Source organism: Papaver somniferum, chromosome 2, assembly GCF_003573695.1.
Source record: "Papaver somniferum cultivar HN1 chromosome 2, ASM357369v1, whole genome shotgun sequence".
NCBI lineage: Eukaryota > Viridiplantae > Streptophyta > Magnoliopsida > Ranunculales > Papaveraceae > Papaver > Papaver somniferum.
The window spans coordinates 147,179,756-147,251,844 of record NC_039359.1 but is presented as its reverse complement, the minus strand read 5'-3'; the positions used below and the strand labels follow the sequence as shown (position 1 = coordinate 147,251,844).

The 72,089-nt window shown below is 37.6% G+C and overlaps 3 protein-coding genes and 1 long non-coding RNA gene across 4 annotated transcripts; 2 read left to right on the top strand and 2 right to left on the bottom strand.

The window, feature by feature from the left end:
- Nucleotides 1–6,076: 6,076 nt before the first annotated feature.
- On the bottom strand, nucleotides 6,077–7,602 carry LOC113354090. Its single transcript, XR_003361671.1, has 3 exons — nucleotides 7,264–7,602; nucleotides 7,099–7,138; nucleotides 6,077–6,644 (listed from the first exon to the last, which is right to left on the bottom strand). It is a non-coding gene; the product is annotated as an uncharacterized LOC113354090 (long non-coding RNA).
- Nucleotides 7,603–35,654: 28,052 nt separating this feature from the next.
- On the top strand, nucleotides 35,655–37,535 carry LOC113354089 (bifunctional protein STORR-like; the record flags this gene model as incomplete). Its single annotated transcript, XM_026597528.1, has 3 exons — nucleotides 35,655–36,404; nucleotides 36,508–36,860; nucleotides 36,951–37,535. Coding segments are annotated over exons 1-3 (1,683 nt in total), but the record flags the coding sequence as incomplete, so codon positions are not given.
- A 9,985-nt stretch (nucleotides 37,536–47,520) lies between these two features.
- On the bottom strand, nucleotides 47,521–48,480 carry LOC113352169 (F-box protein At5g07610-like). The gene has a single exon (XM_026596022.1). It carries the CDS (start codon nucleotides 48,478–48,480, stop codon nucleotides 47,521–47,523), a length of 960 nt encoding a protein of 319 aa, XP_026451807.1.
- An 849-nt stretch (nucleotides 48,481–49,329) lies between these two features.
- On the top strand, nucleotides 49,330–51,135 carry LOC113354088 ((RS)-norcoclaurine 6-O-methyltransferase-like). The gene is made up of 2 exons (XM_026597527.1): nucleotides 49,330–50,231; nucleotides 50,698–51,135. Exons 1-2 carry the CDS (start codon nucleotides 49,476–49,478, stop codon nucleotides 50,989–50,991), a joined length of 1,050 nt encoding a protein of 349 aa, XP_026453312.1. The 5' UTR covers nucleotides 49,330–49,475; the 3' UTR covers nucleotides 50,992–51,135.
- Nucleotides 51,136–72,089: the final 20,954 nt, after the last annotated feature.

The window sequence follows — 72,089 nt, the reverse complement described above, 5'->3', positions numbered from 1 at the left end:
GCTGAGAGGGTGTCATCGTACACATTATACTCGAGCCCTATTTGCCGTATGACAAGCTGTGAATCACTTGTCAGCCTTACATCAGTTACCCCCATCTCTATTATTATATGGAGGGCGTGTACGACAGCTTCGTATTCAACAGTGTTGTTGGTATGCTCCTTGAATTCCAATCTAAGTGCCTGTATAATCCTTTCTCCAGTTGGGGTGATAATGACAATACATATTCCTGCGCCTTCCTTATTTTTAGATCCGTCGACGAAGACTTCCCATTGTCTTTGACTCGCAGGTTGGTGGATATCCATTGGATCCTTGTTTTCTTCCTCGGCTTCTGGTATTCCCTTAATCTCTTCGTCATTGTCAAGGGGGAGGTCTGCTAAGAAATCTGCCAGAACTTGGGACTTCTGAGAATGTTGAATTTCATGAATGATGTTGAATTGGTCCAGATGGGTGTTCCATTTGGCTATTCGGCCCACTTTTCCCGTGCTTTTGAGGACTGCTTCCAATGGTGCTTTGCATGGTACCCTGACGAGGTGAGTTAGGAAGTAGGTCCTCAGTTTTTGGGTAGCCCATACCAGTGCGAGGATGAGTTGTTCAATCTTAGTATAATTTCTTTCCGCAGAGTTGAGGGTCTTGCTGATGTAATAGATAGGCTGTTCTATCTTTGTATTGGTTTTGACTAATACCGCGCTGACTGCGTCCTCTGTTGCTGCTATGTACAGTGCCAAAACCTCGTCAGGGTCTGGCTTCTGCAGGATCGGGATTGAGGCTAGATGTTCTTTGATTTTTTGGAATGCTTCCTCGCATTCAGCGGTCCATTCGAACCTGCTCCCTTTTTTGAGAATATTGAAGAAATGTTTGCATTTGTCCGAAGACCGTGCAATAAATCTGCCCAACGCTGCTATAGACCCATTGAGATTCTGTACTTCCTTTAGATTCTTTGGGGACGGCATCTCTACTATGGCTTGAATCTTTGCTGGGTCTACCTCGATGCCCCTTTTTGTTACCAGATACCCGAGGAACTTCCCCGAGGTGACACCGAAAGTACATTTCTCCGGATTCACTTTCATGTGATGCTGTCTCATTGCTTCGAAGATATTCCTCAGGTCCTTGTGGTGATCTTTACGCAGCTTGCTTTTGACGAGCATGTCGTCAACGTAGACTTCTAGGGTTCCTACAATCCATGGCTTGAAGATAGCATCGACCATCCTTTGGTATGTTGCCCCTGCGTTTCGAAGGCCGAAAGGCATTCTGGTATAACAATAAAGGCCATGTGGGGTGTAGAACGCTGTGTGTGGCTGATCTTCTTCAGCCAGGGCTACTTGGTTGTAGCCAGAATGTCCGTCCATGAATGATAGTTCTTCGTATCCTTCTACTGCCTCTACCAGCTGGTCTATGCTCGGTAGGGGATAGTTGTCCTTTGGGCATGCCTTGTTGAGATTAGTAAAGTAGATACATATTCTAACCTCTCCATTTTTCTTAGGAACAATGACCATGTTGGAGATCCAGGTAGGATACTTGACTTCCTTGATAAATCCTGCGTCTAGTAGCTTCCGAAGTTCTGTTTCTACTGCCTCATGATACTCTGGAGCCACTTTTCGTATTTTCTGCCTGAACGGGGGCGTGCCCGGTTTGATGCGTAGTTCATGTTGGATTACTTTTGGGTCAATCCCCGGCATATCTCCTAGATTCCAGGCGAACACATCCGCATATTCCTTAAGTAATTTGGTTAAGGAATGTTCTCTTCCTTCGTCCATTATGGTCCCGATTTTGATCATCTTCGGGTTTTCTTCCGTTCCTATGTTGATTTCCTTTACGGGTTCTACTGGTGTGAACACAGGCTTCGGGTTTCCGAGGACTGGGACGTTCTTTAATTGCTATTTAGCGTGTTTCTGTTCTTCGCTGGTTGTTGAGGTACTTGTTTCTGTGCTTAGGACATTACCATCTTTCGTCAAGCCCTTTCCTGTAGTTTCCTTAAGGAACAGGTCTATGGCCTTCTCTTTCGCGGTTTCTTGATTTTTTGTTCTTCGGATTTTTCGCTGCTCTTCTTGCTCGTTGTTGATATGATCCTGAGTAGCCTGGCACTCTCGCGTACTGATTCGATCTCCTTTGATTTCCATTACTCCCTCAGGTGTTGGAAATCTGAGATATTTGTGGTATGTTGCCGCAACTCCTTTGAGCTTATGTATCCATTTTCGTCCAATAATAGCGTTGTAGGGGGAAGGGGTGTCCAGCACACTAAATCGGGTTTCCAGTTTCATGGGACGTGCGTCAACCTGCAACACGATGTCTCCCAAGGGCTTCGTGGCTGCTCCATTGAATCCGTAGATGGTGTGATAAGAGGTCATTAACTGTTCATCATGGAGCTTCATCCGTTTGAATGCATCGTAGAATACGACGTTTACAGAGCTTCCCCCGTCTATGAGGATCTTTTTGAGGTTACATCCAGCTACTGGTAGTGTTAGGACCAAGGGATCGTTATGGTCTTCCATATCTTCTTCGATATCCTCGGCATCGAAGATGATAGGAGATTCCATCCATTCTTCGTGTTCGTCCACCACTATCCCATCGACCTTATATAATTCGCAGCGGTCTTCGAATTGCTTCCGTAACCTCTTTCCAATCTGCGCTGTAAGTGAGGGTCCTGTGGCTTCAGAATACGAGATAGTGTTGATTGTTCGGTTTCCTTCCGGAAGTTGGACTGGTTTGGTTCGCTTGGATCTGTCCTCGGTAACATCCTTTTGTACGTAATGTTTGAGCTCTCCCGCATCAATTAATTTTTGGATCATTATTTTAAGGTTCTTGCACTTTTCGGTCTGGTGTCCGTTGAAACAGTGATATTCACAGTAATATTTAGACTTCTCGGATCTCGGGGGATTCTTTCCCTTAGACCATGACCACTCTAAGTTTACCCTCCCTTTGATCTCTCGTAGGATACGATCATAGCTAGTGTTGAGTTTCGTGTAAACTTGATCTTCGAATTTCCGGTCACCTGTTCTTCGTTCATCCCTTCGTTCCTTCCTATCTTCGTGAGGTCTCTCCCCTGAGCAACTCCTTTTGGCCCCATTGGTTTGTTCTGCTGAATTGGTGCGGTGAGACCTCTGCGGATATGCCCTCGGGTTTTCCCGTTGAATTTCTTCAAGTCGAGCGTGCTTTTCGATAATTATTCGAAGATCTCCCTATGTCTTAGGCACGCTCCCATGAATTTCAACAAATAGGGGACTCATTCGGTCTAAGCCCCATTTGTAGCAATTGATGCTTACCACTGGGTCCACGCTCCCTATGGCTTGGCAGATCTTGTGCCATCTGTTAGTGTACTCCCTTGTGGTTTCCTTGTAGCCAATCGCTAGTGAAAAGAGCTTATCCATTCCGGTGTTAACAGTCTTGTTGTACATGTATGTTCTTAAGAATTTCTCTGCGAGTTGGTCGTATGAGTGGATGGAGTTTGGTGGCAGATTATCGAACCATGATAACGCCGATCCCTTCAGGCTTGACGGGAAGTATCTGCAGAGTACGGCGTCGTTCTGACTCCATCTAGCTAAGACACGGTTGTAGTACCGAATATGTGCAGCACGGTCGCTGGATCCATCACAGCATTCGAACGTTGCGACAGGGCATTTCAGTGGAATAGGGGTGTTGGCCAAGCGATGAGTTAAGGGCGTGGAATTAACTTCTCTCATGACCTCTTCTAACCTCCCCCGCCTTGTTTATTTTTTAATTGCCTGATCTCGGCCATCATCTCATCTCGTAGTTCCTCCATTGCGCGTTGGTGCCCTAAATTCTTCGGATCGTTACCGTCTGACTCCCCATCGTCATAATCCGGGTCGGATACGCTACTTTCCCTTGTCGCGTCTTCATTAGCCGCTATGACGACTCTACGGTCTCGGTTTGGCTCTGGTGCTTTGGAGCTTGCTTCATCAAGTTGTTGGCTGGTCTTCGTGCTTAGAGCAATCCGCTCCTTTAAATCTTGATTTTCTCTGGCCAACAGGGCTACGACATCTGCGTAAACCTGCTGGCTCTTCCTCAGTTCCTGAAGCTCATCCATCAGGCGGTGTGATTGGTTGGACCCCTGATTGTGAGTCCCAGCGCGTGCTACTACATCCATGGTGCCGCCCTCCTCCATGGTCTGCACTAAAGGTGGCAGGGGTTCAGCTTCGGTTGCTGGCATTTCCAAATTGGGGTGAGTGCCCCTCTGCGGTGCCAGAGCCGCCGGTATGGTTTGATTTTGATCATTTGTGGGTGGCATTCCAAAAGTTAGAAGGTGCGCGGGTTGGAATGTTCTGGATTCATCCACCCTTTCTCTTGGTTGATTAAGTTGACTCATGGCGCAAGTATTGCTAGCCTCCGCAGCCTTCGGGACTACTGCAGCCGCACCGTACTTTGTCGCTGCCGTTATGAGAGCCGCCGCTGCAACTGAATTAGCGTTCATAGGTGAAGTGATTTCCGCAGTATCTTGCCTTCGATTGGTCATTTTAGCTTTATCTCCTTTCTGCTTGCTTCGGGTGATGACCGGGGTTTGTCCTGGGTGTTTCTTTTGACAAAGATTTGGATTTTCCTGCTTCCTGCATCTTTTCCATCACGTGCCCTTTTGTTGATAATGAAATCTCGCCGAAAACTCGCCTTATCTACTCACAATACGTTCTTTCTGCATAAGGCATTTCAAACAACAAAAACGGGAATATCCGCGTGAAGCGGGTTAGTCGGCGAAATACATTCTTCCAGGAGAGAATTATTACACGCAAGTTATAATATACGGGTTAAAGTTTTATTAAAGGAGATCCTTAGTATAAAAACTACGAAAAAACTCCCCAAAGAGACGGGTTCGCACGAGATCTAAAGAAAATCGTAAATCCGCGGATTAGAACAATAACTCTTATCGAAGATAAAAGGTGGGTTTTTGAATGTAATACAGTTAACAAACGATCTATACGGTCCGAGCTGATAAATCATAGCAATCATATGCCAATTTAAAATGAAATCAAAGGACAAGATAAATCTTTTACCGGGACGAAGTCCCTGTTTCTAGCGCCAAATTGTGAACACACAAACCACGAAGGGGTCCAAATGTTCACAACCAATCATTATCTAATGAGATTGTGATGATGATATCCTGGTGTTGATTCATTGGCTCAAAAACCTTCGGGTTTATCATGGCCTCATCTAACAACTCCATGCGAGGCGTTTGCGCATGGGATATAAGTACAAGTAAGGAAAACAAAACGTATAAGTAAACATCCATGGAGCTAAACAAATGTAAAGTGCTGAAATGTAAATAAGACCAAGGTTTACGTGGTTCAGCACTAAAGCCTACGTCCACGGGGTTTGTTGTTTACTATGTTCTTCACGATTACACGAATAGTCGAATGACTTTTGGGTTTACATGTTTCTCTCTTCTAAATGATTTACTTACACTTGCAATCTCTCTCTCTCTCTCCTTCCCTTCCTGACTTTTCCGATCCCCTTTCCTCTTGGTGGAGATGGGGTATTTATAAGGTTAGAATGTGGGACCCATCTCTGAAGACCGTTGGAACCTTATCTTCTTGTGTCCTTGCGTCCATCACGCGGAGGTCTGCGTTTGCCCCTTGATCCCGCAGAGGCATCCTCGCTCGTTCCACAGGTTGGTCGACACGTACACTGCTCAGAGTGTTTAATGCGGGTAGTTGAGGGGTCTGCTCGTGTCAGACAAGTGTCTTCTGCCCCTGTCAGTCCGTGTCAGCTAACTTTCTCTCCACTGTTGATCTTAGCTTCTCTTTTGGGGATGAGATAAAGTAACTCCTCGGGGTTTATTTGGTGTTTCGTGACGCATCATGTTTTGATGTTTTGGCCTGCATGCTTTCCACGTATCTTTTTATATATACGTGTCTGATAGTGAGATATATGTGTACACAATCACACTTGATTTTAGTGTAGGCATCAAATCCAAGTCCAAGTCCAAGTCCATGAATACCCTATCAGTAAGAAAGTGCCTCCTTCGGGAAATGAAAATCTTTAAGAAAGGATCCCGGTTCGGATCCTATACAAAAAGGTTCGATCCCAACTCGAAAATTCTATGAGTGAGATGCAAGTTATCTTTTTTATGCCTCTATATTATTCCCTCGGTCTCTAAAATATAGGTAGGTTTGTGTGTAAACGGAGGTAGTAGTATTTTATCTTAATAGTGAGTTTATGTCTACTTAGGTCTGGTTCGTTAGCATTTTAGCAACCATATTATGACATCGATTAAGGGGATACTTGACTCAACTTTACACAATCGGGATTTCTTTTTTTTTAACTTTCTTTGTTATAGTTCAATTCACATTTCCTAATAGGTTTCCGGTGCCCAACAGAAAAAGAGGATAGGGAGATAGTCCCTTTACACTTTTTATTGTGCTCCCACTAAAGATTTGGTAACAGAATGAACTTACTAACTTCCTCTACTATTTATATATCACCAGTACGCTGCTCTACTTCACAAAACGGGACTTACCAGGAAGTGACTCAAGTCACATCATTTCTGACCGGAGCCAGCTTCAACCGATTCGATTTCCTCTGCTTCAATAGCAGCCTCTGGACCAATGCTCATGTTACTCTGTTGACTCCATCAGGGACCATTTTCTTAAGAGAGCCATAGCTATCATCTTCCCACCAAGCTCCGCAGGATTTTCATGCTGCATCAGAAAAGAGATAATGACATGAGATAAATGCATAACAAGACCGGGTCCGCTAATACCTGGAGATTAAAGTTGCATTATAATCAATTAAAATGAAGATTAAAAACCACTAAAAACCATTTCACTAGGTACTTGTTCATTACAATCAAGATACCAAGTTCCAGCTCTGTTTTCTATCAAATGAAGCAATGCTACTGTGATACTAGAAACTCTACCAATCATTAACAATATTGATCCGCACATAATAGCTAGCCATCAACAAACTGATATTAAAAAAAAGGGTTTAAAAGAATGGTAACCAATCATGTTCCACTAAGCATAAATTTGAGATCAATTTGAGATAACACGATGATTACGAAAACAAAAGAGAAGATTGAAACCTAAACAACACAAGTAAGCTAATTACAGATTTGGTACTTATGAGAGTAATTGAAAAGAGATAGGTTTTTACCCTTGTAAGAGTCAGGACACCATCAATTGCCAATAAACACCTGCAAACATCAAAACTCTTTTAAGTATTAGTGAGATATAAACAACATCTAGGGATTAAATGTTTAGTAAAGAAATTAATAATAATAAAGAACAAATGGAAAATTGAAGGTTCGAAGATCATTACCTTCAACTTCTATAGAGAAAAAACAAAATGGAAGTTGGGTTTTAGAAGGTAGAACGAAAATCAGGTTCATTATACGGCTAAGTCTGAACAGCTATGGTTTGAGAAGGTAAAGAAACATGTAAAATTGTGCGTGTATTTCGGTGATTCAGGGTAAGGGTTTCGTAGTACTCAGTCGTATAAACTCCGAAGAGGAAGAAAACTCAACAATTCTCTCTTCAACTTTTATATGACTGAATGATACGATTGAAAAACAAATCAATGAAATAAAGAAACTAATTTTGGTGGAAATCTGCCAAAAGCTTCGATCATAACGGAGGAGAAGAGAAGAAGATGAAAGAAGGAGGCACAGTTAGGTTAAGAGGAAGAAGAGTGAGATATAAAATTGGGTCCGAAGTAAAATTAGGTGTGGTGAAAGACTTAGATCTCAAATTCATGGCAACTATGCCGGGGGGCTAACCATTTTCGAACTTACATGACCATGACACTATATGTGGCTAGCAGTTTTTGGGCACGCAATAAACGATGAATGGTGGGTGTATATAAACCGAATTTATATGTCCGACATATTTCGTAATTTAGTGGTTTATCATTAAATCACACACCTAGTAAATTATCACCTCTCAAAATGATAGTTTTTTTATGTTAATTGAAGAGCCCACCATTTTCATATTATATGACGGAATTTGTTTATAAAATGATAATCATACAATTAATCTGTCATTTAAAAGCATGATTAATAGCCCTTTCTGGACTAGTGAGTCGTTATTGTTTCAATAACGATTCTACAATAACCACACTTTAGTGTCGTCATTAAAACAATAACGACTCTATCATGTTTTTGAAGAGTCGTTATTTTAAAAATAAAAAAATAAAAAAAAATAAAGTATTGAAAAAATAGAAATAAATAAATATTAATAGTTGACACGTGTCATAATCCTAAGGGTTGGGATAATTTAATCTTTTCATTATGTCTAGATATCCCTTATCCACCTCCTATGGGTGGGAATAGGAATCTAGGGCCCCTAATTATTTCACGAAGTCCCCCAATTAAACGAGGAAAATTAGCATTAGCTAGCAGCAGATAGCAGATAGTCACCAAACTTGTGTCGGAATATATATATTCATTAACGTGTCTAATAAAAAAGTTAGATAGCAAAAAAAAAAAAGAATTACTATCTTTTTTCGGGTCATCTAAATTTTTTTATATTTTATACTAATATGGAATATTTTTCTTTTTCACTGCATAATACAAAATGTTGTACTATTTGAAAGAGACTTCCATCGTGATACATGCCGGCACAAATAGGGTTGTCAATGGATAGCCAATATCCATTTCCGAGAATCCGAAATCCTATAGGATATTTTTCGTTATAATGGATATCGGATGTCGGAAATGGAAAAACAACGGTACTTTTAGGCTTATCGTAACGGAACCGGCTGAACCAGTTTCCGTTAGTATAAGTTCCGATATCGATAGCATATAAGCCAATGTACCGTTATACCTTTAGCCAAATACATATCTTAAACAGACCGGTGGTGTTTCATCAGAAAAAGGATCTAGGCATCGTTTCAAATTTCTTTGAGCAACTGCTTATCAAGATGAGATGTAGACTCCATGAATGGATACTGATGGATGGAGTTTGATGCTAATGGAAGTGGTTAACAAAAGCACCTCTTATCTCTTAGCTGTTTGAATTCAAGCCTCTCTTCTAAAATCATCGGCATCAAGTACAAGTGCTTTTGGATTAGAGTAACGAGTGTTCTTGAAGGATGAAATTATAGCAGTCGATGACAAATTTTTACCCAAATTTGGTGCTGATTAATGGTGGCCGTATGAGTAAACTCCTGCCGTAAAGTGAAGCTAAATTAATCTCCGTAAACTGATGATTGTCGTGTTACAAAAGCATTCCAGTAGTTATCTTATTTGATCCACTTTCCACCAAATTTCATTATGATTTGAATTCCAACCTCTTAGCCTTGTTTGGGGATTAATCGGCAGAGCGAGTAGCAGAGTTAGGATTTGTTTGCCGGTTGACTTTTGCCTTAGGAAAATTAACCAAACTTATCAGATATATATAAGATATCCGATAACTCCAACATAACGGAATCAGAATTGAATTTCAGATTTCCGTCGGAATATATTGGATATCCGATAACTCTTATCGTAACGGAAGCGGCTAATCCACTATCCGTTTCGATAAGTGCCGTTGACAGCCCTACGCACAAATATATGTCCTAGCAGTCAGCATACGTAAAGAATTTGGCACACCTGCCTTCATGTGTTGTCTTTGTTCCCAGAAAAACAAAGAATGTGTACCATGGGCTAATAATTGAAAGGAAAGAAACTAGCATATATAGTGTTGTCTTTGATGACGATAGTTGTGAATAACGAATGTTATAACATTATACAAGAATGTTTCAATGATTTAAATGTAGAGTTGAGATTATGTAACCAACTATGGATATAAGCATATATAGTGTGTTCGCACATTAGTGTATAAATCCATGTGCCGGAAACCAAGTGTGTGCATATGTGTGCATACAGTATTGGTGAAGGAGACAGGTTGAGTACGCGTACCAGCGGAATTTTTCGAACCGAAAATTTCTGCTGAGTTTGTAAGTTTGCAAACTGTTAAACCAGTCACCTTAGGTACGCATACCCGTACGCGTACTAACGGAAGTTTTCAAACCGAAAATTTCTGTCGAGTTTCCAAACAAATATTCGGTAGCTATGGTACACGTACCTGTACGCGTACCCAAGCTGGTTATATTTCTCAAATCGGAAGTTCATGAACTTAAAACAATAAATTATAAGGAATGCAATTTTTGCAAACCGTGGCTATATTGTTCATGAATTGATTCAAGTGAATCAAACCGATTTTGTTTCAATTGTGTCCATTCATAAAGACCTAAGCAATTGAACAACTCTTAAACTAGTTCTTGTGAGTCATTTGAACTAGTTATGAGAAAGATGAATACGGTTAATATGAAAGTGCTCATATGGCTAACCAGTGGTTAGCTATTTTTGAACCAACTAAGTGTACACGTTTAGGTATGGTTACACAAACCTAACTGAACATGCATTTCATTTGTGTATAACAAGCTAAGTTCGACCCAACGGTTGAAAGATATTAGCTTGAATCTAATCAGGTTTTCATCTAACAGTTAATATTGAATGCTTTGTTACCAAGGTAACTTGGATTGCAAACCCTAATTTGAAAACTATATAAAGGAGACATCTAGAAACTGGAAAAACTAATCCCCACACCTCCTGTGTGATACTATTTGGTTTTGCTAGAATCGGTTCTCCTTTAACCTTAGGTTTCTTCTCGAGACCCTGTAGGTCAACGACTGAAAGACTTCATTGGGATTGCGAAGCCAGACGAAACTACACTACTTTTCTTGTAGTTGAGCGTTCTGATCTTGCCATTTTCTATCGTACGAGTTCAATTGAATAATTGACTTGAGATTATATCTCCGATAGGGCAAGATAAAATGAAATCACAAACATCTTCGTCTCATCGTTTGTGATTCCACAACATCTAGTTTCGCTATCATATGATTTAGATTATTGTGAGGTGATTGATAATTCTAGGATGTTCTTCGGGAATATAAGTTCGGGTTATCAATTAGTTCCTATTTACCTTGATCTTATCATAAGACGGAACAAAAATCATAGGTTTATCTGTGGGAGACAGATTTATCTATTATCGTAGACTTTTCTGTGTGATACAGATTTGTTTATTAAAGTCTTCGACTTTGGGTCGTAGCAACTCTTGGTTGTGGGTGAGATCAGCTAAGGGAATCAAGTGCGTTGTATCCTGCTGGGATCAGAGACGCAAGGAGCGCAACTGTACCTTGAATCAGTGTGAGATTGTTTAGGGTTCAACTACAGTCCAGAACGAAGTTATTTTGTAGTAGGCTAGTGTTTGTAGCGGCTTAATACAACATGGTGTACTGGACTAGGTCCTGGGGTTTTTCTGCATTTACGGTTTCCTCGTTAACAAAATTTCTGGTGTCTGTGTTAATATTTTGTTATATAATTGAAATATCACAGGTTGTGCGTTAAGATCAATCAATTAGAATATCCAACCTTTTGTTGTTGATTTAAATTGATTGACACTTGGATATTGGTCTTTGGTACCATCCAAGTTATCTCTCTAGTATTTGATAAAGACTCGAAGATTTCCATTTGCTTGAGTATAGATCAAATCGAGAGATCGAGATATTAATTCTTTGATATACTTTTATCTGGATTGAGTCTGACTGTCTAGTTGATTCTCTAGAAAGTATATTGGAGTTAGTCCATATAGATTGCTAATCGAAATATTGGATGAGGTTGTTAGACCCCCGCTTTTTCATAATATGCTGTCATTCTGCAAAGAGACAAAGCCATGTAAAAGTGATGAGTGTTAAACCTCTCCACTGGCACATTTATTGAGCAACTCAATATATTCACATGAAATTTATCCAGAATGGTGCATGTAGCAACAATCCCATATATTCTGTAAATTTTGGCACCTCCTGTATTATTCAGTTAATATAAGTTTATTTGAGTGCTTTTTGTGCTATGTTCCCCGGCTGAACCTTTAATATTGATATGGCATGACAATTTATGTTCACTCGCAGCAGAGTAGCAAGTATCAAGTTTAAGGTCGTTGCATAAAAGTATTCAGTCGGAGAGCATACTGCTCTCTGGAAATAAACTTATAGAACTCTGTGTCAACACACAGAATTCAATCAATTTTGTGATAATTCACAAGATTCAAATATTAAACTGATTTGCAAAACTTAGGGTTTTACGCCCTACGCGGTATATTATACCCCGTTGGTCGAAACAAGCTTAGGTAAACTAGGCAATTAATCCGCCGTGGATTAGTAGGTGCAAAATCCTAACCAAAATCAGAAAACAAGGAATAAAAGGAGCCACGGAATAAGAGAAGCAACAAAGGGAGGTGCGGCCATAGGCCAGACGACGCCATTTGCAAGTGGCTATACCCCATGTTTCCAGATCGGCCCTTGTTTCCTGTCGACCAATCAGGTTGCCTTAAACCCGCCACACGCACATGAGTTGTGGCTGGGCCCATACTTGCCGACCCTATTTCACATCGACCAATCAGGTCGCTTTAAATCCGTCACGCGCGGTGGAAGTATGGACACGCCCATGATTGGCCGACCCCTCTTTCTATTGACCAATCAGGTCGCTTTAAACCTGTCATAGTATTGAAAAAGGCAAATGGAGCCACATGGTCACAAAGCCAATTGGCTTTCGAAAAACCACGTCACCATGCTAATGGCATGCCAAACGTGCATGCCAAATGTGCCATTCCACTCCGGCGTGCTAGTGGAATGCCAAACATGCCACGCCGGTCCAATACGCTTATTGGCATGCCAAACATGCCAACCGTGCCACTTTGCCGCATCAGCATGCCGAACGTCTCAACGTGCCATAAATAGCGCGCCTTCGTACTAACTCACCTTCTATTCGTGTCCAACGCCATAACAGACTTCAATTAGGGTTTCCTAATCAGAAACACGGGTTTGCTATAGTGGCATTAGTCGAAACCCAAATTTCCAGTTGTGGCCCAAATTCCACCACTTTGGCCCCACGACATGCCACGAGCCATGTGGGACCCGACAAACCCTAAAAACGGAGCCATACTATAATCACCCGTGGCCATCCTTGCGCCTGTGGCTATTCCCATATTATGGCTTGCCATAATTCCTTTAATATGGACATGGCACTGATTGCATAAAGACGCCACCGTGCCGCGGCCATGCCACACGCGCTAATTAGGGTTTCGATATGCCAAACCCTAATTTGGCTAAAGTTTCCATGCCAACCAAGTCAAGTAATTCTCATAAGGCCTTAAGTTTGATATAGGAACAGGGCCAATGTTGCCGGAGCCATATTTTGGTCTAACACCAATATGCCAAAATAGTTGCCGCGGCTACGTCAGGCGCCACTATGCCACGGCTACGCCAGGCGCCACTATGCCACTGGCATGCGTTAATTATGTCATCATACCATCGGCATACGCCAATAACGCCACTTTGCTATTATCAGATGCCAAATGGAATGTGGCCATAATCAACGACCACACTTTCTCACAGGCCACAATCTCATCCGTCCAAATTTGCCATAGAATTGACAGACCCGTGGAAAGTTTTAGGCGACCAGCCAAGACAATCCTAATAGCATCACATGCTATTTTTCTGCGGCAAGTCTCTTGACTTTGACTTGCCACACATGGCTATCTTCTACTTAGTTGGAATACAATTAATCAGAATAGCCAAGTCTTGCATACAAGACTCGTTCAACAGGGTATTGGTTTGGCGATTTACAGCGTGTGTCATGCAACACGCTCATTATAAGAAAGTGTCAAAAAGCGGGCAGTTAGTGGCGGCAAGAAGTAGTGGGTGTAAACTAACCATTTTTCTTCATAGTGGGAACGCGGTTTCTGGCATTTACACATGACCCCACTTCTCCATCACTCAATTACTCCCACTTTCTACGAGATCAGTGTGCGTTCAATTATGACTTGTATAAATAGGTTTTACCTATTTCAACAAAACAACAAGTTTTGGTGAGAACAATAACACTGTATCCAGAAAAAATACAAAAGAACTGATAGCTTTCATTCTACAAGCCAGTTCAAAATTCTGATACAAGTCATAAAATAGCCACACCTTCAGAATTAACCTTTCTGGTCTCAACACCTTCTTTGCTTCCCTCGCTAAGACCAACCCTTCTCCTTCATTTTGTGACTGAAGCAAGACTAGAACAACCATTTCTTTGTTTAGGCCAGGATTGTGCAGATTGATCTCTCGAATCTAAAGTACTCCCGTGCAGTGCATTTGTTTTAGGTTTAGATTTGTTCTCATCCACACACCCAAATTTACCAAAACAGCAGAAACAGTTTTTACCCACAAACAACTGGCGACCACAGTGGGAGGTTAAATCTCTCGGTTGCAATTTAAATTCTCAATTTCATTGTTATCCCAATTGGTCTTAGGACCAATTCAATCATTAACTAAAACCCATATCAATCAAAGATTCCAACTTCTATATGTATTCGGGTCATTCAAACCTTTCAAGAGCAGTGAATAGCCAGAATCCATCCACTATGGAGGGTATGATAAAAATGCTAGAGGATATGGCGGCAAACCAAGTTGATATTATCAGGCGGAATAATGAAATGCTTTGTATCCTGAAGAGTATGATAAGTCGATTGTGGAAAGAATCAGTGAGTACCTGTCAGAAAGATCTCACCAATTTTCAGAATAATACGAAGGACGTTCAATCTTTGGCCTAGGAATGTACTTCTACCAATGAAGATACAGATAGATCACGTAGCCATGTTATACAAGAGCAGAAGAGGAACATCCAATTGGATTCTGCCAATGACAGAGAGCCAAGACAGTTTCACAAGACTAAGGAAGGTGACTTGCCAGGTATGCCGCAGTTTCTACAGGACAAGGGTAAAGAGCCGGCCTACGAAGCTTTGTTGAAAAACATTTATCTCCAAACCCTCACGGAGGTTCAAAGAGTTGTCCAACAGTCCGCGGCCACGACTTCTTTACTTAAGAGAGAGGCACATGAAGAGGGGGAAATATGCCAAGACGCCTATGGAAACGAACAATATCCAGCTCAGCCACCTCGTGTTGCTGCCACTGACGCAGATCCCTCAAGAGAAATTACCCTTCAACAATATGGTAAAAGTAAACGGTTCGTTCTTGAATCAATAATTGCTCAAGCGTCAACTCCTTCTTCGAAAAGAGCTTCATACCAAAGTCTGCCAGAACTCGCACCACAACAACCACTGATGCAAGAGAAGCCAGACCAAGAATATCCATGCTTCCCGTTGCCTATCAGAAGAGTCCTGGAGTTACTGAAAATTTGGGTACGAGAGAGGGTGGTCCAACTACCCTCGGTATGACATCCACCAACTAATCAAGAGATGCTAGATTCAAGATATTGCCATTCTCACAGATTCATACATCATACAACCAGTGAATGCAATGCTCTGAAGCGCATCGTCCAAGAAAAGATAGATTCAGGGGAATTCTGTCTGGGGACTGGAGATTCTCCGCCTTGCCGCGGATCAACATAAAGATGTTACACGGAAAATAAAGGACGACTGGGGACTTCTTTGGGACAGGATGGCGTCACACAATAAACTCGGATTTGCTCTTGAAGATTCAGTTTGTTGAAAGATCCTTAAGCGGGTAAGTTTTGTTAAACATTGTTTGCGCAATTCACGTTTTGAATGTGCTGGAAACCTGACACAGGTGTCAGTTCCATGTTGACTACAAAAGCTAAAAATTTCATACCATTCTCATATTTTTATTTTCTCATGCAATAATTGTTGTTTTGCAAATAGTTGCACTACTCGCATTCAGGATTTGGATTCTAATGTATTTCTGAAAAATTACTCACAAGACCATTCCAAAAATAAATCAATTCAGAAAATCCTTTTAAAGCAACCATCTATTAATCCAAAGACCAGAAAATCAAACCATAAAACAGGCGTCTCTTGCCTTTCAAAAAAAAAACCTAAATGAGGAGGTTCAGAAAAATAAAAGCATTCAAGGGAAATTGTCCAACAACAACCCATTCTTCTTGGAGAAAGCATCCTTCATGTTTTGAAGAGCATCTTGCTTCAACTTCAACTCCTGGGATAACCTCTTTATTACCACCTCCTGCTAGTTAATAAAATCCGCGGAAGGGACTCCAGTTATCTCAGTTTGAAGCTTTTGGGTTTTGGAAAATCCTTCACAGAACCAGGAGGCGTTAAACTCGAAGTTCACACACATGTCCCGGTGGAATTCCCAGATTTTGATTACATCTCCAGAAACAGTGTGTACGTCCAGTCACACTGCACATGTCATGGATTGAAGATAAGGTTTCCTCCACACGCTTAACCAATACAAAACAACTATTAACCTTCTTGGTCATGGCGATGTTCCCATACTTTCTCCATATCTTGGTATATAGATCCACATACTTCACTGGCACACTGAATCCTCAAATCAACACATGACCCTCAAAAGGATCCTCAAATGGAGGATCTAAAAAGACACCTGCAGCTGGATGTACGACTAGCAAATATTCTTTGGGAACAATCACGCCCGTCGCCACGACAACGTTTTCCGCCATTGGGGACACAATAACATATTCACGACGATCAATCTCCATCTATAGATTACCAGCGGGTACGGTTTCCATGATTGGAGACACAGCTATATCTTCAATTCCATGAATCTCCATCTCAAGGTTATTTTCAGAAGCGGCTTCTTCCTGTAAATATCACCAGTTGAATATTTATTCCGTATAATAAATAGTCCAAGAGGAAAACGTGTGTGAAACTCACCTACTCATATGCGGGTCCACTAGGACTGGAAGAAGACTCGCTGCTACGCTCTGAAGTACTTTTTCCGTCGCCGTCGGATCCTGAGCTTTCTTCTTCTTCGCTTTCCTCTTCGCTGTCGAGCGTCTCAGTATCACCAGATTTTTCTTCAGAAGGTGTCGTTTTCTGGTTATGTGCAAGTCTGGTGAAGGCATTCATGATGTCAAGACCCTGAGTTAAAAATAAAGAGATGCTCAGTGGAAACAATTCAGAATATTTACGCAATTCAGCCAAATCAAGAAAGAAATCATACATACTTACATGTTGGAAGAACTGAAAGTCACAGGGGCCGTCTAAGCCGATCGGATGCAGCCCGCACGATTTTTCGACATTCGCTCTTTTTCCTGGGGACTGTCAGATTTCCGCTTACCCGAAGAAAGCAACCTCAACAATCCGTGTTTTTCCAGAACTTTAAGAGAGTGCTTGCCGCGTGGAACTGTCACAACATCCTGCACGAATTGATGAATAGAGAGGAACTCTTCCTGCCAGAAAACATTATATTTGGAGGTTGTCACCGGTTTTCGTTCTGGGAGCATAAAGGGGAGGCTTTTATGGGGCGCAAAGATACGGCTATTGAAAACGGCTGGCAACAGTTCTTTTGGAGTCGTGAATGGACGGCGAAAAGGAATCCCCTGATCAAAACCCATATGACGAGCGGCCCTGTCAATGTTGTAAGGAACCACTTCAAAAGATCCCTTGAAAAAAGATGGCACATATCCAGGTATACAACTTCGCATGAGCACAATTTCTCCAATGCTCATATTCTCTTCGGCAGAATGCAATGTCATGTTCGAGGCATAAGCAAAAGTGTTTGGCTGAACTATAGATATCTGGAATGGGGCCCAAAGATGAAAGTTAAATGCATGCGTGTTATCAAAGAAATCAATGAGATTTGAGCCAGGTCGTGGACGCCTCTTTAACCAACAGAGTATCCTAGAGCCGCCATATGTATCAGGAAATGAGGCTTTCGGGTTATATGAGCGTAATTTTTGAAATGCTCCCACAACCATGCTTGAACAAAGGCGACATGGACATACGAGTATACCTTCATATACCCATTAGAGACATACATGTCCGGTTCTAAGTGATCCATATGGGTGTATAAATAGCTAAGGAACAAACTGCCGATGGGAAGAGCAACGCCTTTCGCCAATTTGATAGCAAATTTGATGAGCTTATGCCTTATCTCCTTCTTTATAGAGCCATCATAAAAAATATCTCTGGATAACCACAGAGCTAAAAATGCAACAACATGGAGTGTATCATCCAATACCTGATCCATCTCCGGCTCATCAGGGAACCATTCAGACACCCACCAGTTATAGAATCATTTCTCCTAATAATCCTTCCGAACATATCCTGTTGATTTCGTGACCAAAGTTGCATGCATTTTTTCTTCTTACTCAGGCAAGATGACGTCAATATTCCCTATTGTTGGAAGACTCAACATAACGGCTACACTTTCCAGAGTAATGGTCATCTCACCCCATATACATATAGCCGTGTGAGTTTCCGGACACTGATAGACACATTTTTGTATCTACGTTGTCCTTAATTTCATGTATTTTTGGTACTCGATTTTTGTACTTATTATGGTATTTTATGTGTTTTTAGGTATTTTGGAAATAAACATTCTTGGAAAAATCGGCTCGAAAAGTCGTCTAAAGCACCGGAAGGAACGTGTTATTCGGACTCTCACTTTTGGATAAGGGGCGTCCAAATGATAAGGGGTACCCAAAGGATATTTGCACCCAAGCAGCTAATCAGAGACACCCCAAATGTCATCTGTTATTCGCACCCCAGGACCGGATAGGGGGCACCCATCTTCTTGTTCACGGGAAAGATATTTGGCGGGAAAAGAAATCTCAACTGTGTGAGATTCTGGTCATGATATTATGGGGATACTTGTGTCTTTAAGACATGATTATCTTCTTACCATGACAATAATATTTTGTACGTGTCTTGAATGGAAGGAAATCGTATACTTTTGGATATTTTCGAAAACAGGGAAGGAATTATTCACGGAATTAGTTGAAGATATTCTCTTCATTATTTGGCTCAATTAAATGAGAAGATTTGGATATACCATACAACTCAGAAGACGTGTGAAAATGGAGAGGAAATATTCCCATGGAATACTTTCATTAGCTGCAAAGATATTTTGGAGTAATTGAGATGATTGTCGACCTAAGATTGGCTTCACATTATAAATAAGAGTGTCTTGGGTATCAGTGAGGGGATGGAGAGTTTGGGGTATCGTTTAGAGAAAACCCGGTTTAATCATTATCTTCTCCCATTTCATCACTTGTAAACACTTTTGAGCAATGAAAAATTATTCTGAGTGTGTTTCCAATATGCGGAGCTAGACCCCAAACCTTGGGGCTATGGAGGAAGCCATTGTTTCGGTAAAAGTGATACATTTCTATTTTTAATTAATTATAACAATTCTATTATGATTTTTTCTTTGAATTAAAACTTGATTATATGATTTTAATTAGTTAGGTGTATTTTCTCTTGATAGAATATGCTTGCTTTAGGGTTTTGATATTCTATGCTTGGATTAACATCTATTATTTTGAAAATCTACATGTCTAGGAAATACTATTAGAATCAATTTGAATGTTGGGTTGCATAATTATTGTTTTATTAAATCACTAATATCGACCAATGGTGGAATCCTAGCCCCAGTCTCTCCATAATTTTTACAACACTTGTTAATTGAGTTTGTTATTTTTATTTATAAATATTAAGTCTAAAAAAATCTTCCATCACGAGTCTCAACGAATCTTTTACTACAACATCATTGAAAATAACCATTATTTTTTGGCGCCGCCGACGCGGTAAAACAGTAGACAATAAGGTATCCATGCCTAGTGAACATATCTTAGTTCCACCCTCTACTTCCCAATTGGAACCCATAACTGAGGAAACTGAAACAATTTCTAAGGATTCCCAAGAAATTCCTGATAGGACTATCTTTGTGCCTAGAGCCCCATATCCTTAGTTGTTAACCCCAACAAAGAAGGAGTCAACTTTCAACGAGATAATGAAAACATTTAAGCAGGTGAACATCAACATTCCTTTATTAGAAGCAATTAGGCAGATGCCTGCTTATGCCAAGTTCCTTAAAGATCTTTGTACAAGAAAGCGTAAGCTTAATGTTCATAAGAAAGCCTTTTTAGCTGGTCAAGTAAGTTCAATTCTTCTAAACCAAACACCTGCTAAGTACAAGGACCCTGGATGCCCTACCATATCTTGTGAAATTGGTAACCACACTGTCGATAAGGCATTACTTGACTTAGGAGCTAGTGTTAACTTATTACCGTATCATGTATACACCCAGCTAGGTCTTGGTAAGTTGAAACAGACCAAAATGACACTACAATTAGCTGATAGGTATGTCAAAGTCCCTCTTGGTGTCATAGAGGATGTTCTGATTGAGGTTGATAAGTTTATTTATCCAGTGTATTTTGTTGTTTTAGACACCCAGCCAGTTCAGGACCCAAGTGCTCAAATCCCGGTGATTTTAGGTCGCCAATTTTTAGCCACAACTAACGCTGTCATCAACTGTAGAACCGGACTTATGAACATATCCTTTGGTAATATGACCACTGAACTAAATGTCTTTAATGTTAATAGAAAACCTTTTGAGAATGATGAATTAGAAGAAGTGAATATGATTAGCACTTTAGTTCAGGATTTAGTTCAAGATAATTGGAATGATACTCTATTGGGAGATTCTTTAGATGAATTTGAGGAAACCATTCTCTTAGACCAGATGTGTGATCAATCTTTGGAAGAATCTCTTGAGTATTTTAAGGACTCTGAAGATCCGGAAATTCAAGCAATAGTTAGAGGTTTGTTTGTGAGTAGTGAAAACCCTAAGTTTGGGGGTAGTGATGGTTCTTATGATTGTCACATATCCCTAATTAGAGTCCCTAACTTGGGACTCGATCTTTGTGCATCTGAGATATCACTTGAGTCTATTCAGACTCCGCAACCCGATCCACCTGATACTGTCCAGGAGGTAACTCAGGTATTAGAGACCCGTTTTTCGGATGAATCTATTTATCAAGATACACATAAGAAGCTCAATTATGCTACCCAGATAAAACCAGTTGTCTTGACAGAAACCTTAGACGAATATGTGCTCCTTCTTTTCATTTTTCTGAACCAGTGTTGTTGTCTCATATTTGTGTTAGCTCTATTTGGTCTTGTGGACCCACAATTGTTTCGACTATTGGTATACGACTTTGGGAGGTGGCAATCCTTTTTGAGGTATTTGATGTCTAGCTAGAGACTTTAAATTTAGCATTTACTGGGAGGAACCCGCGCTCATGCGCACGGTAATGTCCTTCCTTGTTTCTTTTCCTCAAGTGGTAACAGTTTCTCCTTGTTCATGTTTTTAATTTCATTTTTAGAACATTGAGGAAAATGTTAGATTTAAGTTTGGGGTGGGGAAGAAACTTTTTGTTAGATGCAATAAATAAACTCCAGAACCTAGAAATTTATGTTTATTAAGGATGGCACTAACCAATCTAAGTGGATGGAAGCATTTTGGTTCTAGGAGTTGAGGAACCAATCTGATTAGATGGAAACATATAGAAGAGTCTATTTATAAAAGCACATAGCTCAGGTGTTAGAGAAAAAGAAAAAATGATAGTTTCACCATATCCTCGTGATGGAAACATCCAAAGAATCCTGATCAGTTTTTTTTTTCTTTTTACCATTGCTAGGGTGAAATAGAGTGACTGAGATAAAAAAAAAAAGATTGAGACCAGACCACCAGACCAACCGGAATAAATACAATAAAGTCGACCACTGGTACCCTTGTATATGCCAGCTGAGTTGACCTAGAGTTAGCATTATCGACCACTGGTTCCCTTGTATATGCCAGTGTGTTGTTATTAGTCCATACCATTATCTCAGTCCATTAGGATAGGTTCACCTTAGTTAACATCATCTACGTTTTTCTCTACATCCATCTTCTTAATCTATCCATGTGATTGGTTGACTCTGGTTTATGATGTCCAGAAACTATCTGAGTAGAGCTCTGTCACTTTATATGAATTTTAGTATGCTTGAGTGCAAACTCGTGTACAACAATTGGAATTTCGCATCAGGGTACTTCCTCCTGTAGTGAATAAGTATGCCAACCAAGGAGATTCTTTAGTGCCTACCAAGGTTCCACATAGATAGCTAGGGTCTAGAGTAAAGGTTTTGTGGGTACACCTCTGGTAAACCCTCCGGAGACAACACTCCGCCGCTAGGGCCACCTAGCGGTTTAACGGCTTGCTGCACGTGCTAAGTGTAGTCATTTTATTTTCTAGATTAGTTTTGCTCGAGGACTAGCAAATAATAAGTTTTGGGGGCATTTGATAGACACATTTTTGTGTCTACGTTGTCCTTAATTTCATGTATTGTTGGTACTCGACTTTTGTACTTATTATAGTATTTTATGTGTTTTTAGGTATTTTTGGAAATAAACATTCTTGGAAAAATCGGCTCGAAAAGTCGTCTAAAGCACCAGAAAGAACGTGTTATTCAGACTCTCACTTTTGGATAAGGGGGGCACAAATGATAAGGGTAACCAAAGGATATTTGCACCCAAGCAGCTAATCAGAGACACCCCAAATGTCATCTGCTATTCGCACCCCAGGACCGGATAGGGGGCACCCATCTTCTTGTTCACGGGAATGATATTTGGCGAGAAAAGAAATCTCAACTGTGTGAGATTCTGGTCATGATATTATGGGGATACTTGTGTCTTTAAGACATGATTATCTTCTTACCATGACAATAATATTTTGTACGTGTCTTGAATGGAAGGAAATCGTATACTTTTGGATATTTTCGAAAACAGGGAAGGAATTATTCACGGAATTAGTTGAAGATATTCTCTTCATTATTTGTCTCAATTAAATGAGAAGATTTGGATATACCATACAACTCAGAAGACGTGTGAAAATGGAGAGGAAATATTCCCATGGAATACTTTCATTAACTGCAAAGATGTTTTGGAGTAATTGAGATGATTGTCGACTTAAGATTGGCTTCACATTATAAATAAGAGTGTCTTGGGTATCAGTGAGGGGATGGAGAGTTTGGGGTATCGTTTAGAGCAAACCCGGTTTAATCATTATCTTCTCCCATTTCATCACTTGTAAACACTTTTGAGCAATGAAAAATTATTCTGAGTGTGTTTCCAATATGCGGAGCTAGACCCCAATCCTTGGGGCTATGGAGGAAGTCGTTGTTTCGGTAAGAGTGATACATTTTTATTTTTAATTAATTATAACAAATCTATTATGATTTTTTCTTTGAATTAAAACTTGATTATATGATTTTAATTAGTTAGGTGTATTTTCTCTTGATAGAATATGATTGCTTTAGGGTTTTGATATTCTATGCTTGGATTAACATCTATTCTTTTGAAAATCTACATGTCTAGGCAATACTATTAGAATCAATTTGAATGTTGAGTTGCATAATTATTGTTTTATTAAATCACTAATATCGACCAATGGTGGAATCCTAGCCCCGGTCTCTCCATAATTTTTACAACACTTTTTAATTGAGTTTGTTATTTTTATTTATAAAAATTAAGTCTAAAAAAATCTTCCTTCACAAGTCTCAACGAATCTTTTACTACAACATTATTGAAAATAACCATTAATTTTTGGCGCCGCCGACGCGGACTTGTCTTTAGGCTAGAGTTTTTAGATTTTTTTTCTTTTTTAGGTTTTTATTTGTTTTATTTTATTTGTTCTTCTTTACATTTTTGGGTTTTTGTCTTTTCCTTACATAATTTTGAATTGGAGCGAAAGAATATTTTGCCAAAGCTTTTGGTGAATACTTAAAGACTTGGAGTAAAAGGCAAAGCGAAAGGAGCGAAAGATTTTTTTTATTTAATAAAGAAAAAGAGAGAAAAAAAAAGAGGCATTTTTGTTTTTTTTAGATATTATTTTCTTTTTAGACTTTTCTTTTTCTTTTGCACTTTATTTTTTTGGACTTTGGACTTGGACTTTGGACATTCTTTTTTTTTTAAACCCTACGGAAGGATAGTATTAAATATTAAACTGTTTGCAGAGAAGGACAACGATTGCGATATCGCCTCGGCCCCTCGGGTTCGTACATGACATAGGAGTCGTGGCCCGAGTCGACTTCAGCGGTTCATCTCTAGTCTGGAACGGGAGGTAAGTTTGTCGAAACACTCGTGAATCCCTTGTCAGTGAGTTAATGTCTTCCTTCGTGTGAATATATGTCGAGGAACTGAATACGGCTGCTTTAATTTCCTAGTAAAGGGAAAGGACTGGCCATACAAGATAAGGGTTCGGATTTCATCACCGTTCTCTTCTTTCCCGCCTTAGGAAAACGATACCAAACGCGAACCTAAGCTTAAAATACTGACTAGATCGAGACCTATAGAGTAACGAGCTTAATAGGAAAGTCGTTCGGAAAATATTGGTTACTCTTTTAAGCATACTTCGAAGTTCATGATGGTTTCTGTGAGTTGAATGCGTGACTGCGCCGCCTTGTAATGCGGTGAGGCCTTGGGTATCAAAGCTCCATGCAGCTTCCCTCGCCTCTATTCAACTTACTTTTACTCGTATTGATTCCAGATGGGTTTGCTTAAATTTTAACGAATTCCCTTTCGAAGGATTAGAAGTTGGTTTATAAACAATCTAATTGGAGCCATCATGCTTTTTGTTTGCTAGAAATCAGTAGGTTTGTTGTGGTGAAGTCAGCCTTTTGTGTTTGCATAGAACTTCCCTTCCTTTTAGGACTTTTCTTTTTCTTTTGTTTTTCAAGTGTATGCCCGAGGTTATTAGAGAGCGGGCTTGGAAAAGAAACACTCTAGGTCGTTTGATTAGTGATAAACCTAGTAGTTCTTCTTGTGAAGGCTGGGAGCTCGAAGACTCTTCTTTTGAGAGCCCCGTTTTTGGAAACTTCAGTTTTGAGAATATGTCTCTCCTTGAAGAAAGTACCCCTAGTACTTCAGCTGTGCCAGCGATGACAACTTTAAAAGATTACATGTTCCTAACTAGGACCAACCGAGCTTCGTGCATTAAATTTCCAGCCAATACAGCTAATTTCGAGATAAAACCTAGTATTCTTCAGATGATCCCTATATTCTTAGGAAAAGATGATGAGAACCCTTATTTTCATATTAGGGACTTTGAGGAAATTTGTGGGACAGTTAGAATAAAAGGCCTTACTGATGAAGTTTTGAAACTTAAGATGTTCCCCTTTTCCTTGAGAGATAAAGCCAAGACCTGGCTGAAAAACCTACCATCTGAATCCATTGAAACATGGCAGGAACTTATTGCTGCTTTCTATATGAAATTCTACCCTAATCATAAAACTGCAGCTGTTAGGCAGAAAATTAGTGTTAGTGTGCAACAAGAGGGAGAGTCTCTCTATAGGTTTTTAGAGATATTCAATGATGTCCTATCCCAGTGTCCTCACCATGGATTTGATAAGATGAAACTTGTAGAGATTATTTATAATGGTTTATATTATCCTACCAAAGCTATGGTTGAGTCTATGTGCGCTGGTGAGTTCACTAATAAAAATGTTGATGATGCTTTTACTTTCTTAGGAGCTATTACTAAAAAAATCCCAACAGTGGGAGTCTTGTGTTGAACCCCCTATAAGACCCTTGGTCAATAGAAGTAGCACCAATGTGGTAGATATAAGCTTCGGGTCAGATGTTAAGTTTGCTGCTTTGTCTAGAAGGTTAAAAGCTTTGGAATTGAATCAACCTAAACATAGGTCTTTTGTTGAAACTGATGATAGGATTAGAGCCTCTCAAGTCTCTAGTTGTGGAGTAGAACCTAATAACTCGTTTTGGGAAGGTCATGTTAGTGAAGAGCAAGCCCATGATGTCTATAACAATGCTAGGTTCGAGAACCGTCAGAAGTTTGACCCATACTCAGAGACCTACAACCCTTGTTGGAGAAACCATCCTAATTTTTCTTGGTCCAAGGGCCAGAATCAAGGTCAGCCTAGTAATACTCAGCCTCCCCCAGGTTTTGGTGATAATCAGAACCCTTCAGGTCAAACTCAGTTTCAGAACACTTCTGAGAAAAAGATATCTACCTTAGAAGAAGCTCTTACTATGTTAGTAAAGAACCATGATATGTTATCATCTAACCACCTTAGATTTCAACAATAAACCATGCAGAACCATAAGGATAATTCCCAGACTCTTGGTAAATTAGAACTTCAAGTCGGCCAAATAGCTAAGTAGTTAAGTGAGAGAGAAGAAGGTAAGTTTACTAGTCAAACTCAAGCCAATACTAGGGGGGTCCATCAAATATATTTAGTTGGTGAGGAATCATCAAACCATGTGAACTCGATAAAAACCCTCAGGAGCGGTAAAACAGTAGACAATAAGGTAGCCATACCTAGTGAACATACTGTAGTTCCACCCTCTACTTCCCAAGAGGGACCCATAACTGAGGAAACTTAAACAATTTCTAAGGAGTCCCAAGAAATTCCTGATAGGACTATCTTTGTTCCTAGAGCCCCATATCCTTAGTTGTTAACCCCAACAAAGAAGGAGTCAACTTTCAACGAGATAATGGAAATATTTAAGCAGGTGAACATCAAAATTCCTTTATTAGAAGCAATAGGCAGATGCCTGCTTATGCCAAGTTCCTTAAAGATCTTTGTACAAGAAAGCGTAAGATTAATGTTCATAAGAAAGCCTTTTTAGCTGGTCAAGTAAGTTCAATTCTTCTAAACCAGGCACCCCCTAAGTATAAGGACCATGGATGCCCTACCATATCTTTTTCAATTGGTAACTACACTGTCGATAAGGCATTACTTGACTTAGGAGCTAGTGTTAACTTACTACCGTATCATGTATACACCCAGCTAGGTCTTGGTAAGTTGAAACCGACCAAAATAACACTACAATTAGCTGATAGGTCTGTCAAAGACCCTCGTGGTGTCATAGAGGATGTTCTGATTGAGGTTGATAAGTTTATTTATCCAGTAGATTTTTTTTTAGACACTCAGCCAGTTCAGGACCCAAGTGCTCAAATCCCGGTGATTTTAGGTCGCCTAATTTTAGCCACAGCTAACGCTGTCATCAGCTGTAGAACCGGACTTATGAACATATCCTTTGATAATATGACCACTGAACTAAATGTCTTAAATGTTACTAGACATCCTTTTGAGAATGATGAATTAGAAGAAGTGAATATGATTATCACTTTAGTTCAGGATAATTGGAATGATACTCTATTGGGAGATTCTTTAGATGAATTTGAGGAAACCATTCTTATAGACCAGATGTGTGATCAATCTTTGGAAGAATCTCTTGAGTATTTTAAGGACTCTGAATTTCCGGAAATTCAAGCAATAGTTAGAGGTTTGTCTGTGAGTAGTTAAAACCCTAAGTTTGGGGGTAGTGATGGTTCTTATGATTGTCATGTATCCCTAATTAGAGTCCCTAACTTGGGACTCGAGATTTGTGCATCTGAGATATCACTTGAGTCTATTCAGACTCCGCAACCCGATCCACCTGATACTGTCCAGGAGGTAACTCAGGTATTAGAGACCCGTTTTTCGGATGAATCTATTTATCAAGATACACATAAGAAGCTCAATTATGCTACCCAGATAAAACCAGTTGTCTTGACAGAAACCTTAGACGAATATGTGCTCCTTCTTTTCATTTTTCTGAACCAGTGTTGTTGTCTCATATTTGTGTTAGCTCTATTTGGTCTTGTGGACCCACAATTGTTTCGACTATTGGTATACGACTTTGGGAGGTGGCAATCCTTTTTGAGGTATTTGATGTCTAGCTAGAGACTTTAAATTTAGCATTTACTGGGAGGAACCCGCGCTCATGCGCACGGTAATGTCCTTCCTTGTTTCTTTTCCTCAAGTGGTAACAGTTTCTCCTTGTTCATGTTTTTAATTTCATTTTTAGAACATTGAGGAAAATGTTAGATTTAAGTTTGGGGTGGGGAAGAAACTTTTTGTTAGATGCAATAAATAAACTCCAGAACCTAGAAATTTATGTTTATTAAGGATGGCACTAACCAATCTAAGTGGATGGAAGCATTTTGGTTCTAGGAGTTGAGGAACCAATCTGATTAGATGGAAACATATAGAAGAGTCTATTTATAAAAGCACATAGCTCAGGTGTTAGAGAAAGAGAAAAAATGATAGTTTCACCATATCCTCGTGATGGAAACATCCAAAGAATCCTGATCAGTTTTTTTTTTCTTTTTACCATTGCTAGGGTGAAATAGAGTTACTGAGATCAAAAAAAAAAATTTGAGACCAGACCAACCGGAATAAATACAATAAATTCGACTACTGGTACCCTTGTATATGCCAGCTGAGTTGATCTAGAGTTAGGATTATCGACCACTGGTTCCCTTGTATATGCCGGTGTGTTGATATTAGTACAGACCAGTATCTCAATCCATTAGGATAGGTTCACCTTAGTTAACATCATCTACGTTTTTCTCTACATCCATCTTCTTAATCTATCCATGTGATTGGTTGACTCCGGTTTATGATGTCCAGAAACTATCTGAGTAGAGCTATGTCACTTTATATGAATTTTGGTATGCTTGGGTGCAAACTCGTGTACAAAAATTGGAATTTCGCATCAGGGTACTTCCTCCTGTAGTCAATAAGTATTCCAACCAAGGAGATTCTTTAGTGCCTTCCAAGGTTCCACGTAGATAGCTAGGGTCTGGAGTAAAGGTTTTGTGGGTACACCTCTGGTAAACCCTCCGGAGACAACACTCCGCCGCTAGGGCCACCTAGAGGTTTAACGGCTTGCTGCACGTGCTAAGTGTAGTCATTTTATTTTCCAGATTAGTTTTGCTCGAGGACTAGCAAATAATAAGTTTGGGGGTATTTGATATACACATTTTTGTGTCTACGTTGTCCTTAATTTCATGTATTGTTGGTACTCGATTTTTGTACTTATTATGGTATTTTATGTGTTTTTAGGTATTTTTGGAAATAAACATTCTTGGAAAAATCGGCTCGAAAACTCGTCTAAAGCACCGGAAAGAACGTGTTATTCGGACTCTCACTTATGGATAAGGGGCGCCCAAATGATAAGGGGTAACCAAAGGATATTTGCACCCAAGCAGCTAATCAGAGACACCCCTCATGGCATCTGCTATTCGCACCCCAGTACCGGATGGGGGGCACCCATCTTCTTCTTCACGGGAAAGATATTTGGCGGGAAAAGAAATCTCAACTGTGTACGATTCTGGTCATGATATTATGGGGATATTTGTGTCTTTAAGACATGATTATCTTCTTACCATGACAATAAGATTTTGTACGTGTCTTGAATGGAAGGAAATCGTATACTTTTGGATATTTTCGAAAACAGGGAAGAAATTATTCACGGAATTAGTTGAAGATATTCTCTTCATTATTTGGCTCAATTAAATGAGAAGATTTGGATATACCATACAACTCAGAAGACGTGTGAAAATGGAGAGGAAATATTCCCGTGAAATACTTTCATTAACTGCAAAGATATTTTGGAGTAATTGAGATGATTGTCGACCTCAGATTGGCTTCACAGTATAAATAAGAGTGTCTTGGGTATCAGTGAGGGGATGGAGAGTTTGGGGATCGTTTAGAGCAAACCCGGTTTAATCATTATTTTCTCCCATTTCATCACTTGTAAACACTTTTGAGCAATGAAAAATTATTCTGAGTGTGTTTCCAATATGCGGAGCTAGACCCCAATCCTTGGGGCTATGGAGGAAGTCGTTGTTTCGATAAAAGTGATACATTTCTATTTTTAATTAACTATAACAACTCTATTATGATTTTTGCTTTGAATTAAAACTTGATTATATGATTTTAATTAGTTAGGTGTATTTTCTCTTGATAGAATATGCTTGCTTTAGGGTTTTGATATTCTATGCTTGGATTAACATCTATTCTTTTGAAAATCTACATGTCTTGGCAATACTATTAGAATCCATTTGAATGTTGAGTTGCATAACTATTGTTTTATTATATCACTAATATCGACCAATAGTGGAATCCTAGCACCGGTCTCTCCATAATTTTTACAACACTTTTTAATTGAGTTTGTTATTTTTATTTATAAAAATTAAGTCTAAAAAAATCTTCCTTCACAAGTCTCAACGAATCTTTTACTACAACATCATTGAAAATAACCATTAGACACCACCTGGAGATAAAAGTAATCAAACCTGCAACATCTTTTCTAATTTGAAGTGTCCCAGATGCCATGACAGCATTCATGATTTGCGCCTCGGTCATATTAGCCCTTACATGGTCTTGGCTTATCATGAATTTCATCTATTTATCATAAGAACGCAATGGACTATGACAAATCTTGAAGTCAATGGGAGAAGCCAGATACTCTTTCTTCTGAAGGAAAAACCTCATTATACCCCCAGGATAGACTGATTGGACTTCTCCTTCATTATATGAATCAATTAGAAGGGTTTCCACGAATTTGGGATGGGTCCTCGTAACTGTAGCAGACTTTGTAAATAACTCATCATCCGTGTTTGGCTCGGAGTTGTTAGCATTTCTCGATGCGGCGGCAGAATTGCTTTCAGGTGACATCTTAACAAAATTCCTTATGCTACCTTTACTTTCGAAGTAACTATAACGGAGCAAAACAGAAAAAGTTTCTACTTTGAAGAAAGCCATAAATGGAGATTTTTTTTAGGTACAATGATTAAGAGCCAACAACAAATTTTATACGAGAAATTTTTCTTTGGACACATGTCATGGAACTCGCGGCCAAGAGGAATGGGGACTGATGCTCGCTCAAATAAATACTTGCTGCTGGAAATTAGCCGAAACCGTGTCTTGTCTCGGTAATGGTGCCCACTGCCAAACAAAAAAAACAACCTAAAGCTAGGGTTTATGAAAAAGGGAGCCAACGGCGGCCACCCGCCCATACATGCTTGCTTTGCATAATAATCGGTTTCGTTACTATTAATGTTGTGGCTAACGCTACTACAATACTACTGTCAAAGAGAAATCATTCATATTAGAGTATTTTTACGAGTTCATGGAAGACATGCCTATGGCTAGGGTTTACATCAATACAGAAGAGCAAACAAAAGGGAAGAGACGTTGGAATACATATCTGAAATATGCTCGCCTGCTTTTACTGCCGATGTTCCTTCCACTGATCCGCTCACGAATAATGCACCTTTGCTGCTAACATGAAGATGCGGAAACAAAGCCAACGATACAAAAATAGAGAATATGGGCAACGTCTTTTATATGCATAGCGCTTTTAGAGTTTGAGTAGAAGAAGGTTTCCTTTTTGGGCCATGCACGGAAGAAGGAAGCTTGGCCCGTGGTGCCAACATTCCATGACACCAATCTCCACGGCTGAGCCAACACCATGCCAACGCTCCAAGCGCCAACGCCCTGTAGCCGAGCCAGCACCACGCCAACGCTCCAAGCGTCAACACCCTGTAGCCGAGCCAGCAGTACGCCAACACATCAGGCGCTCAACCTGCAGCGCTCCGTGGCCAAAGTTGCAACGCCAAGCACCATCACCGTATGACCGAGCCAGAAGTACGCCAAGCCGCCAACACGAGGATCATATACTACTCATGCCTCTTTCCAAAGGTTGGTCGAATTTTCTCTGGAAATTCCTTCATGTATTGCCCTTTCGATTTCTTTTTTTATCCTCGTCTGGCACCATATCATGCTTATCCCGCAACAATGCCACTGTTACGTGCTAAGCAGGGGACTTAATGTTGATGGTGGATTTTAGGTCAGGGTTAAATTTGTAAAACCTCACATCTAATATTTTGTCATTCTGCAAAGAGACAAATCCATGTAAAAGTGTTGAGTGTTCAACCTCTCCACTGGCACATTTATTGAGAAACTCAATATTTTCACATGAAATTTATCCAGAATGGTGCATGTAGCAACAATCCAGATATTCTGTAAATTTTGGCACCTTGCATGTATTATTCAGTTAATATAAGTTTCTTTGAATGCTTTCTGTGCTATGTTCCCCGGCTGAACCCTTAATATTGATATGGCATGCAAATTTGTGTTCACTCGCAGCAGAGTAGCACGAATTTCCAAGTATCAAGTTTAAGGAACTTGCATAAAAGTATTCAATCGGAAAGCATACTGCGCTATGGAAATAAACTTAAAGAACTTTGTGTCAACACACAGAATTCAATCAATTTTGCGATAATTCACAAGATTCAAATATTAACCTGATATGCAAACATTAGGGTTTTACGCCCTGCACGGTATATTAGACCCCGTTGGTCGAAACCAAGCTTAGGTAAACTAGGCAATTAATCCGCCGTGGATTAGTAGGTTCAAAATCCTACCCAAAATCAGAAACACAAGGAATAAAAAGAGTCGCGGAATAAGAGCAACAACAAAGGGAGATGTGGCTATAGGCCAACCGGTGCCATTTGCAAGTGGCTACACCCCATGTTTCCCGACCGGCCCCTGTTTCATGTCGACCAATCAGGTCGCCTTAAACCCGCCACACGCACATGAGTTGTGTCTGGGCCCCTACTTGTCGGCCCTATTTCCCATCGACTAATCAGGTCGCTTTAAAATCCTCCACGCGCGATGGAAGTATGGCCAGGCCCATGCTTGGACGTCCCCTCTTTCTATTGACCAATCAGGTCGCTCTAAACCTGCCACAGTGTTGAAAAAGTCAAATGGCGCCAGATGGCCACAAAGCCAATTGGCTTTCCAAAAACCGCGCCAACATGCTAATGGCATGCCAAACATGCATGCCAAATGTGCCATTCCGCTCCGGAGTGCTAGTTGCATGCCAAACATGCCACGATGCGCCAATACGCTAATTGGCATGCCAAACATGCCAAACGTGCCACTTTGCCGCAACAGCATGCCGAACGTGTCAACGTGCCATAAATAGCGCGCCTACGTGCTAATCTGCCTTCTGTTCGTGGCCAACGCTATAACAGACTTAAATTAGAGTTTCCTAATCAGAAACACGGCTTTGCTTTAGTGGCATTAGTCGAAACCCTAATTTCCAGTTGTGGCCCAAATTCCACCAGTTTGGCCCCACAACATGACACGAGCCATGTGGGACGCAACAAACCCTAAAAACAGCGTCATACTATAATCACCCGTGTCCATCCTTACGCCTGTGGTTATTCCCATATTATGGGCTGTCATAATTCCTTTAATGTGTCCATGGCACTGATTGCATAAAGACGCTACCGTGTCGCGGCCATGCCACACATGCTAATTAGGGCTTCGATATGCCAAACCCTAATTTGGATAAAGTTTCCATGCTAACCAAGTCAAGTAATTCTCCTAAGGCCTTAAGTTTGATATAGCAACATGGCCAATGTTGTCGGAGCCATATTTGGGTCTAACACCAATATGCCAAAATAGATGTCGCGGCTACGTCAGGCGCCACTATGCCACTGGCATGCGTTAAATATGCCATCATACCATCGGCATATGCCAATAACGCCACTTTGCTATTATCAGATGCCAAATGGAATGTGTCCATAATTAGCGGCCACCCTTTCATATAAGCCAGAATCTCAGCCGTCCAAATTCGCCACAGAATTGACAGGTCGTGGCAAGTTTTGGGCGACCAGCCAAGACACGCCTAATAGCATCACATGCTATTTTTCTGTGGCAAGTCTCTTTACTTTGACTTGCCACACATGGATATCTGCTACTTAGTTGGCATACAATTAATTAGAATAGCTAAGTCTTGCATACAGGACTCATTCAACAATCTGCTACACATTTTCCACGAACATGCTCGAGACATCAAATATGTCACAAACTGGGGGATGCTAATCAGGGTATTGGTCTGGCGGTTTACAGCGTGCGGCGTGCAACACGCCCATTATAAGAAAGTGTCAGAAAGCAGGGCAGTTTGTGGCGGCAAGAAGTAGTGTGTGTAAACTAACCAGTTTTCTTCATAGTGGGAACGTGGTTTCTGGCATTTACACATGACCCCACTTCTCCACCACTCAATCACTCCCACTTTCTACGAGATCAGGGTGCGTTCAATTATGACTTGTATAAATAGGTTTTACCTATTTCAACAAAACAACAAGTTTTGGTGAGAACAACAACACAGTATCCAGAAAAAATACAAAAGAACTGATAGCTTTCATTCCGCATTCAAAATTCTGATGCAAGTCATAAAATAGCCACACCTTCAGAATTAACCTTTCTGGTCTCAACACCTTCTTTGCTTCCCTCGCTAAGACCAACCCTTCTCCTTCATTTTTCTGACCGAAGCAAGACTGGAATGTCCATTTCTTGGTTTAGGCCAGGATTGTACTGTTTGATCTCTCGAATCTAAAGTACTCCCGTGCAATGTATTTGTTTTAGGTTTAGATTTGTTGTTCATCCACACACCCAAATTTACCAAAACAGCAGAAACAGTTTTTACCTACAAACACAAGCTCACTGAAGGGACTTTTTAAAATTGAATATTCAAACAAGAAGATCAAAAAATTAAAATTTGATATGATGATCACGTGATGGATCGATCAAAATATATACAGTAAAACTTCGATAAATTAATAGTCTTGTGACTGCTAAATTAAAATTAAAATAAGAAAAAGAAAACACGGTAAAATTATTTGGGAACTTCTCGTGAGAGTACAAAAAATTAAAGATGAACTCCAATGTATTATAAATGTGTACAAAAACAAATACCTATTTTAATAAGTACCATAATATAACGTTATCACATTGTATATATGTTGGGCCCTATTGGAAACTTTAAATTTTTATTATCTTATAAATTTAACGGGATTATTAATTTAGCACACTGGTCCAAATCGGAACTGATAAAAAATATTATGTTACCGAAATTATCAACTTATTACGGATTAATTTAACGAAGTTCTACTGCAATAACAAGTGTTTTCCGCAAATTGTAAACGGAAAACATATATAGACGGTGAAGGGGTCATGGCTGGGATAAAGGAAACATCCCTATTATGAACTTTAATGGGTGTTGACCAAACTACTGCTCCAGTAACGCAAACCAATTGTCAAAGAATAAATAGGATTACATGCTAGTGGTCAAGTGGTGGTACAGGTGTAAATTGGGCCTGACAGTACGAGCACAGCACGTTAAAATTTGAGCACAATCCATCCCAGCACGTGGCTTAGCACGACACGACACAACATGTTAGTTTCATGGGACGGGCTGGGATAAGCACAATCCCAGCAGCCCAGCACAACACGCGGTATGGATAAGCGCATGACACGACACAACACAACACGTTAAGAAAGCACGTCATAAAATGCATAAAATACTACACAACATGGCACAATCCATCACATTTTGTGCATATTTCACAAAAGAACCATTATTCTACCTAATTATTGACATTTTATTATCGTTGACTTATTTTCATAATAACACATATAATATACCAAAATATTTGGAAAACATTTATGTTGGAAAATATAAAATAGATGTGCCCGACATAGCACAACACGTTTATTTTGGCACAACATAGCACGCCTTCTAGCACAATACGTCATTATCTTCGGCACAACAAAACACGTTACATAGCACGCTAAACACGTGATTTCGTGGGATGAATTGTGCTGAGCTGACACGATTTGCACCTCCAAGTGGAGGTTTGGATACTTTTCTTCTTGGGAGTTTAAATTAAATTGTTATATTTCGCTATAATTAAAATAGATGACTTCGGATTGAAGGAAATACTTTTCGTTCACGTTAAATGCCATGATGACAACAATATCAATCGTCATTTTGCGTTTCTTTGCGTGAAATAGTTAGAAGTCTATGAATCCGAAAAGAATATATAATACTTGCTATTATTAAGTTTCTGCATGAACTCACGGGTAACTCGTGATATGCATAGAGGGTCCAGATCGTCCAATAATCAGCCAACGACATCGAATGTTCATCTTCTGCTATAAATTGAAGCCAACAACAGTAATAATCTGAAGTAGGCACATATTGAACAATGGAGTTCTTTAAGAAATATTTACATTTTTCTTCACATCTTCAAATTTCCAATGCTGATCTTTTACTCATATTTCTTACTATTATCTACAATGTACATAAGCTTATTAGCATTGAGAGAAATAAGAAGGGTCTGAAGAAGCAGTACTCATCATCATCATGTACAACATCAGTTACCAAAACTCCGGTGCCACAAGCTTCGGGTGCATGGCCTGTGATAGGTCATCTTCGTCTTATCACGAACTCCAAAGAGTCGACACATATAACTCTTGCAAAAATGGCTGATAAGTATGGACCCATTTTTAGCATACGATTCGGTAGTCATAAGACCTTAATAGTGAGTAGTTGGGAAATGGTAAAAGAGTGTTTTACAGGAACCAATGACAAGTTATTGTCGAATCGTCCTCCCCATTCAGCGTTTGAGCATATGTTCTATCAAAATGGATATGGAGTTGGTTTGGTACCTTATGGAGAATATTGGAGGGAGTTCCGGAAGATAACTACACACAACCTCCTCGCTAATCAAACATTTTTGAAGTACAAACACTTTGTAACTTCTGAAGTGGATACCTCGTTTAATAAGCTTTATGAGTTATGCAACAACAACAAGCATAACAATGACAGCAAAGGAGCTGCTACTCCTGCAATCGCTCTAATAAGAATGTATGATTGGCTCACACACTTGACGCACGACGTGGTTGGTAGGATAGTTGGCATAGGCGGATCTGAATCAAATTCTGAGACAGGTGAGATTATAGGTAATTAAAGTATATGTTATAGGCGAATATCGTTATTGTGAGCTATATTGTTTGTGGCGTTACTGAGTAACTTTATATTCGATTTGTACAGGTATCATGAGCAGCCGCGAAAGATTCATACTTGCACACCATGAAGCATCACATTTTGTGACCACATCTTCAATTTCATCTATAGTTCCATGGCTAGGGTGGGTTGATAGATTAACTGGTCTTACGAGAAAAATGAAAAATTGTGGCAAGAAATTAGACATGACACTTGGGAGTATAATTGAAGAACGTCGGCAGAAGAGACAATTTTGTAAAACTAAAGGAAAAGAATACAATTCAACGAACATAGCTGTTGAGGATAAGCAAGAAGACTTCATTGACATTTGCTTTTCGCTTATGGAGCAGTCACAACTTCCTGGGGAGAATCCTGAAATATCCATCAAATCTTTTATCCTGGTATATATGATATTAATTACTTGGTATTATTTCTTATTAAAACTAAGATAATTTCGATAATGATAATGTATAAATTGATGGTACTTACAGGATATGATGTCGGCTGGGACAGACACAACCAAATCGGTCTTGATATGGACCATTTCTTTGTTGTTGAACCATCCTCATGTGCTAAACAAGGCAAAAGAAGAAGTAGATGCACACTTTGAAATGAAAAGGAGATCAACTAGTGATATAATTGTTGTGGACGTTGATGATGTCCGTAACCTTGTTTACATCCACGCTATATTCAAAGAATCCATGCGGTTGTATCCAGTGAGTCCAGTCATGGAGCGAATGACTAGTGATGATTGTGTTGTGGGTGGCTTCTGTGTTCCTGCTGGCACACGAGTATGGGTTAACGTATGGAAAATGCAACGTGATCCAACAGTGTGGGAAGATCCAACGGTGTTTCAACCTGAGAGATTCTTGAGCGACAACAAAAGAAAGATTGATATTGCAAAGGGTCATGATCATGAACTCATACCATTTGGAACCGGTAGGCGAAAATGCCCTGGTTCATCTTTCGCATTGGAACTGATGCATTTGGTACTTACACGCCTTATTCTTGAGTTCGAAATGAAGGCACTGTTGGATGCAATAATCAAAAACAAGGAAAAATTAAATAAGCAAAAGTTATTGATACTTAGCTCCTTTATAATGGAAGTGATCGATTTGATGAACGGACGAGCTCCCCATATCTCCGCAACAGCAACAAGGCAAATTTTGGAAAAACAGAGTGAGTCACGTGTTCAACACGTTGGCCTTAAGACATTAGCGCCCGACTACACTCAAGAGTGATGCTATAGCACTCACATGACGGATATCTTCAGGATAAAACACCCTACTACACCTACTACTAGCATATGTAGTAGATGCTCAACTTGAGCTTGGCAACTCCGAAAAACCATAAAGGAAAATCTCGAATACTTTTGAGAAAACAATATAAAATGTTTTTTCCCATAGGGGTCCCTCTAAATATAGAGTAACCCCTTTCTCATAGATTTTACAAAACTAGTGAATTTGTTTATATAATTGACAAATACAACTTAAGAAGAAAAACTCCCCGATGTGGGACTAAAAGGTTTATGTAGTTTCTTAAAATTACTAAAAATTGGAAACTCCACAATGTGGGACTAATAAGTTTCATTCACAAAAGAAAACAATAAATTATAATTTTTTATTAAACCTTTAAAAAATTATTTTTTATTAATCGTTTTCCAACAATCCCCCACATGAATGAAAACTCAGTAAAACATGAAAATACAGATAGATCTTGGTAAATCAACATCACAATCTCACGATCTAAACAGATTGATCGTGCAAGTTTTGAAATCATACTAGTCATTTCTACGTCCTCTCCCTCACACAAAAGTGTGTTGACCCCAAGGTCATACTATGGATTGCACAAATCATAATAGTATTGAGAGCTTTCATCTTTAGTTCTCACATGGTGAGACTATAGGTATCTTTCACCAAAGTGAAAAAGCATGAACTAGTGAACCCTTAGTGACCTTTAGGTCCTAAGTTCCAGTAATACCAAAACCATCAAAACGAAAATCACATAAAAAGCGCAAGAAATACCATTTTAGGCAGAGGTGTCCATGAGGTCTTGAACCTTTGCTTAGCGAGATATTACCGGAATTACTTGCTAGAGAGGGTGAACTATGTGTTGTACTGCTAGCATTTGATGTAATTCACGATAACAAACACGGGTGATATCTCCAAGGTTGCTGCCAAGCTCGTGTTGTTTTGTCCAATTTGGCCCTGGACATATCCTATTTCTCAAAATGCTCTAGAGAATCGAAGCTCATATTCTCATAGGAAGCGGCCCACTTCCTCATTCAGATAGGTGAGTTTCCATAAAGAGTGTTAATTCTACACCCCACTTCAATCTTAAATTGAAACTATAGAACTCATTAAGACTTCTTAAAAGTCATCCTTCACATGCAATCACACTATCACGTCTACACCATAGGGAAGGGACAGAGAATAAAATTCTCTGATAGTGTTTACCTTTACTCACGACAAATTAGTTGTCTCATTCGAAACCTTGATCTTGGGATCTCCAGTCAGCAAGGTTGAGTATCCTTCATGGCAAGTTTGATTTATGAGCTTAAGCCCCTTCCCCCCCGATGCATTTCTAACTATCTCTTGGGATAAACCTTTCGTCAAAGGTTGCGCGATATTCTCCTTGGACTTTATCCAATCAATGGAAATAACGTCGATTGAGATAAGTTATTTTCAGCTTTATCTATTATATCTTGGATAACACAATGTATATATATAGATGGCACAGGCCTATGCCAGAGAGGAATGTCTTCTAAAAAGCATCTTAGGCACTCGGCCCCCTCTCGTGCTTTATCTAACTCAATACTCTCAGATTCCATAATGAATTGAGCAATATATGTTTGTTTGTAAATCTTCCAAAAACAAACCCTCATGCTAGAGTGAAACATATCCACTCGTAGACTTAGACTCCTCTGAGTCAACAATCCAGTTTACATCACAAAGTCCCTCAAGGACAGCAAGATACCTTTAATAAATCAAATAAAAGGTAATAGAGTATTTTAGGTACCATAATACTCTACTAAGTGCATCTGAATGCTATTGCTATGGACTACAATTATATCTACTTAACTTACTCAAAATATAGGCAATGTCCGGACTCATACATTTCATTAAATTCATCAGACATCCTATAACTCTTGAGTATTCAAGTTAAGATACTCCATTACCCTTTTTTTTCTTGAGTCTACAAGAATAATCGTACGGAGTACAAGCAGGCTTACAATCACACTGATTGTATCTCTTAAGCACAAATTCAACATAATGAGAATGACTAAGACTACATATGTTTGATTATTTTCTAATCCTCATCCATAAGATTACATCAACATGGCCTAAGTCTTTCAAGTCAACGTTCTCATTCAGCGCATGTTTTTAGTGGAATTAATCACATCTATGTTTGTATCAAGTATAAGCATATCATCACATACAAGCATATAATCACACAGGCATCCTTAACAAGTTACTTGTAAATATACTTGTCAGATTCATTAACTTAAATCCACTACACATTATCACATGATCAAATTTTCCATGTCACTGTTTACGGGCTTATTTTATAAACCATACAAAATTTTGTTCAACTTACAAACTTTGTTATCATAACCTTTCACTACAAAGTCCTCAGGTTGGTCTATGTAAATTTCTTTATCTAATTCACGATTTTAGAAAAGTTGTCTTAACATCCATCTGATGTATCTCTAATTTTTTTATGACAGAAATAACAATTAGCATATCAACGGAAGTAAATCTCGTCACATGTGAATAAGAATCAAGGAAAAATACACATTCTTTTAGTTTATAGCCTTTAGCTGCCAACTTAGCCTAATATTTTTCCACAGTTCCATATACCTAATGTTTCCTCTTAAAGACTCATTTACATCTCGTGGTCTTACTCTCTGGAGGTAAACTATAAACCTTCCAAGTCAGGTTCCGACGGACTGAGCCATTTCACTAAATGAAGCTTCTTACCAGAATTGGGTTTCAGTAGATATCAAGGCTTCTTTACAAGTCCAGGGCTTAGACTAAGCTAGGCATGTTATGAAGTCGGCTTCATAAGAAGTCTCAAGTCTAATTGTTTTACTTCTCTTAGGCTCAACCTTAACTTCATCTTCCTTTAAGATAAGTTCTGACTATTTGAAAATAAATTAGGTCAACAACACATCTCTAATGAGGTACAGTTTAAGAATAAACATGTTCAAAGAACTCAGCATCCCTAGATTATGTAATAGTATTCACAACAAAGTCAGAAAAATCACACCAAAGTATGAAAAATCAAACACACAACCAAAAATCTATATGTAGAAGTATACTCAGCATACCTATATGAAGACACAATCAACATTTTTGGTTTCTATCTAGTTCTTTTAGGAAGAGGAATGACAATCTTAGTCAAACACCCCCACACTTTGACGTATTCATAAGAAGGTCATCTACCTTTCCATAAATCATATGGAGTTTCATCTGATCCTTAAGGGTACTATATTCAGGATATACTAGTTAAGAGGACTTCCTCCCCCACAAGGCCGCAGGTAATCCTGAACTAATCAACATGGCAATTAATCTCTTAAGGATACAATGTTATGTTCAAGGCTTCTAATTGGTTTTGAACTTCAAGTTTATACATCTTAAGGCTTCTAAGCAACATCCTTATCCCTGAGAAGTATACAAGATAGTACCTCGTACAATCATCACGGAAGTTATAAACCATCTTTTACCATAGTGGTTTTGGGTTGAACTCATGTCAACTAGGCCTAACTGAATTAATTCTAAGGGCTTAGAATTACTATGAACATTTGTGCTAAAAGATTTTATAGCATATTCATTTCACTTTTGTGTTCAAGATCCAAACTAAATTTGGGTACGTAGCCTATGCTAGGCAGTTTATGCATTGACTTATAATTTTACGGTTCCAAGTCTACCATGCAAAACATTCAAAGACACACAAAAGAAAGCACAAGAATCAACTATGTTCACTTCATCAGATTTTCCTTTAAACTTATATAGACCCTAAGTCCTATAACTGTTGCCTAAAAAATCAATGCCCTTAGTTATAACAAGTTTTCCACATTTAATTAAGATCTTCAATCTTTTACCATCTTCAAGAGAACAAGATACAAGATTCTTTCATATGCTCGGAACATGAAAACTTCATTCAGTGTGAGAATATTACAGATATGAGCTTATGCTCGACCTTTCCCTTTTATGCAACCTCTGTCGCAGATAAGTTACTCATATAGAGTTTCTCGACATCCCTTATCCTCTGATAAGAGGTGAACATGTCTCTGTTTCAACAAACATACTTAGTGGCTCCAGAGACCACCCACCAGTCTCTCACATTGGTTATTAAAATAACTTCCGACATCATGTCAATAAACTCGTTCTAATTTGTTTCAACTAAATTAGCATTAACTTTGTACTTATTAAGGTTTTATGTTGTCTACACTTTACTGCCGTATGGCCAGGAATCTTACAAACATAACAATCACCCTTAATTAAAGTAATGCCGGATTCAGTTTTACGAAACATACCTTTCTTATGAAGACTATGCTTAGAGTTGTGTTTGATGTTCTCTCCTTTGTCAGCTTTGGAAGACTTGTGTTCATCCACATGCGCCTGGTAGCCATGTTCCTTTTCAATTTCATGTCACAAACTTCGTTTATACTCTGACCACGGACACGGTGATTTCCCAATCACCTAATACACCACATCTCACAAAACTTAGTTCAGATAAAACATGAGTTTTGAAGATAATATCTAGATTTATAAACTTCGTTTGAACCACCATATCAAAAAACTCATGGTTACCCCATAAAAACTACTTTAGTTAACAACAAAATTCTGCCTGTCAGAATTTTTCAGGAACGTTTTTCTGTTTTATAAAATATCAATAGAATACTTTTCCAACTCCAAAAATTCTGAAATTTTACGTGGGTAACTATCAGGATGTCTACTACGTTGTGCCAAAAGGGTTCATCGAAATTCCTTTTAGGTTCAGAGATAAACTCGAAACTCTACAGCTGACCAAAAATTCGTTTTTGTTTTTCACTCCACAATTAACATCCATGATTCACAAACCAACCAACCATTTTCGATTATTACAAATTTTAATGTCTTAAGATTGTTGGATGCAATAATCAAAAGCAAGGAAAAATTAAATAAGCAAAAGTTATTGATACTTAGCTCCTTTATAATGGAAGTGATCGATTTGATGAACGGACGAGCTCCCCATATCTCCGCAACAGCAACAAGGCAAATTTTGGAAAAACAGAGTGAGTCACGTGTTCAACACGTTGCCCTTAAGACATTAGCGCCCGACTACACTCAAGAGTGATGCTATAGCACTCACATGACGGATATCTTCAGGATAAAACACCCTACTACACCTACTACTAGCATATGTAGTAGATGCTCAACTTGAGCTTGGCAACTCCGAAAAACCATAAAGGAAAATCTCGAATACTTTTGAGAAAACAATATAAAATGTTTTTTCCCATAGGGGTCCCTCTAAATATAGAGTAACCCCTTTCTCATAGATTTTACAAAACTAGTGAATTTGTTTATATAATTGACAAATACAACTTAAGAAGAAAAACTCCCCGATGTGGGACTAAAAGGTTTATGTAGTTTCTTAAAGTTACTAAAAATTGGAAACTCCACAATGTAGGACTAATAAGTTTCATTCACAAAAAAAAAAAAAAAAATTATAATTTTTTATTACAATTTTAAAAAATTATTTTTTATTAATCGTTTTCCAACAGGCACCAGGAGTGAAAGTGGACATGACAGAAACATCAAGCGTCATTCTAAGTGCCAAGGTAACACCAGTGGACGTTCTAATCAGTCCAAGAACACCCTAGTAACTAATGATCTTGTATTGTGAGCCGAGCATAGTAAAATAAATAGGACTCGACTCAAGTGATTAGAAGAGTGAATTTACTATTTGATTTGATTTCCCTTCAGTAACCATTTCATGCTGTTTCAATTTATAGTGCTCGTGGTTGCTACAAATAATTTGAGTTTCTAAATCAACCAGCTCTTTAAATTTGCACTTTAAATCGAGTTTGTCCCGTAAAAAAATACATCCAAAACACATTAAAAGAACTGATAACAACTAACAAAAAATCGAATCCAATCCAATTTAAAATAGGGAGAATACTTCGCGCGCCTAAAATATTTCTTGTCTAACCATGCTACTAGACTACATCAATGATATACATGAAACGGCAAGAAAAAGTAGAGATCATGTGGCGCAACCGTAGTTTTATATTGCCCTCCACTTGCGCACAAAGAACACTTCTCCGCACGGTCCCGATGGATGCTACATAACCTACATCTAATCAACGCACCCCATCACTGTATGGCACGGACAACTCTCAGATGCTCACATGTCCGTGTCAAACTCGCGTCTCTACGTGTGACCACGTCAAACACATCGGTGCTCATATATACGATACACCATTTCAATACAAAATTTAAAGACTTAAAAGCCTAGGCAAATAAAACTCCAACGTTGAATGGTGACGAAATCCTCATTTTTTATTGGTCGAAATAGGCCTCTTTTGAGTTTTCTGAAACAAGTATTTTGGTGAGGACACTTGGCAACGTATGATTGGTTAAAAAAATAAAAAAGAAAGATTAAAAAAAGAAAACCAAACTAAATTTGAATTGAAGAAGTGACAATGTTTAGGTAAGGACACTTGGCAACCGTATGATTGGTTTAAAAACTACGAACCTAAAAGAAAAACATAACTTACCGTGTTTGGAATTTTATGGAAGTCCAAATTCAATTTGGAAATCAAATAATTACTATATTATGACTATTTTTTTCAAATTAATATATAAAAGGGAAAAAATCCATATATTTTCTGCGAAAATAATAAAAAAAAAAATTACACATAACCTCCACCTATTTAATGTATTTGCCCCGTCACACCAAATCAAAAATACATCTCCATGGGGCGGAGTAAATATCCGCGCACACCAAATCGAAAATGCATTTCCACGGGGCGGGACGAAGCTCCGCGCACACCAAGTTAAAAGAAAAAAAAAAATCTGCATATCTTTTCCACCTATTTAATGTATTTTCCCTGACACACCAAATCAAAATTACAGCTCCAGGGGGCGGAGCGAAGCCCCGCGTACACCAAATCAAAAATGCATCGCTACGGGGCGGACGTAACCCACGTACAAAAATTCATACATCACCACGGGGCGGGCAAACACCCACACAAAACCCAAATCAAAAACTGTCACCACATGCGAGGGAAGCCCCGTGCACACCATGCTGAAAAAAAAAATGTCCGATGCATACCACGGGCACAAATCTAATGTTTACTAATAGTGTCTAATTTTTTGTTGAGAAATTACTTACATTATATATATATATATACAAATCATGTAAACCCGTGCAATTGCACGGGCTAGTTCGTTAACCGACATTAAAAAGAAGTGGTAAATGTTTCATCCTTGATGGCATGAACTTTGTTAACTTCATTCGTGGTAATGTCAAAGGGTGCCGAAAAATAATATAAAAATGAGGAATATTTAGCAGCCTGCAAAGTAGAATTGGGGCTGGTTATTTATGTCTACAAAATGCATATACAACATTACATTAATTGCACATGATTTACAGAGAATTTCACTATAAAGAAAAGACTTCAGCTGCAGACGAAAAGGAATGGAAGAGACAATCGACAGCTTACATTAAAAAGATGGTGTTCTTGTAATGACTAAACAGTCCGTGCCAACCCGTTGAACTTACAACAAGTACTACAGTGTCCAAGTTTCCAACAAAACTCATCTCTCTAGAGAACACGCCGCAAAAAGATTCTATAAAAAAAAAACAAAATAAAAAAAACTCTAGACCGCCATTTCTGACTGCGGTAAATTTATAAGTCGATCACTTTCTAAAAACTTCTTCTATTGTATTCACTTGGGGTAATGAAGCTTCATATGAACGTTAACAAAATGTTAACCCAACTTAGACTTTGTTAAGAATTGTAGGAAAAGAAGAATGGTCCATAACTGAACATTTACGTTGTGAATTCATACCATTAGTAAATAGTGATCTCATTCCCGTGAGAAACGGACCTGGCAGCTAAAAACAACACAAAAATGCACTCAATGGTAATTTCATCTTAACTTCCACATGTGCCTCCTTAATGTCCGAGTATTATATTTATATTCCTTCAGAGCAACTACAGTGGACGATCAAACCTATAACTATGTTCTAGAGACGAGACACAGCGGGACGGATTAAAGACTAAAAACTGGACCAAAACCATATTCTGGACTATATTTGGTCTGGGACCAAGACCAAAACTATAGTCGAGCGAACGTATAGTCACCGTTTTTCATCAGACGTGTATATAAACTACGCTTCACATGAAACGCATGTATAGTCACCGCCCCATAAAGAGGCTCATGTATAGTCACCGCCCCATTCAGGCTCCACAAACAAGCGGAGATTATACACCCGCTCGACTAAATATACTCCCCTACCTTAGCGTGACACTCCATACTAAACTCAAATTTGGTCGTTCATTTTGGTATTTGGTCTTTAGTTCTGGTCATACCACTGTGGTTGCTCTCATGACAGAAAATCAATAAGTGTTGTCACCCGTGCATAGGAACGTGCTTACCCATCTAACCCAGCCAAGAATTCAGTAACTAAGCCAAAGGTAGATGATTCGTACTTACTTTATAGTGCTTGAACCGTCACCTTCTACTTCTTGAGACTCCAAAAACTATGGCATAAAATCCTTTCTTTGCGACAAAAAATCAATAAGTGTTATCTGTATTGGAAGCATACGTACCCGAGTAATTAAACCCAACCGAAGATTCACAAACTAAGCCAAAGGAAGATATCATGATACGTACGTTACTTTATGATGTTTGAACCGTTAACTTCCACTTTTTGAGACCAATACCAACATGTCACCGACCTACAAAGTGATTTCCATAACGTTTGTTATGAAAATAAAAAAAAATACAAAATTGGTTAAAAAGACCAAAATCAACAATTCTTGGATGAAATGGACAGTTAGATTTTGATACTGTTTAAATGGACAAAAATGTAAAAATAAGCAGAATGTAACCAGTTTCATCGTGCCCATTTTCAAATATTTTTTCTTATTTTTAATTTACACAAGATGTATCCAGTTTCATCCTTGCTATTTTTAAATTTAAGATAGGATGAAACCTTACTATTCTTTTTTGGTCATTTCACCCAAACTATTTTTTACTCGTCCAATTAAACCGTGATTTAAAAATATTTGGACAAATGACCCATTTTCCGATAATTATATACTTCTTATCATAAATATAAAAAGTCGGCCAAACATTTATGATAAGTTCCTTTAAGTTATGGTCTTCCCCTATTACTTTAGCTACTCTATCAAATTGGTTGTCACGTAGAATTTTACGGCAATCTCGCATTCCTTGGTAGGATATGGCCGGTCTTATTTTTCAAAGGCTAAAAAACTAGGTTCTTGGTATACTTCTCATTACTTTGTCCCTATTTCCCAAAAAGGAATAAACACACAAATGAATCTAGCCAAACAACAAACAAAATAGCCCCAAAACTGTAATAAAACGTAATGTACAAGTTTAGTAGGTTATCTAGTCCTAGTGTGACTCGTCTCTTATTTGTAATATAACATTTTCATTTTTGCTCTTCCGGGGTAGATGTCGTGGTGGTGTTGGTGGTTGTCATGGCCGTATAATTTTGTGTATTAAGAAATGGGTTTTGCGGATTTCATGTGATATGGGTTTTGTCTGTATATAAAGAAAAAAGGTCTACATACGAGGTGGTTGTATAATATCACTGGTAGTAGAATATGTGTATCACTAAAGCAATGGCTTTATTTTACGGTTAACAAAAACTCTAGTTTATCTTGTGATCAACCAGCTACTGGAAAGACTTTAAAAAGTTTAAAGACGTCGCATCCGTGCTGCAGTACGTAGTACTGAAAATCAAAACAATCTTCTCATCCACCCCACACAAACACATACAAGAAAACAAGACCAGTTATTTAAAAGAGCTTATTAATTAAACACAAACAAGTGATTCAACGTATGGAAATGCTTTATCAGCGATCACACCATAAAGATTTTGTTGTAAATCCTGAATTTCTTTAAAGCTGGCATCTTCGATATCATAAGATATAACCTTATTGCCTGCACGTAATACCAACTTCGAAGACGACCCCTGTTCTTCCATTTCATGAACATACAGAACAGAGAAATCAGAGACATTAGAAATTTCTGGGTAACCCTTTGTCAGTCCTTCAAGATCGACACGGTACTTTATATTCCACCCGGTGTAATCAACTTTCACCTCCAAGATATCGAAACATCCAACAAGTAAATGTCCAAAGGTTTGAATAACGTACAGATTCCCCCTACACTCTCCGAAATACTTAATCCTCTTAGTCTTATAGGCCAATCTTCGAGCATCTGGAGGCGAAGGTAACGCCAATGTATTAAATGACTCTTGATCAAAATCGAAATAAACCACTTGTGTTTCATCAATTGTTAACCAGTGCAACAAACCATTCCAAAAGACACCGGACTTTGACAAATCATATTCAGGTGCATAAATGACATCTCCAGAGAGCCTCCAAGAGTTTGTTTTGGACGAGTAGATCGTAATGTGATATTTACACCTACCATTGCGCTTTGTTCTACCATAGGACCAAGTTACAACTACTTCATAATTAATTGAATTGATAGGATCAAAAGCTAAGCTAACGCTAGTAACATGAAAGCCCGTGTTTACCATTTGTTGATCATATGTAGGAAGGACTCTGCAATGATTTGTGGATGGATTGAAGATGTAAATGTAAATTTCACTGGCTTTGTTGAACATGTAACTACGGCAACAGAAAAGACCATTGCAAGATTGGCTTATTACTATGCCCGTTGGATCGTCAAACAAAGCTGGGGTATTAAAAGTGAAAGGAACACCTACATATCCATCTAAGAAGATCATTTCAGACACAGGTCTCATATTACCAACAGAACATAATATTCCCGGTATTGAAAGACGTTTGAGGTGGTGGTTTCTTTTGCAGTGTTCTTGAATGAAAACTGGATCAGAAATAAGAAAAAGCCATTTCTTCGATATGCAATTGAATCTAAGCAAGGATTTCACTGGTAAACACAATAAAATTTGCTCTAAAAGATCAATATTAGTGGCTATTAGATATGATGACTGAAAAATAGCTGACGGAACAAACATCTTCCACAATTGGAAAAAAGACTTGAATGGGTGCCTTAAGAAGAACCAAAGTTGTTATGATTGATAACGGAGAAAGCTACAGCGTCCCAATGAATTATTTAGGGGAAGAAAATTTAGTGAGAGGGAAGGAGAATGAGAAGTGTAAAACTATAGTAATACTTTAGTAATGCAGAAGCTTGTTAGAAATTAAGCACACAATGACTTTGGTGCTTTTAAACACGTAAAAATATGCTTTTTGTCGTATATACTTAAATAATGACAAACATCAGTATCATGTGCTTATTAAAAAATGTCATGAGTAATGGTGACGATATCCCTATAATAAAGTGGTAAGAATAATGGCATAGTAGTGATGTTGATATAATTGTAGTACAGTGGTAAATCAGCGATGATACCTGCACCGATTTTTTATCCCCACAAGGAAAAGGAAAAAAAACTAAATGAAAACCCCACTATGACACAGTGGTGCTAGTACCATGGTTGTATACCTGCACCTTGATGAACAATTCTGCTGTGAGAGCTTGTTTAGCTCTTGGTGCCCACGTGAGGCTCACTCAATGAGCTCGTGGGAACTTCACTTCTCCTACCAAAATCCCATTCTTTCACCATGAAGTTTGGGTAAAATGAAACATTTTTTCTGTGCTCACGGATATTAGTTTTGAGTTATAAAATAGTAGTAATGTATGAGTAAGTACTATATAAGAAAGTAAGAAACAGCTCATTATCATCACAATAACAACCACTACAATCATCTAAAGAAAAAGATGGAAGTAGTAAACAAAATTGATCAAGAAAATCAAGCGAAAATCTGGAAAATAATCTACGGTTTTTCCGAGTCATTAGTTCTCAAATGTGCAGTTCAACTAGAGATTGCTGAAACTATTCATAACCATGGAAAGCCAATATCTTTATCTGAATTAGCTTCTAAACTTACCGTTCAACCTGTTAATTCAGATCGTTTGTTCCGTATTATGCGTTACTTGGTTCACATGAAATTATTCAACACAGAAGTTTCTTCACTTAATGGTGGAATCGCCTACTCGTTAGCTCCACCAGCAAAATATTTGATAAGAGGTTGGGAAAAATCAATGGTTGCTTCGATTTTAGCAATGAATGATAAAGATTTGTTAGCTCCATGGCATCATTTAAATGAAGGTTTAACTGGTAATTGTAACGCTTTCGAGAAAGCGTTGGGAAAGAGTATTTGGGTTTACATGAGTGTAAATCCTGAAAAGAACCAACTTTTTAATGAAGCAATGGCGTGCGATAGTAAATTAGTTAATTCAGCTTTGGTTAGTGAATGCAAAAGTGTTTTCTGTGATGGAACTAAAACCTTAGTTGACGTTGGTGGTGGTACTGGTGCTGCTATGATGGCGATTTCGGAAGCTTTCCCGAATATTAAGTGCACAATCTTTGATCTTCCGCATGTTATAGCTGAATCTCCTGAAATGCCAAATATTACGAAAATTTCAGGTGATATGTTCGAGTCTGTTCCTAGTGCTGGTGCCATCTTTATGAAGGTAACTGTTGAGATTATTAGTCCCACATTGTTGGGAAATTTAAGATCCTGCGATTTATAATCCCTAAGGGCCTCTCCATTCATAGCCAATTGGTTTTGAGTTGGATGCCCGTATTCTAACATGGTATCAGAGCAGGCTATTTGCGTCGAGTCATTTGACCGCGCCTTTACTCCGCATCACTTGATTTATTGTCCACGTGTTAGACCCAACGAGACTACACGTGAGGGGGCGTGTTGAGATTATTAGTCCCACATTGTTGGGCAATCTAAGATCCTGCGATTTATAATCCCTAAGGGCCTCTCCACTGATAACCAATTGATTTTGAGTTGGATGCGGGTATTCTAACAGTAACTCTTTACACTTTTTTGGTTTGTGCCATCTAAATTATTAATCAATGGGTTAAGGAATTAATTGCGTTCCATGTTCACTCTAATTGTCTTAATTTCAAATCATGTGCTATTCTCAGAACATCCTTCATGATTGGGACGATGACGAATGCATTCAAATTTTAAGGCGATGCAAAGAAGCACTACCACGAGGAGGGAAAGTTATTATCGTTGATATAGTATTGGATGTTGCGGATTCGGTTCATCCGTTTTCAAAGATTAGACTTGCATCTGACTTGGATATGATGCTTAACACTGGAGGAAAAGAGAGAACTGAAAAAGAAATGAAGAAACTTATTGATGCCGCGGGTTTTGCTAGCTACAAGATTACTCAAATGTCCGCAGTTCAATCTGTAATTGAGGTTTATCCTTAATGAAGGATCATTTTATCCTGTTTTTCTTTGTTACGAATAAGTATATCATGTTTTCGCTACAATTGTAATTTTCTTTTCTGAATGTTGTTATGTAGTAACCAAAAACTGCAAAGAGAATATGAATGCATGTTTGAGTTTGTTTTTTGTCTGGGTGAAATGTCTTGTACGTTTTATTCCTCTTCATGAAAACTAAAAAGTTGTTGGAATGCATTTAATCTTATTTTATTGTAGTCCTTTTGGTGAAGTGTCTTGTCCGTTAATGAATATGTAATTTGTTGGGATTTTCACCCTAACCTTTCGATCTTTGGGATAAACGAAGAAGAAAACAAAGTACCAAGGGAAGAGCGATAAACGATAAATAATCACATAAGATAAAATTTACGTGGAAAATCCCAACTTGGGTAAAAACTACGGACAAGAACACAATTTATTCAATTAACCGTAAAGGTGATTACAAAGAGAACTCTTACCTTCTCACACAGCTCTCACCCTTTCCCCGAAAACAAGAAGTTCACAAATAGACCGAAAATCCTAGCTTTCCTACTCTTTAGAAGAACTCTCTTTCATTGTCTACAAACACTACCAAGGACCCCTATTTATAGTAAACATAATATTAATCTCCAAGTAAACTTACCCTCTAAGTAAACCTAGTTTCCAAGTAAACTTGAATTCCAAATTCATTAACTTTTTCCCAAAGTTAACTTGCTCCCAAAGTATTCTATCCAAACAAGGATCCTAAACACTAAAACCGTTTGTTGACAAATTGAGACAAAGTCCAACAATCTCCACCTTGACGAGATTCGTAACTTTAACGAAAATCTTCTTGCTTCTTCGAACAACTGACGTCCACCGTTTTCTTGTCTACCTTCCCTTACGGGTCGTTAATCATCAATGTTGATGACCAACAAAGTCCAAGTTATCCTTGGACTTGCCAATCTTTGGAACCCACTTCTTGACCATACGAGCCTTTGGAACCCCACCTAACGCCAAATTTTCATGAGATTTTACATTCCCAAAAGTTGACTCAGGTATATCCTTAGCTCCACCTACCCCTGACTGCTTCAGAGTATACAAGCCGCTTCTACGACTTCCTTTCATGATCATAGTAGAACCTTGATAAATCTTAATTACTCTACCATGACAGGAATAACCAAAACCTGCGGAATCTAATTGGGAAAGACTTATTAGATTCCACCTTAACTCCGGCACGTGTTTTACTCCCCGGATTGTTCGAAATTTACCATCAAACATCCTAATGCGAATATCACCGACTCCCTTAACTGATAGTTCCGAGCCATCACCAGTAAATACTTTGCCACTACACCCCACATACCTATCCAATATGACCGGTGTGCACGCATATGTGTCGTGGTACCGCTATCCAAAATCCAACCCTTCTCTTTATTAAAATCAACAGCAACCAAAAGAGATAAATCACTTTCATAACTAGCATCGTCGACATGGTTAGCTTGACCTTCAGGATCTTTTCTGGGACCAGTCCCATTGCCTTTCCACTTGCAATCACGCCTAATTAATATGGCCTGGTTTGCGACACTTCCAGCAAACACTCTTACTGTGTTTCTTCTTCTCGCCAGCATATAAAACATTCTCTCCTAACGAAATACGCTTACTACTCCTCATCTCCTTTTCTTCAGACAAGAGAGCACTTGTCACTTCGGAAATACTCAAAGCATCTTTTCCATGATTTAAGTATGTTACCATGTATTTATAAGATTGTGGAAGTGACAAGATGAGACGAAGTGCCTTATCCTCATCATTAAAAGTTACTTCTAATGCTTCCAGTTCAGAAACAATTGAATTCAAAACACTGAGATGATTAGCAATAGACGGACCTTCAGCCATCTTCAATGTATGAAATTGCTCTTTCAAGTACAATCTATTCGAACGAGTGTTTGTCATATACAACTCTTCAAGTTTACTCCACAAATCCTTTGTTGTAGTAATCTTGGAGACATTAGCCAAAACATTCTTTGCTAATAATAGTCGTATTTGACTTGGAACTCTTAAATCAAAATCTTCCCAGTCTTCAGGTTTGACACCGCTTTCAACTTGTCCTTTCAGCGCCTTGACTAATCCCGATTGTATCAAAACATCTTTAACTTGGATTTGCCACAAACCGAAGTTAATAGAACCATCGAACTTCTCTACCTCGAACCGCGTAGAACCCGCATAAACCTTTGACGTCATCTTGTTTTTCCCCTAAACCCAACTCTAGATACCAATTGTTGGGATTTTCACCACAACACTTCGATCTTTGGGATAAACGAAGAATAAAACGAAGTACCAAGAGAAGAGCGATAAACGATAAACAATCACAGAAGACAAGATTTACGTGGAAAACCCCAACTTGGGTAAAAACCACGGACAAGAACACGATTTATTCAATTAACCGTAAAGGTGATTACAAAGATAACTCTTACCTTTTCACACAACTCTCACCCTTTCCCCGAAAACAAGAAGCTCACAAAGAGACCGAAAACCCTAGCTTTCCCACTCTTTAGAAGAACTCTCTTTCAGTGTCTACAAACACTATCAAGGACCCGTATTTATAGTAAACATAATCTTAATCTCCAAGTAAACTTACCCTCTAAGTAAACCTAGTTTCCAAGTAAACTTACCCTCTATGTAAACCTAGTTTCCAAGTAACCTTGGATTCCAAGTTAATTAACTATTTCCCAAAGTTAACTTGCTCCAAAAGTATTCTATCCAAATAAGGATCCTAAACACTAAAATTGTTTGTTGACAAATTGAGACAAAGTCCAACATAATTTACCCGAGATTGCAAGTATGAAATTGTCTATTTACTCATCAAATGTGGGTGTATTTCTTATGCGCTCAAGCTAATATTTAGCTTCCTTCCTTTTCTAATATGCTCGAGTTGCACAAGAATTTGTTGGAAAATGGGAATCCGAGGATGAATAAAATCAGAGAACAGAAAAAAATATTGTTACACTAAGTTCAAGGCCCCGCAAGTTTTTCAGCAAATATTTCGACCCTTCCCAAATAATTGTCTGAGTATAATCGATCAAATTTCTATCTATCAGATGCGACCATAGTGAATAAAGCTGATCCGAACTGCTCTCCAATACCAGGTGTTGCTTTCTTAATTGATATTGTATACATTATTTATATAGACCACGCGTATCCCATACGTATTTGTATCGAAATGTTATTTTTCCATGGTATAATCCCAGCATATACCAAAAAAAAATCTTTAAGAGTTACTACGCATTCATCTTTGATATATATGGAACAAATTGTTTTTCTTATTGCCGAATTCACAAATGTCATGTAAAATAGTATATAATATACACTGATTAATGTCATTATGGATTTATTCTGAATCACGAATGGTTGACCGAGATAAGGAACTAATTTAAATTTTACAATAACGAATAACAGGCAAAAGCTTTTTGTTCCAAACTTTTTTCGTTTTCCGAATTGCTTACTGGGATTGGGAGTGATGAAGGAGAATCAGGTTTTTTAAAAGAGACATGTCTTTGTTATTGGAGTAGAGTTTTTTTTTCCTTATACTCATCATGAGGGATAGACGGAGGTATGAGGATACGGTCAATCAAAAGCTGTCATGGAGGTGGTTTTTGTGCGGAAACGCAGAGGATGGAGAAGATTTTGACATGATAACAGTTTTGCTTCTTGTTTTTATGGGTTTCAAAAAACCTAAATACATATCTGGTTAGAACTTGTAATTTGGGATTTACGGAGAAAATCATGTTTCAGTAATAGTTTATATTGAATCAAATACATGACCATTAGCATTATTAATTTTAATTTATGTCTATCGATTTTGTATACGCTTTTTTGGTTGAATAAACCTTGAATTTTTCTTACTTTAGAAGACGAGTAAAATTGGATGTTGTTTTAATATATACCCACGAATTTAAAAGATGCTTTCTCGATATCCAAATTTGAGTATTCTTCCCAAAGTTTATAACTGAAAGGCGGGGCCGTCGCTGGCTATAGGCTAGCTAGGCGACGACCTAGGGTCCCCCAAATTATGTATTCGTTGCTATAGGGTATGTTTTAGACCCTTTGATATTGGTTTACTGTTTTGCGAGTCGTTGATAATTACAAAATCACCAAATGTTAAATAAAATCTCTTGTTTGATAATAAACTTTAGGCTTTGGATCAGGGACGGAGGGGGAGGAATTTTAGGAAAAAAAGGTTTGGGATTTCTGTAAGTTGGATGTCTTGTAGGTGCAAGTAATGATGGCAAAATCAAAATCTGTGTCTTTAATGGAAAAACTCTTGGCAGAGGAAGAACTCAAGAAAACAATAATTGTATTGATAATCAAATATATCACTTAAACATAAAGAATATTTACTTGATTAATTACTAAGTTGTTTTCTTGATGAAATTGTGCGTTCTGATTTGGGACTCTCGGAATTAGCTCCTTTTACAAGATTTTTTTTCCGTTTTCTAATTCTCCATTATTAACGTTGTAGAATTCATAAGAAACTTTTCGTGCGCTTATGCACTCTTGTAGCTTAATGAGCATTTATGTGGTGGGACTGAATCAATTATGTAATGTTGGAATCGATAAGGTATTGCACATGAAGCTCTCCAAAAATAATGCATATATGTTTTAATTTATCTTCTTAGCTTGAGTTTTATTGTGTTCTTTTTTTCAGCTAGTAACTTTTTTCTTTTCTTGGTTTTTAACAAGCCAGAATTGCTAATTGCATCCCCTCTCATGTTGTGTAACGCACAGGGAAGTATTTTCTGTTGTCGCCTCTTGGCGTCGATGTGCACAATTCCTCCTCCAAGCTTTTATACCATACCTGTTTCCATATTACTTTAAATCGTCGGTTAATTATGAATCGAGAAGAAAATTGAGAATGTTGGAATTTATTTTATTTTATTTTTTTGACCCCATAGCATATATGGGCTGGCTCCGTCCCTGTTTTGGATGCATGGGTTTAGAAACAATGAATGACAGTGATGAAGAATAAGAAAATTTGGTTAATGAGATGGAAACAAATAGTGATTTATTGGAAAATGGTGAGAATGCAAATATGAAAAATGAGGAACCAATGGGGAAAAAATTATCACCACCAAATATAAAAAATATCGAGGAAGATGAAAAGGTAGAAAAAAATTATTTTGCTTTAATAGGTCCTCGTTTCAGTAAGTTCGCCTAGGGTCCCTAAACCTTTGCTACGGCCCTGCTGAAAGGGAGGGATCAATATGTCCTTAATACATCCCATGTGGAGAACTTATATTCATTAGTTTTAGGTTTTCATTTTTGTTTTCTTTTCAAATTAAAGTACTGGTTTTGTTTTATTTCATGTTGTTCTTTAATCGTGGAGGGATTGAACTTTGAACAACGAATATCCATCTTCTAATTTAGGATGTTGTCATTTTCTCATCTTCAGTAATCATTAAGGGAGTAATTATTTCACTAGTGGTTTATAGAAGAAGAGACTAAGTTGGTCTTAATACGATGATGAATGTTGGGTTATTGTTGACCACGAGTTTGCAACATTTTGAATCCTGATTTGGGTGAGATTTGGTCGAGAAAACAGCATTCAATGCAGATTTTTTCGTTGAGTTTCTTAGATGTAAGGTGCATATAAATGAGGTTGTAGAGTTTGAATGTAATGATGATATATGTGGGTTGTTGTCAAACACAAGTTTGCATGTGAAGAAAAGTATAAAGAGGAGCTCAGAATCATTCTCAAACTCGCCTACTTACACACACCTGAAACTGCACCTCAGTTGTTCTATAGAAAGGCACGAAATAAGAAAAAGGGTTATCATAAGTCTTCTTACTTCTTTTACATATTTTGATGGTTTTTAAGAAAGCACATGATTAGCTAATTTCTTTTAACATAAAGCTTGGTAGGTAGTTTGATTTAGTGGTGGTGTTGAAGTTGTTATTTTGGTAGTTGTAAAGGTACTGGGAGCATCTGGTTTAAATTTTTTTCGGTTGTACCGGGGTGTATAATACATATTTTGACGGAAAGATAGACTTTGGGCAGGTTTTGCCGGATTGCATAATACATATATGAAAAATAAATAAATAAATAGATTTTGGCCAGGTTATACCATAGCGCATAATGGGTATTCACATAGGAAATACGTTTTGTTCAGGCTGCATGCACCCGAGTGCTAATGCATACTCTTATAGGAATTAGGTTTTGACTAGGATGCACCCGAGTGCATAACGCATATTCTTATAAGAAATAGGTTTTTCTTGGTTACACCTAAATGCATAATGCATCCTCGGTCTGGTTTAATACTAACAGTGGATCATTTTTTTTTTTGATAATTTCAAACTCATTCCGAAAATATAAGTTTCATCAAAATCCGACTTATATTTCAGAAATTATAGCTTTTTCGAGGTAGATATTATGTTGGAAAAAGAAAGTTAATTGATGCAGAATTTATGTTGGAAAACGAAAATCAAATAAGAAAGAGAACGAGAAAGAGATAAAATAAAAAAATAGTTAAAAATGAAGGGAAAACCTTTTATGTTGGAAAGAAAAAGTTAATCGATGTAGATTTTATGTTGGAAAAAGAAAATCAAATAACAAAGAAAAAGAGAAAGAGATAAAATAAGAAAATTAAATATTAAAAATGAAGGGCAAACCTTTCTAAATCTTTAGTGTCCATTTACCCAACCCAATATTTTACTAGCCATCTACAACCACAATGTAACGGCTTTAGGGCATATAGCTCATTTTCTGTCTTATGCAGAATATGTGTTGTTGTTTCACCTGTTTTATTCCGAAACAAAGAAAAGTACATACAAATCTTACTTTCTTTAAAGGGAACAATCAATGAACAATAAATCTAGTCTCAATTATATCCCGGGAACAACCAATGAAAAAATAAGTCTCAATTTTAACACGCCAGCAGGGACGGAGGGAAGTGGGTGCAAGTGGGGTCGCTTGCACCCACTAGAATTTGTATTTCAATAAAAATATTTTTGGATTTTTTGTAATTATTATGTCTTGTGGGCGCAAGTTTTTGTCGCAAAATTGAAATTTAGGTAAAAGGATAAGCATTAAATTCGCTTACGGGGCTAAGCTAACAGATAACATACGTGGAAATAAAGATTTACACCGGAAATATCTCAACACCTCTCTTGTGCGCGGGGAACTTTAGGTTATGGGGCGCTTTCAACATGTCCGAATCTTTTTGGCTTGCATACTCTGTTATTGACAATATCGATTAATAGAACACGACTGGTCAAGATGTTGCGAAACCAAAATGTAGATGGTTAATCCCGCCTAAAAAGACGTATTTTTTCATTATAAACATTTCAGTCTTCGCTGCATAATGTATATGAATTGGAACCTGTCAGGGAACATGAGTTTTCAAAATGGTTCCCGCAAATGAAAAGCTCCATTCCCCAAGTAAGAAAAATATAGAAAATCATTTCCAGCTGCTACAATAACTTGTCTGTGAAGCAAGGTGTTAGTTGCTAATGTCCGCGATGACTGCACAACAGTGACTCATCTATATTGGCGTTGCATTCAGATAGTTTTACTGATTTGGAGTTGTTGATGCGGCTAGCATTTCATACTTCCACTTCATATACGTATCATACACAAGTAGTCGATATTACTCAAGAATCATTTGTGCCCGATTGCGAAATTAAGGAAAAATGTTGGTGTTTAATGTCAGCAGTTAGAGGTGTAAAACGTGCCGGCCCGGCACAACCCAGCCACGAAGTCACGTGCTTAGCATGCTGCCTGTTGGGCTGGGCTGTGCCAGAGATTCAGACGTGCTGTGCTATGCTAAATGGCGTGCCATGCTGTGATGTGCTAGAAAAATAAACGTGTTGTTCCGTGCTGGGCTGTGCTAGCACACTTATTTTATGCTCTCCAAAATAAATATTTTTGAGATATTTTAGTTAGTACATGTATTATTATTAAAATAAATTAGCATAACGAAAATAAAATGTCGTAAATTGGTTAAAACAATGATTTTTTTTGTGAAATATGCATCAAATGTGATGTATTGTGTAGTATTTTACGCATGACGTGGTGTGCTTTATTCGCGTGTTGTGTTGTGTTGTGTTGTGTTGTGTTGTGTTGTGTTGTGTCGCGTGCTATATTGTGTCGATGTGCCTATTTTTCTGGCATAGCACAACACATTAAACAAACGTGTTGTGCCCGTGCTGGGCCGGTCACGTGTTGTGTCGTGCTGTGCTCGAATTTTAACATGTTGTGTTGTGCCTTAAACGTGATGGCCCATCCCAATTTACACCTTTATCAGCAGTGATGTCAATGGCCCTTTATAGGCATCAGAACAAGAAACATTACAGTCTTGAGATAATTTCTTAGCTAGAGAAGGAACTCGAGGACGTCCAGTTGGACCACTTTCACGTGCAAAATCAAAGCCTAAATCTCCTTGTCATTATTTACCATTTGAGAAATTACATCTGCCATTAATTAGAATAAACGTTCTTAAACAAAATTCTTAGCTATGGGGAATTTTTTTTCTGACCCCATAACATTTAAGTCCTGGCTCCGTCCCTGCACGCCAGCCATGTCAACTGTAGGATCGAGTGACCAAAAACACTGAGCCATCGATAATGTGCACGAACCATGGTTTACGCGCATTAGATTGGTAATGTTATATCCGTTTCAAATTTGGTGACGAAAATTACATCACTAGACACCGTAGGCAGCGTCAGGATCAGGAATACGCGCTTCGAAGTTTGGAGCTTTGACATTTGCTCCTCCAATTCCACTTGCGGAGCACATGCGCGCCCTTTGTCTTTGTAGCCAGCTTGTTTGACGAGTTTATATAAAAGACAGCATAGAGGATTATAAAATTAACGACTCAATATGAAGTGTGTATCATGCGCACAGACATGAGACAGGGATGGAATCTGGGATGAGAACAGATTTGGAGCTAAACCTGTAGTAATGGGGTTACTTAGAGTAAAGTGTACTTGAGTCAGTTGTCTTGTCAATAAAACAGACGGACAGTCCAAGGATGGAGGAGTAAGCAAGACAATATATCTTTTGTAATCCTACCTAATCTTAACTCTTCTATGCTACGTGGTGGCGTTCTAAATATGTATAGGGGATTCATTTATGTTTTCTCCTCGAAAAGTCGCACAAATTTTCTTCACAAGAAGAAATATTTTTATTTTACAGAGACTTCTTGTCGTATTGTATCGACAGACTTTTCCATCGGGATACATACCAATGTAAAAAAATTTATATACCTCCATTCCGTTCACTTAAATCTGAAAATTTGGTGCACGCCTGTCTTCATGATGATGCTTCTCTTGCCAACAAAATTAAACAAAAAAATGTGTTCCATGGGCTAATATTTGAAACCTAAGAAAGAAACTAGCATTAGTTTAGCGGCACTCCAAGAGCTATATTTTGACTAACGTGATAAGAGACTTGTACATAAAATTGTTTGGGACATAGAGGATGTTTGGTTTTTGCTGACGTGACATCGAGATATTATTTGGCTTCTGATTCGGTTCGAATCAAATGTTATATTGTTTTTTTTTTCTTGAGTTAGATCTGAATCGCGATCTGAGTCGGTTCGAACTTCCGACTCCACCCATTTGAGTAAGGTAATAAAATATTACTGACTCATGAAAACAAACCACTAATTCATATTTTTGAGTCAGATCTGACTCAGAAAAGAAATATACTAAGCCATATCCAGATGAGTTAGATGATTTCAGTCAAATCCAGGCGAGTCAGTACCAGTCAAGAGAAAACAATCAAGGTGGTAGGCTAAGTCTTATTGAAGGTTTCCCCTACCATGTGCATGGTGGTGCCACGTAAAGTGGGTGCCCGGTCCAAGTTTAAAATTTGAGCGCGATTTTAATCCTCCCCAAAAACATTTTGTTTATATAGAATATTAAAAGGGGGTGGAAAATCTGTTAAAAATATATTTTATTAGATTTTATTTTTTATATAGAAAGTGAATAAATGAGGATTGCATCCTCGTTTTCTTACATTCTAGAGCGAGGCTAAATCCTCAGTTATGTTACTCTTCCCTCCACCGCTTTCCAAGAGAGAGAAGGGAAATCGAAGCTTGCCACATTTTTCCGTCACTATGGTTTTAACTCATAAGATTTAGCCTTAGAATAGTGTGGATAGGGAAATTGATGACTACGGATTTCTTTTCGATGAGTCTAGCATTTCCGAAGTTGTATTCGTGTTAATCAACCAACAGTTGGCATTTTCAAAGTTTTATAATTTTATTTGAAATTTTAATGTTTTGTTAATTAAGTGGGCACGTGCTAACGCGTTGGTACAATTGTAGGGGCTACTTTTATTTTATCGAATTCGAAACGAATATTTCTATTACAAATGATTTAGCAACAGTTATTCGTCACACAAACTTTTGGAATATATATAGACGTTACAATTTATAAAAACGTGTCTGTTCGATTAACCAAAAAAACCGTGGTCGTTTGGTTAGCTGAAGAAAAACGTGGTCATTTGGTGAGCCATCACCTGCTTCACGATCTAACGGCCCAATTTCGCTGGTAATCCCATCCAGCGGCAGAGTCGTCTCTGGGTCAAAATTGACAACTACTTAAATCTCCAGAGACCACAGTGTTTTAGTGCAACGAGACGTGTCATATATATATATATATATGTATATATGTAGTGAGCCTTAGATCACATATTAACTAAACAGTGATCTAGACCCTACATAAGGGGACAATGATTTTTCTAAATTGTGATTCATACGTAGGATTCCAGGACACTATATAAATAAACCCTCATCTTTTCTTCGATATTTATCACAGTAATACTCGCGTCAAAAAAAGAAAAGAAAAAGGAAAAAAAAAAAAGGAAAAAAAAAAACTTTTAGCTTTATTTGCAACGTTGAAATTTAGATCTAATTAAAGTAAATTCAAAATTATAAGATAATGAATATATTCAAATACTCAAATTGTAAATCCAATACTACCTGTAAAATAATTGTATATGTTGTACATTTTTATCGCAATTATAAACTATTATTTTTAGAATCTTTTTGAATGAGTTGTATTTAGACTACACAAAAACCGCCCGCTCATAATTCTCATCCACAAAGATTTGAAGGGGGTTAGGATCCATTATTTGTAAGTCGATGGTTTTTATGCAGTCTAGATACACGGTTCATCAAGAATTTTCCTTATTCTTAAATGATCGACATATCAATGCTAGTTAGGGTCTGGGAAGATATATTTCTTGAGTTCGTGCGAAGAATGCATGTCAATGAGGATGGCATCATGGGCGGATTTAGATGTAGACTAGGCTAGGGGTGGCTTAAACCTAGATCTTTTTTAAAAAAATAGGTAGTGGAGCTTAGCCCATTCCACTACGAGCCCAGCTGAAATCATTATCAAGTCAGGTAGAAAATTACAAGTATGCATAAATTTATTCCAAGCCATTCCAAGTTCCAAATCCTAGTTCCGTCCTTAGATGGAATGCAACTTATAATAAGTTTATTCCTTTTTTTATTGAGTGACTCGTCTGCTATACATCTTACTCCCTTTGTTTCTAGCTGACAAAGGAATTACCTTCCACTGGTTATTTATAAATAACAAGATTAACATTATGAACTGTAGTAACCAATATAATACAGAAGCAAAAAAAAAATCGAAGGAAAGATTGTATTAAAGAAAAAGCACCTTACACAATACAAAGGATTTTACACATTCATGGGAGTCTCCCAAATTGCTCCAAATCAAACTAGGATTAACAAACTTAAAAGTATCAGAATCACAAGACCAAACAACTACTAGTTGTTTGACAAGATCAACAATCTCCATCGCTTCCTTCTTCCTAGCCCCCAAAACTCTTCCATTCCGTTCTTTCCACAATCTCCAACAAATTCCATAATGGATAATCCTCCATACTAATTTTCCTCTACCCTATAAAACATTTGTAGACCAAGCTTCAAACAATTCAAATAAAGTCTTCGGCATTGGCCATGAAATTCTGAAGGCTTTTATGAAATAGTTCCAAACCTCAAAAAAATAAGAATAATGCAGGAACATATGATCCGTTGTTTCTCTTTCAGAATTGCAGAAAATACACAAATCACTGACTATCTCTACTCTTCTATGCCTCAACATGTCTCTAGTTGGAAGGGAATTATGAAAAGAAGCCCAAATAATAAAACTGACCTTATGGGGAATATTGTTCTTCCAAAGATGCTTCACGAAGTTACATGAGTCATGCTTCCCAACAAGAGCCTCATGACACTTACTAGTGCTAAATCTATCCATAATAGACATAACATCTTCATTTTCTCCAAGGAAAGGGATACGCACATCACGCCTGAGCAAGTCCCGTTCGATCTTCTCAATAGCATTCAAAGATCTCTTGAAATCACTCTTCCACCCATTATTATCAATCATCGATGCTATAGTAATGTCCTTATTCTTGACTACTCTAAACACCTCCGAAAATAAGTCTTGCAAACTTCCTCCATCAAGCCATTTATCTTTCCAAAATCTAATTCTTTTACCATCGTTTACTGTAAACCAAACCAAATTATGCTATAGTAATACAGAAGCCAATTATGAGATAAAAGAAAACAATTCCTAAAAAAAAGAAAAAAATGTTGCTATCAAACATTATTTAATGCAAATGAGCATCACATGTGTAATGAGAGTACATGAGTATACTTCAATTCCCACTGCTGATCGATAAAAGAAAAAGAAGAGTATATGAGTATACGATTTATAATTTTGTACGGTGTTAATATTTACGTATGGTTTAGATGAAAAAAATACTCTTTCCTTTTGTTTTTAAAAATCATTTTAGACTCTGGTTTCGAAATCAATTTTTAATATCTGGCTTAGTTAAAAGTTATACCACCTTTCACCTTTCATGTAGTATCCAAACGCCCTATTAATATAAAAGTAAATTGAAACTCATGTAGTGCACCAGGCATCAAATAATTTAAACAATTGATGACGAAAGATATTTACTTTCATGCTTAAGAAAAGAAAGAAAAAAGGCATTCATTAAATTACAATATGTCCTAATTTATTTTTATATAGTCATTTCAACAATGTAAAAGAATCATGTACCAAATATTTATTCAGTGTCGGTGTTTTCTCGACTACCATAGTTTTCTTTGAGAGGACGGTGAAAACGAAATTGATCGTTTTATAGACCTTCTTTTTTATTCCCTGATGGAATCGTTTTATAGACTCATAATTCTCTTTTGTAATTTCGGGAAGGCCATATGTTACGGTCATAGTTTGGCAGATAATATCTGTCTTGCCCAGGGCTAAGAATCGTAATATAAAATAAACGCCGTCCTATAAGTAGTTGTGAAATTTGTGAATGTTAACACGGTTCTCCCTTCATGAGAAAAAACAAAAAGAAAAAATATTACGCGCATCCGGCACTCCCAAATCCTTGGGTCACTTTCTCGTTTCCTCCCATTAAGTCAATGACTGACACTTGCGATCTTGACCCTGCATATTTGCTAGCTATGGCCCATTTATGACTATTTTCTCGACAAGACCTGGACTGGCACATCCTCGCTTTGAGTCCCATTTGTACCCCGCATAGAATCGACTTTGTAAACCTAAATGTTGATAAGTAGCGACGAGATCACACTCGTGAAGGGATAATATAAGGACTCACTTGTTCACAAAACGATATTAGATTCATCAAATTTAAAAAAAAATTTATCTATATATATATATATATAGAAATAGTGATTGAAAGATAATTTAGAAAATGATTAATAGAAAATTAAAAGGAATCTTCGTAACTAAAAGAAACTTAAAACATAGATAACGGGTAGAGATACTTACAAAGTAGTCTTTTATTCCTTAATAGATAGCACACCAAACAACTTCAAACTCACACTTAGAACATGAAAACACTCACAAACTATCACTCTCAAAGCAGGAAACACTCAGAAACTTTCACTTTCAAACTTATAGATAATGACTCTTGAGAACTAAAAACTTGCCCTTTCCCTTTTCCTTAACGGGTATTTATATAAGGGAAAGTTTGCAAGAAACAAAAGATATAAGATTTACTTTTTTGAGAATCCTATCTATAATTACAACAATCTATAAGTTGTAGACAAGTGGAAGACATATCTAAGGTAGAAATCTTAGATAAGATTTACCTTTTTTCTTTTTTGGAAAATATTAAACCTTTTTACTTTTACTATTTTGGAGCAAATACGTGTCCTTGATGAATAGTGGAGTCGATCCTGCTTCCTTTTGATGAAAAGTTGACCATTTTTTTTTTTTGCCGGACAATAATTAGAATTTTCCTATCTTCTTCGAACCATTTAAACCCTAAATCATTCCAAAGCAATCATCACCATTTGCATTTAGGTCTTCTGTATTTTCCGATTTTATCTTCCTCAAATGTTTTTGACGAGGACGGTTGGGAACCCAAATCTTCGTTATCAAGTGCCTCCGAAATCTGCTTCTTAAATTCTTCCTTTGACAAGTCCCCGTGCCTATGCTTTAGTGCGAGTATGTGGGTTGAGAATTCCATCGGCATTGAGGTGGTTGATGCCGATACCATAAGCTGAGCTGCAACAAACTGCATGTTAAATGTAGATGGTTGTAGATGTGCTGCATTATATCTATCCCACCATTTGATATATAATTTCTTTTCTAAATAAGGGATATAATCCCAATCAGGATCATTATCTTGTGGAATTGAATAATTCCATCTTAGAATCCATGGGATTTCATACAGTATAAAGAACCACTGCATTAATATTCTTATATCATAAGATTGGCTATTAGCCTTGATAAACTTATTTAACATATCCACAATATATGCAGGTAAAATCTCCGGGCATGGCCCCCAGCTACTTAGCCATGCTCTGAACCAATTTGGTAGCTCTTTGATTGTATTGAGTTTAAACCAATATACCAGGAATGAGAGAATCTCTGAGTTTGATAGCAAAAAATATGTGTCCATGCTTTAATATAATCAGTATAAGAATATGATCTCGGTTTGATATGGGGGTGATCATTGAATTTTTTTAACCCATGAGGGTTCATTCCCCAATCTCGGTATGATAATACCTTAAGAATAACAAGCTTGGAGAACGCAGGAGGACCATTACCATTACTGTTGGCCGTGTTATGTGTTAAAAGGATAGATCCTGTCTCTATGAGTATTGTTTCATAAAACTCTCTAGTTTTACCATAATGTGGTAAAATATGCTCTTTTAAGTACATGCTTGCAACTTCTGCAGGATCTCTGTTAGCATGTTCTGTTTCTACCGCTAAAAGCGGTATTGATGTGGACATTATAAATGCCGACTTTTCTTCTGAAGAAGAATATTGTTTTCCCTTATTTGGGTTTCCTTTAATCATAATAGGATTACTTTTGTTCCTTTTATTAGGAGATGGGTAAGAAAATTGAGGAGCCTTTCCCCTAGTTATCTGGCAGTCCATGCTTCCCCTGCAAAAATTCACGAGTCAAGAAATCAGGTAGAGAATTAGTTTCACCTTTTATATATTCAATTTTGAAATCAAACGCTGATAAAATGGCTTGCCATCTTGCAAAAATTTGCCGAGAGGCTAAATTTTTAACATCCTTTACCAATACTTCCTTAGCTGCCTGACAATCCACTCTAATAAGAAATTCCTGGTTTAACAAATCACTTTCAAATTTAGTAACACAATGAATTATTGCCAATATTTCTTTTTTAATGGTTGAGTAATTTTGTTGTGCCGATTTCCATACACCTGAGGTATATCTTACTAATTGCTCTTTATTATGAATCCTTTGTTTAAGGATTCCTCCATATCCGACATCTGAAGCATCAGTCTCAACTATTTTGTAGGCTGTTGGATTCGCTATAGTTAGGCATGGCAATTCTTTAGCTTTAGCTTTGATTTTTATAAAGCAGTTGTATGCTCACTGCTCCAATTAGCAGGGTTTTTCCGTAATCTTGCATATAGAGGTTTGCTATCCTTAGCTAAATCCTTATAAAAATCTGCTATATAATTTAAGCTTCCTAAGAATCTTTGTAATTGTTTTTTATCCTTGATTTCATCAGGAAATTTATCAGCAAAGGATATAGCCCGTTCTATAGGTATTATAGTACCTTTATTAATATTGTGACCAAGGAATCTAACCTGGGTTTGAAATATTTTCATCTTTTTTGCAGATACCACTAATCCGGCCTGTTTTACTATTTTGAGGAATATTGATAAGTGTTTAAAATGTTGCTCAATTGATTCAGAATATATTAATACATCATCAATGTATACAATTGTAAAAGTTGAATAAGAATTAAATATGTTATTCATAATATGTTGAAATTCTGATGGAGCATTTTTTAAACCAAATGGCATAACATTCCATTCATAATGTCCAAAGGGAACCGTAAATGCAGTTTTATACTTGTCTTTTTCTGCGATTTGAATTTGCCAATATCCTGACTTTAAGTCAAATTTTGAAAATATGACAGCATTATGTAATCTATCTAAAAGATCTTTTTATTAGGAATTGGATACCTAATCCATCTTAATGCTTTATTCAAAGGCTTATAGTTGATGACTAATCTCGGAACTCCTCTTTCTAATTCAGCTGCTTTTTCTACATAAAATGCAGGACAACTCCAAGGAGAGTAACTTTTCTTTTTCAATCAAACCTTTATCTAGTAAATCTTGAATTTCAGATTTACATATTTCTAATAATCTATTGTTCATTTGAATTGGTCTGGCTTTTGTTGGAATCATTTTTTCAGAAAAATCTGGTTCATAAGGTAATTCTACTATATGTTTTCTTTCCCAGAATGCATTTGGGATTTCAGCACAAACTTCTTTCACTAGAAGATCATTAAAATCATTGATTTTTTTTGGAGTTTTGGGCAATTTAGTTTCTCTTCTATTTGCTTATATTGAATCTCCTCTTTTAAGAAGAACAAAAAATTTTCTTTGTGCTTGATTTTTTCTTGAACCTGGTTAATAAATTTTTGCCTAGGTTCAGAGACAAATTCAAATAATATTTTATGTCCCTGAATGAGGGCTTCAATGCCCGTATTGTTAATACTTAACGGGTATAACATATTCAAGAATGGAGTCCCTAATATGCAGGATTGAGATAAATTCTTTACCATGATAAATGGTGTCGCTAGACAAATACCATTATTACACACCGCACATCAGATAATTTGTAATTAATTATCAATTTGTTTCCATCTGCAGTATTAAGAACTTGGGTTGTTTTGCTAAAATACTTTGTGGGAACTAATCCTTCATTTAAGCAGTTTAGATCTGCACCCGAATCTATGAGTGCCATAGTTTCAAAACGGTATTCTTTTCCTATGATTAGGGTGACTAAGGTGTACCACTTTTGAGTGATTACTTTATCTATTATATTAATGAATTGCATGTTTTCGATATCCTGGTTATTAGTAGGTGATTCTGGTTTATCTATATGTGTAGTAATATGAGCCTGGTAGTTTTGTAAAATTTCATCAAAAGAGTTTTCTTCTTGTGAGTCATACTCACAGTCTACTGGTTTATGAAGTTCCAATATCTGGACTCTTTGCTTAAGACTTCTTAATTCTTCTTTAACCTGATTAACTTCTGCCCTAAGATCATTGACTGATGGTTCTTTTTTAATGTGATGATTTTCTACTCTTGCCATTATTTCCTTAAAACTATAAGGTTTGTAAGAAGTTTCGATTTTCTCTTGTTTTGGTGCTCTTTTAGCTACTTCAATATATTTTTCTAAAGCTATTCGCTTTGATTCTGGATTTTCAATTTTATCAATTAACTCTAATATAAAATTTTCTTCATTGGTGAGGACATTAATTCCTAGACTAGATATTTGTTTATGAAAACAATTTTTACAAGAACAACCATTTGTACATTCATCATCCTCCAATCCTGAAATTGTCCCTGAATCATTTTCTGAGGAGGATGATTCATCCTCTTCGGATAGATCGGAATCCATTAAGAGGACTTGTTCTAATTGACGTTTGAGACCTTCGTCTAGATTAAGCTCATTTATTTTTTGTTTTGTACGACACTTATTACTATAATGCCCAATTTTTCCACACTTTTAACAGACCGGAAGTGACTTATTAGTCTTTTTATTTAATTGTTGTGTCTTATTGTTGTTTTTCCTAAAATTGGGTCGTTTAGATTTCAATGGATACCTATTGGGATACCTAGTAGTCTTAGGATTGTTATGGGAAGGTGGTCGAGTACCTTTCTTCCTAGATAATAACGCGGATGGTGTATTAGTGTATCCAAATTGCTCACAAAAATCACCTAACTCTTGTATGTTAGATAATTTATTATTTTGTATTTGTCTATGTAGATTTATGTCTGAGCATAAAGCTAAACCTTCACATACAATTTCGGAAGATAGTTGGCCAAAGGTATATTCGCCATACTCAATACGTTGTTGAATATTTTTTGATTTTAGTTTATTTCTAACCCTTTCAGCAAACAAAGGGGGTAATCCTGAGACGAATTTCTCTTTCCAAAAATCAGAATTAGAGGAACAATCTTCTCTGCTAAACAATTTTGAGAAGAATACATCCTTGTACCATCTATAATGGGAGAGGGTGGGACATTTAAGATTAATAAGTAATTCCCTAGATCTTTCCATTTGTTGGCTATTACTTCCTACAAAGTGCAGGCCAATGGTATAAAGTAGGGTACTAACAATATCTTCTTGAGAGTATTCAGTACCATCTTCTAGCTTGATTGGTTTCTTTGCCATATAAATGCTATATTTTGCCTGGTCGGACATATGGAAATCCCACCATCCTTTAAGTTGGCCAGTAAAGCCAGTAACTATGGATTCAACAATTTGTTTTTCTGGGTTTTTAATGAGTCTAGAAGCAGAAGCATAGATCGACATTTGTCTTATGATATTTACTATTTGGTATTACGTCATACCATCTATGTTCCACTCAACTATGGATCTTCCATCAAACGAAGTCTGATTCCAATTATAATCCTCTTCCAGTTGTAAATCTACCGGTGTTGGTCTAGGGTAATAATTTCTAGTAGGAACTGTCGGTGTATATTTATTTTTTCCAAAGATATTTTATTAATGTCATCAGAATTGTTGTTAATATTACCAGAATTTGATGAATGAAAAATTTCTTCCAGTTCTTCTATATATATATCATTGTATTCTTCGTGTTTGGACATAACATTTATTCCTTCTTTTGATTGTTTGGATGCTTTAGATGGTCCTGAAGCAGATAAGCTTAATTTTCCTAGCTTTTCTACTAGTGCATCTACAAAGCTATTATCTGGGTTGGAAAACCTGAAGACATTTGGATCTATTATTGGGTTTGGTTTAAATAATAATCCACTAGATGGTGCCGGATTAAGTTTAAGCTCATTAGGTTGTATATGTTGGATTTTATCCTTGTTTAACAAGCCTTTAATTCTTGTCGTTTGTTTTCCTATTGAATGTAAATATAAATTGGTGTAGTTATTTTGTTTTATTAACTGACCAATATCTTTATGGTTAGCTACTGAATCAGTTCCCTTATGTTCTAATTTGTATGGGGATGCTATAACACCTTTGATATCAAGGACTACTTCTTGTGGATGGATTGACTGAATAACATTTCCATCTTTTGTCATATAAGATTGAAACTGGGTTTCCAACATATTAAGCGATCTCTTATATTTATTTAAATTGTAAGTTTTGATAAAATCTTCGAACCAGGTGAAAAATGGGTTTGGATTTTTATTATGACTTAAGTATAGAGCATAAGTTTTATATATTCTTGTTCTTCTGTTAGAACTAAAGTTGGATTCAAACCAAGCCCTTTTATTTGTATTTTCTAAACTATGATACTCTTTTCGAAGTTCTTGTAAATCCAATGATGGTTTTTGGATCACATTTATCTCAAATTCTAGATCGGAGAACGTCGGTTCTACTTGTTCAGGAATATTTCTAACCGTAGATTTTGGCGTTTCTACTTTATAATAAGGTTTATTAACCTGATGCGCAGTTTGTTTAACTCCTTCTATAATAATATCATTTGGGTCATTTATAAAATTATGAATAGGATCTGTATAAGAAGAAGATGCTACAGATGGCCTTGGTGCACTTCCCTCGCATTCTGATATCTTAAGCCTAGTTTTCCTGAAAGATGTAAACTGTATTTTGTTATAATATTGAAAGTGGTAGTAAAAGTTCGTTGCTCGGACTTGTAAAGATAATGGATTTTTAGATTTAAAAATATATATACAAAAATATTAACAATGGGTGCGAGAGGTAACCAAGACACTAGATTCCACTATTACGCAAAATTGATTGATAAATATTTCAAAACTCTATTATATTCTTAAGTCCTCTTTTATCTTTAATTCACTATCAATCATACAAATTCTCAAATTTTATTTGTAAACTTTAAGCATAGATTATCAAGAGATTTAACCAAGTATAACCTATCAAACTGAATAACAAATAATTAAGACAATCATTCAAATAATTTAAAACTCTGCAAAAGCAGCGATTAGGTGAATTATATAATTAAATGAAATAGTTACCCATTTATGTTGCGTGAATAGCTTCCTCCATTTCCTTGGTTACGAGGGAATTAGTCGCTCATCATATTGGAAAACCTCTCAAAAAATTTCATTGATGCTCAAGAGTGTTTTACAATGAAGAGAAAGATAAGTAAATAGTATAAAACAGGATTCTGCGACCCACAGAAGGCGTCCAGAATCAACGACACAGATATAGTGCTGTTGGTACAACGACTCAGTCGCGGAAAGGAGTGGCAAAGTGTCGCAATAAAGCAACAGTTTTTAACGACTTTCCTGCCTTGTCCAATGTTCTTCGTGTTCTTCAGTTCCAGCAGCAGCAGGAACTTCTTCACAGCGTCTGGTTCTTTGATTTTTACGTCTCTAACTCTCTCCCAACTCTCGACAGCCTCTTCCCAATGACCGATACTTGTATTTATAGTGTTTTGGAGCAAGAAATCCGACCATTGATTGCGTATATTTTCTCTTTAATTTGATTATTCTTTGCTGCCCAAAAATGAGAATACTTACCATTTATAGAATTTCCACACGTTAACTCGCTCCCAAAACGCTCCAAATTAGTTTCTTCATGCCTCAGAAGCTTTCCCGCA

Coding starts and splice junctions, on each gene's coding strand:
- LOC113354088 (XM_026597527.1), top strand. CDS start 49,476: ATGGAAGTAGTAAACAAAATTGATCAAGAAAATCAAGCGAAAATCTGG. Junction 50,232..50,697: donor CTGGTGCCATCTTTATGAAG/GTAACTGTTGAG, acceptor TGCTATTCTCAG/AACATCCTTCATGATTGGGA.
- LOC113352169 (XM_026596022.1), bottom strand. CDS start 48,480: ATGAGACCTGTGTCTGAAATGATCTTCTTAGATGGATATGTAGGTGTT.